Source organism: Ictidomys tridecemlineatus, unplaced genomic scaffold (genome assembly GCF_052094955.1).
Source record: "Ictidomys tridecemlineatus isolate mIctTri1 unplaced genomic scaffold, mIctTri1.hap1 Scaffold_145, whole genome shotgun sequence".
NCBI classification, from domain to species: domain Eukaryota; kingdom Metazoa; phylum Chordata; class Mammalia; order Rodentia; family Sciuridae; genus Ictidomys; species Ictidomys tridecemlineatus.
Window position 1 is genome coordinate 269,236 of NW_027521284.1, and position 72,089 is coordinate 341,324.

At 35.6% G+C, this 72,089-nt stretch overlaps 1 protein-coding gene and 1 pseudogene across 1 annotated transcript; both read right to left on the reverse strand.

The window, feature by feature from the left end:
• Positions 1–20,119: 20,119 nt before the first annotated feature.
• Positions 20,120–21,489, reverse strand: LOC144372676 (Krueppel-like factor 5 pseudogene; annotated as a pseudogene).
• A 12,980-nt stretch (positions 21,490–34,469) lies between these two features.
• Positions 34,470–35,229, reverse strand: LOC144372683 (AN1-type zinc finger protein 5-like). The gene is made up of 2 exons (XM_078035981.1): positions 35,040–35,229; positions 34,470–34,975 (listed from the first exon to the last, which is right to left on the reverse strand). The coding sequence occupies exons 1-2, from the start codon at positions 35,188–35,190 to the stop codon at positions 34,485–34,487; spliced, it is 642 nt and encodes a 213-aa protein (XP_077892107.1). The 5' UTR covers positions 35,191–35,229; the 3' UTR covers positions 34,470–34,484.
• Between the last annotated feature and the right edge of the window lie 36,860 nt (positions 35,230–72,089).

A 72,089-nucleotide genomic window follows, 5' to 3' on the forward strand; every position in this document is an offset into this window, starting at 1 on the left:
GAGAAATTGATGTGGAGTCAAGGTTGAGTGAGGCCTTATACTTATGACAAAATAATCAATGAGCTATGTTTTATAGTCTCATTTTCTGAGGATCAAGTAGTAAGAGGTAAACTGAGAAGATTGTCTATAAAGATTACATTTCTTATCAATAAATGTTGACTTTTTAGCTACAATAGGGTAAAAGCTTCTTATACACAGAATCCATACAAAAATCATATTGAATATTACTCACAATTTTATTAACATTACATATAATTCATGAAGAACTGAGTTTGCAGCAACATATGCCTATGAACAAGGTCTGGGGACATTGTACACTCTCCAATATAGACATATTTATACCAATTTAATTATACATGAAACTACACTAAATGAGAAGAAAAATCAATTGGATCAACACATAACAATATAGAAATAAAAACTTGTAAATACTTAAGCAAGAGGATGACCTGTGGTTTCCAAATGCTAGGAAAAAGTGGACATATAATCAGTTAAAGGTAATTAAAGAAAGATAAGTTACCCACTTGGAGCTACAACAGCATTTGAAAGAAAAAGAGTCACAAAGTAAGCAAAATTATTCACTTCCATTTATATGCTTTGTAATATTTTCCAAAAGCTTTCTGCATATTTTATTGCAGTCAAATTGGGAAACAATCCAGAAAGTTAAAAAAGACTAGTATTGCTCCTCTGGTTTTAAAAGCAAGAAAAGGAATAGAGAGAGATTTATTGAGCTAGAAAAATTTACTAGTTCGAGTTAGAAAAAGAACTGAGATTACCAGAGTCTAAGTATAATGTATTTCAGCCATCCTTGGCAGCACAGGGCATTTTTGCTTAACAAAGAATTTGTTCACATATGTACGCTTAAAAAACATTGCTGTTTTTAGTCAGTCTTTTTCATTAATAACAATGATGTACCTTTCAACAGTTTCCAGTGACAAAAATACACAATTTCTGGAATCTTTTAGTTCATCCTCCATATATTCTGCCACAATATTCACCAGTACAAGATAATATAAACCTTTTGGCAGCCCCATCAAGGCATTCACTTCTATTAATTTTAAGGCCAAACATATTCTGCATAGAAAAGTATGATACATGGAACAACATAATTTTACTTAGTAAAAATATTTTTTTCATGAAAAATATATCCCAACTGCTTTGTCTTGGGATTACATTAGAAAAATATGAGGTAATTACACTGTGTATTATAACCTTAGGCTATGAGCCTTAAAATTACCTTAAAATACAAAAAAAAAAACCCTAATGTTTATTTTTATTTTTTATTGGTTATTCAAAACATTACAAAACTCTTAACATATCATATTTCAAAATTCGATTCAAGTGGGTTATGAACTCCCATTTTTACCCAAATACAGATTGCAGAATCACATCAATTACACATCCACATTTTTACATAATGCCATATTAGTAACTGTTGTATTATTCTACCTTATTTTTAAATAATTTTTTTATATTTCAAATATTCAAATTTCATAGCAATCAATGATACAAAAACATGAGAAAAACAACTGCAGTTTGATGTCTCATCATGACATTTCCATACCTGCTGTAGATTGCCTGTGGCTTCCACTTTTTAATTAAAAAAAATGATTTTCCATACAATTTGTGTGAAGTGGAGGACAAAATCTCCTGCATTGTTTTTGTGGGCAAACCATCATACTTGAAACAACTGAACCCCAAATCAAAATATGTTTACTCTACATTCTAATTATATCAGTTCTTAACTCACCTAGCATAAAACAAATACACTTTTTTCTGGTTGAATATCTTGAGCTCAAAGATATGTTACTTGGCAGCTAAAAAAAAAGTATGACTTAAATGAAGAGATCTTTTTTGCATTAGGCAAAGTGCACTTTTTGTATTTGATTTTTCTGCCTGTGAAGATCTACATTTTTTTCCTACAATGGTATTATGATTGATGGTGACTTGTGTGATTACAGGAAGCTTAAAATGTGTGTTTGAGTCTTTTCACTGGTAAAAATACTATAGTTTGTACTCTAATAGGAGACTCAAAATGGTGCTAGAAAAACCTATTTTTTAATCTGCCTCTTTATTCATGGTTTTCTAATGGTTTTGATCTAGTCAGTTCAGACCATTTCTGATTAATGGGTGCCATCAAGATATAAATTCTCTCTATAATCATTAGCAATGAGACAATTCTTTCCATTAAAAATAAAAACATTCTCATAGAGTCTTTGCTATATTCTAAGAAACCATTCTTGCTTTTGCTTTACTAAACAAAATAAATTCGACATATTTGAGTCCCAAAGTAAATGGCAATACATTAACCTAAGAACCATGAGGAATATAAGAAATACAAGATATCACCTTTGAAATATAAAAACAAATAAGAATCATAAATGCTAAGCCATAACCATATGAACTATACCAGAGCTTTTAAAATGTAAACTTAGATGTTCTACTCACTCTCATAGTAAGATGTCTTATACTCAAAGATATTTAATCACTCACTAAAGGTCACTCAGTGAATGCATAATAGTTTTTATTCTAAAGCTTTTACATAATTTTTTGATAATATGTTGCAAAGTCTCACCTGTCTTCTTTAGCAATGAGACACAGGTTGTTTTAATCTGTTTTATAATGTTACATAAAAATACCAGAAACAGTCCAATGTATAAAAAGAGATATAAATGCCTAAAAATATTTTCTGAGAGGCTGGGGTGTGGCTCAGTAGTAGAGTGCTCACCTGTCACATGAAAGAATCTGGGTTCAATTATCAGCACCACATAAAAATGAAAAATAAATAAAATAAAGGTATTGTGTCCAACTACAACTTATAAATAAATAAAAATATCTTTTGAGTACATAGTTCTGAAGATTTAAGTGCACTGTACCAGAATCTTCTCAGCTCCTGTGACAGCTCCTTCACCTGCATTACACATAAATAACATAAATACATAATAAATTATTACATATAAATAACATAATGAATAGTATTGTTTTTTCATATGTACTCTCTGATGCATCTCAAATATATTTGCATACCCCAAGACCTTAGCAGTTTTCTGTATACATTTTTCATTAGAGAAACAGTAGTTACTTCTGAAATCTATATTGCTCTTTTCAAATAAGGTCTTGCAGTTTTTTTTAAAAAAAGTATCTGAAATAATTGTAATGAACTTATTTCTAATTAGCACATAGTAAGTGCCTGATAAATATTTGTGAAAAGGATGAAGAAATAATAAAAGCATTTATATAATCTGTACAATAGGGTATATGGTATTTCATGGTTTTAGCTACAACTTATTGAATATTATAACAATCTTGCTATGAGAGTAAGATGTGGGTATGATGAACTAATAATAAATAAAAATTGCATGCTGAATTGTTAGTTATTCACCAAACAATTTTTTTTTCAAAAACAGACACTCTGATGTGTGGTTTTTGTCAACTATTATATTCATAGTAAGTGAATAATTGGAACTACTTACTTGCTTACGGTGACTATCATTCATTGTTAAAAAACCTTTAGCAATACAAAATTTTAATACTATATGTACCATTGTGATATAATGGAATTTTGATAAAATGTACATTAATAATGCTAAAGTCTTTCATTGAGTTTTATATCAGTTTTTTTAAATCAACTTACTATATGTGATTTCCTCAATTCAAAGTGTCTTATGTTTTAAGAAACTGTATGGACAATGCAAATTAAAGTTAACATACTAATATCAAGAGAAGAAGCACCACAGAACAGATGAAAACAAAGAATTGGGAGATTCCACCATTATAGACATAATTTTCTCAACATCTTTTCAATGTACCTAACCCACTATTGATACCAAAATTAATGATTAAACTCTTGTAATGCTGATTGTGTATGATGCTATTATATAAAATGAAAACAAGCAAATGTGTCAGAGATGCATTTTACAACATTAGTTGAAAATACAATTGATTGATCAGTATCTCACTGACCTCAGCAAATACATTCTCAGTGTGCAAGAGAAGTGGGTAAAAATAAAAAAAAAATCAAGTAAAATTTATGTAGGAATAACAACTAGTTTTTCATAAGGAAAATGTTAATGTCTTTTTGAAACAACATGACAATAAACTGTGTCCTATCACATAAAGGAAAGCAACAATTCTGGTAAAGTTCTTCATTTTATTCTTTAAATATGCCAAGTATTCTTTGGCAAACTTCCACATACATTGTTTTAATTTCACAGGTGTAAATTATATCTGGTTTTCTCTAAATTGCTACTTATTTAATATAAATTTGTTGAGAAATTATTTCTGCATGTGCTCATAGTGAAATATAGTGAGGAATGGAAGTCATTTAAAGCTCTATGAATTGCGATCCCAGAATGCTGGGAGAAAACTGTATATAATCATGAGAAACATATTGAGTACTATGAATTTGTTTCAGATATTTATTTCCCTTATTATCCACTTTTCACATAAACTAGTGCTTTTAAATGAAGCTGACTATTAAATATTATAGAAAAGGCCATCAGAGTAACCAGAAGAAGAAATTTAAAAGAGAAACAATCAAATCATAACCATCTGGTTGAAACAAGAACTGGCAAACTGTTGGATCTTAGCTTTTGACTTTACTGAATTTTCTCCTGTCATTTTTTTATTATGACTAAGAGAAAGGTACTTCTATTAAAACCATGACCAGAACAATTTATAGCAATTTGTTTTTCTAAAACATGGATAAAATTGATGTGCTAACTCAGGATAGAATCTAATGAGTAAATCTTGTTATGGTAAGAAAAAAAAGTATAACTACTCAACATGAATATTGGCCTTTTCAAGAAAAGAATATTAGGGTCAAAACCAATTTGGTTAGATAGTATTGAATATTTTATATCAAAGAAAAGGCAGAAACATTTAAAATAATTTTGATTGTTAGATGCATGTAAAAAAAAAAAAAAAAAGTAGTGTCCAGGCCTGATTTGGTGGTACATTCCTGTAATCCCAAATATCATAGAGGTTGAGGCAGAAAGATCACAACTTCAAGGCCAGCCTTGGTAACTAAGTGAGACCAGGTCTCAAAATAAAACATCAAAGAATTTTATATATATATATGAGTGATAAAGCACACCGAGTTAAATCCCCAGTGCTATATAAAACAGTAGTTTTCAAAATTTACACCCAAACCAGCAGCCTACACTCTATCTGCAAGTATATAATGATTTGAAAGGAAACTAAATTTAGCCATACCTACTACTAGTTGTCTGATTATATTGAACATAATCTTGAAATATATACATAGAAGTCCCTTCACAATGTTTTAGGTGTTCCCATTATTTTTTCTAATTGCAATGAGAAAGGGAGAAAAACCAATTTAACTTATGGGGCCACTTTTTTTTTCAGGCCTAATGAATCAAATATTAAAAGAATTTAGCATTTAATTGATTATCATCTATGATATGTGTTCTGTGATTTCTTGCTTAATCTACATTGGAAACTTTATTATTTCTGAGTATCAGCATCTGTACAGGCCACAACACCCCACTCTATTTTTTAATAGTTACAAGTCCCTGTGTTCATGCTTCCTAAGTTAGTTATTCTCTTTTAAAAATAATTATGTGTTGCATTCTTTGTCTACAGAAAATTTATGAAGGTTATAAACCTGTAAGCATTTTCACAACTTTGACTTTAAGATAGTTTTCATCACAAAACACACACCAGAAGTAAGAATGATTTATCTCTCTAATTTATTCACCTTTCTGACATCCAATATCAGGACATGAATGCTGCTCATTGAGGGATGTTCTTACCATCAAGAACAATCAATACTACTTTCTTCTGTCCCATTAAATTTTACAAATTTAACAAATTTTACAAATTTTTATTTCATATACAGAACTTGGCTTTCCATTATTTGTGTTTAGTGCATTTTTACTTTTTTTTTCATCACTTTGTATTTCCTGTATTTTCTAATATTCAATTTTTTGTGGTGAGAAAAATAAATCACTAGAATCTTCTAAATTTTCTACATTCAATCACTTGACTACTCACTAGCTAATATTTCTATTAAACCATCATTTTAAAGGTAGGACTGAGGTATGTTAATAAAACCATTTTCAAGGTATACTGCAGAATCAGCATAACTTTCTTGAGCTCTGCAGTTAGAGGCACTGTTTCTATCCACAAACTTTGCTCTCTTTTTAAAAAAATTTTCTTCTATATTGAACAACTCTCTTTGAAATGAGGCATGGAAAATAGTTTTTTAGATTTTTATTATTTATGAAAATATTTTTATTTATCATTGATGGACAATCTGCTTCATTTTAGAATACCAGGTTGAATACTATTTTTCCTGTAAATCTTGAGGTTATTCTGAATTTATCATCTATAATCCGTAATTAAGGATAAATACTTGGGTTTTATTCTTGTTTTCTTGAAGCTGACCATATTTTTTCACTTCAGGATATTTTCTTTTTTTAAGCATAGCTACTTGAGAAAATATGGAAATATATTTAGCATATTTAAATTTTATTTTCTTAATTATAGCATTCAATCAAAATAAAATATTTCCAGACATAATTTTCTTTTCAGTATATACATGTAGGAAAATGGATAAAATATGGAAAATAATATATCTGTTTTTCAGACACCAAAAACTGGCATAGTAGGTGAGTGAAACCATAAGCAATAAGTGCAGACTGGTTAGGTGAACTATAACTTTCTTTTAAAAATGTTTCTTAATAAGTGCATTTTGATAGAAAAAGTAACAGAATACAACAGTTACTAATATGGCACTATGTAAAAATGTGGTTGTGTAACCGATGTGATTCTGCAATCTGTATTTGGGGTAAAAATGGGAGTTCATAACCCACTTGAATCTAATGTATGAAAGATGATACGTCATGAGCTTTGTAATGTTTTGAACAACCAATAAAAAAAGAATTTAAAAAAGTGCATTTTGATAAAATGCTGTTGAAACTTATGGGTAAAGGAGAAGTATAAATAATCAAAGTACACCACTGTAAGAAATATTTGAGGTCTGGCACCTGAGAGCAGACTGTGGGGGAAACTTCATGTTATGATAGGAAAGAATCCCCCACTTTCCCTTCACCTTCTCACCCACTTAACCTCACCGGAAACCACCAAGATGCCCAGAATAAAAGGTTTCAAGTTCAATAGTCACACTCTTTCCAACTACAAAAAGCAGTTACAATTCAACTGAACAAAGAAGCTAATGTGCAAAGTTAAGGGGATCAGAGACATCATATAAAAAGTTAGGTTAAAGATAATTCTGGTTTTTTTTTTGTGTGTGTGTGTGTGTGTTTTGTTTTTTTCCAAGGGTGTGGCTATTCCTTGGTCACCTGAAGTCAGCAAAGAAACTGTTATTTTGGTGAAGTGTTAGTGGGTGACCCACATTAAAAACAAATGTTAAAAAATTTTTAAAAAGCCTAATTACCAAAAAAAAGTTGCTACTTTTTCCCTCTATGTTTTGCTTTTTAAAGTATCTTTTTTTAAAAAAAAATATTTTTTTTTCGTTTTAGGTGGACACAATATCTTTTTTTAAAAAAAAATTTTGTATGGTACTGAGAATCGAACTCAGTGCTTCATGCATGCTAGGCAAGCACGCTACTACTTGAGCCATATCCCCAGCCCTAAAGTATCTTTTTTATAAGTTTTGATTTTTATTTTTAGTCCTGAAAAGTAGACAGTAAAACAGCTTATCAAAGAATTTACAGCCAACTGCACAAGAGTCTGGGAAGGTGAGAGGTTGTAGCAGGGCTGGGAGGAGCAGACCAGAAGTCTAAGGAGAAGATTTCCCTTAGTTACTGGAAGACAAATATAACTTAAAAAAGACAAAAATCAATAAGTGTTTGTAAACCAGGAAATGACACAGATTATCAAGTTAGTATCAGTTATAAAGAAATTATATAATCAAGAAAATAGAGAAATCATGAACAGGATTAGAAAAATAATAGGTGTAAATTTTATTTTTAGAAGCTTATTGGTGATACTTAAAAAATAAAGATGAATTTTATGTTTTGATTTTAAATGGAAGGCAGAGAGATATGCAAGTCATATAGTACTTAACAAACCTTACTTCAGTTACAAAAGTATAACCAATTGATAACTTCTACTTATTTTTCTCTCTATCTTCTTTGGCATTTCACCTGAGGCCACAGAGTGACCAATAAATAAGCAAATAACTAACAAATAAGATAGTCACTGAAGTTACACTCTTTTTCAGAAAACTCCAATCAACTTCACCTATTCATTTCTTTCTTTGGGAAAAGGTCCCTTTTGTGAATCAGATAGAAGAGAAAATTGGACAACCTCTATCAAAACATTACTAGAAATAAATATGAGTTATCTTCATTTAGAAATAAAGTGAAATACAATAACACCACTGTAAAGTATCTTTCAGGATTACCCTTGAAAAATAAAAAATGAAAAAAAAAACTCTTTCTAAAGAGCAGAATACTTGGCAGCACACTTCATCCTTAATTTCACGTGGAAAAAGAAGTTACCTCAGGTAAGAAGGTACATAAGAAGGTACATAAAATAATAGGAAGAAATCAAGACTTGCTCAAGCATGAAGAAGAAACTTTTGAACACTATAAAATTTGGGGGGCACAGTAATAAGGATGGATCTCTGAGAGAGACAATGCAGTGTAAATATCATGGGATTTCATGCTATCACATACCAAAGCACATACATCATGGACATTGTACAAGACAACCAAGTTGACAACTGGACTTGGCTAATTGTTTTTATCCAGCCTCTGATGGTGCACAGGATGAACGAGGACTGAGTACCATAGTGGTTTCCAGTCACTGTATTTTATCTATCAAATGCTTCTTCCAAATATCTAGCTAGCTAAGAGGAGAGGTCTATCTCTAGGTTCTTGTTACAGCATCATTCTTTTCATAATTTTCTCATAATAAATTAACAAGTAGACGTCTTTTAACCCAGAAATAATTTTAACCAGAAAAACCCAAACATTTTTTTTTATTGTTGATCGTTTAAAACATTACATAGTTCTTAATATATCATATTTCACAGTTTGATTCAAGTGGGTTATGAACTCCCACAGATAACAAATTCTAAGCAAGTACCACTAATAAAGTGTCAATACATCATGCCTAAAATTGAATCAGACCACCCTTAACAAAAATAAAGATATTACTATTGGTCTATGATCATGGTATCCACTGTATTATCATCTAAAAAAGAAACAAAAATCTGCTGGCTGGTAGAAATCTGGAACAGATGGTGTTGCTAACACTTCTTAAATTTCACATCATTATATCAGGTTGTGCTACCAAGAGACACACTATATAGCTCCAGGAACCAGATTGTAAAAGTTTAAGAGTCTTAACTCACCATCACTCCTATTAATGCACTTGGCAATTCTATTTTCTTATGCCATGCCTCTGAATCCTCCACTTTTAGAAATCCTAATTATTTAAGAGGACACTTTTCCAACAGGATGTCTAACAAAATTCCAACTAAAAACTAAACTGTACCTGAGGAATCTAAGTTCTATGTACTAAGAAAACAGAAAGCAAGAGGAGAAATTACAATCCTAGCTAGGACAATTCACTCTCCTCACCAGAAGGACATTGATTTCATGTTGCAATGCTAAGCAAGTACCACTAATAAAATGGCAATACATCATGCCTAAAATTGAATCAGGCCACACTTAACAAAAATAAATATATTACTATTGGTCTATGACCATGGTATCCACTGTATCCAAATAAAAATTTATTGTATATTTGAAGATAAAAATCAGATGATTCAATTTGAAAACAGATGATCCAATTCTCTACTTTTTAGTATTCACTTTCCATACAAGAATTGTAAAAGGATCAGTGCAGTAGTTGTGTCTTGAGAAAATTATAGTGAGGAGCCTCAAATGATTTGGGGATAAGTATAGGGACCAAAAGAAGATGTTTAGTGGATCTAAAATGAACAGCAGAAGAGACACAAGATGACTATTAATTTGACATTCAGTCTACACAGCTGTCAAAACTGTAATTAATTGCACTGTTTTACATTCTTATAAGTTTTCTTCAGGAATAGAGTCTCACCAGTACCATTAACTAAGTACAGAACTTAGACTGAAAAGTGAGTTTTTGTGGTGTCACTATAGGGAACTATGCTTTATGGCACCATTAGGACTGAAGGATTCATTTCCCAGACAATTGCTGAAAGTAGTCTTTTCAAAATACTTTCATTAGTAGAAGATCATTTTTTTTCTGGCTATTACCATTTAAGGCTTCCTAAACTCAAGACTGTTTGAGACTCATGTAAATCACACTCCATGTATCAAGTAGGAAATATATGAGAGTGTAAGCAGATCCATAATTTCACTTTGAGTAAGCAGAAGCCTCCTTTGAGATTAGACTGCAACCCCAGATTCTGTGTGCCCAAATGTGCTTCCTTTCCTTTATTTCCATTGTGCTGATCTGAAGCACACTAACTTATGGACTTCCAAGGTGCCTAATCATGGTCTTAATCCACCTCCTGAGAAGCCCTAATTAGAACTCAAATGCATCCTTCATCTACTTCCAGACTTTCTGTTTTCCAGAAGGTCTTTAAAGTCTTTTTGTCACTGAAGATTACCTCCTCTTTTCATTGTGGATATTTATCTCATTTTATGCTTCTCTTTTACTGTTACTTTAATTCATTGTCAGTAAAATAGACTTGTATATTTGAAGATCCAGATCTCTAAATAAAATGGTTAGCTTAGTCCATGGGCTTATAATACACAATCAAAAATGTTCAATACATTTTAATATGAATTTAGATCCATGATAAAAATTGGATGAAATAAAATAGGCTTCATTAGGGTGTAATTCTGCACTACAAAATTTCATTGTTTTTCACAAAGGATAAGAATTTTGGAAGATAACATGACACCAAGAAAAAGAATCACTATCTTTATATATAGTTGGGCTTGAAATAGAATAATTATGTCACCAAAAATTGATGATATAAAATAAAACAAAAAGCTTTATAACCAAGTTCTGTTTATTTTTTACAAACATATTTGAAGCAAAAATACCAAATCCATGAATCTCCTCAAAATACTATACAGTGAATGGCATTACTATACAAATCATAAAATTTTTATGATATTATGTACATTTTCTAGACATAGATGTAGAAGTTAAATACACTAATATTATTTCTCAAGGCACATTTATTTTGAAGCACAGTTTCATAAATCTGCAATTAAATTTTACTTATTATACACAAATGAGTACCTCAAAAATGACCAAATACCTGGATATATTTCCGTTGACATATTTCTACTTCCTAGACAGTAAGGTCAGCCTTAATATATCTCCTCTCTTTTCAGTGACACAGAATTTTTAAATTTTAAGTAAACTACTCCTATAGGCTCAAAATTCACCATATAACTATGGTACTAATACAGTTAGTGGTGGATGGTATTCCAAGAAAAATTCTTAGTTCTTTTAAGAGAGTTTTTTGAAATTAAACACTATATCAACACATGATCCTTCAAACAAATTATGATAATGCATGCACAGCAATAAATTTAGAATAAAGACGGTATAGATATTTATTAGCTACAGGACTTTGAAAACACATGCTTTGGACCTAAAAGACAGTTATTTTACTTTGTAATTGCAGCACTTTTTATAGCGGTGTGAGGAGTTTTAGTTCTATGTTTTTGTTTTGTGATCTCATGTGCTTCATTTATTCTGATCTATTAATGTAATATATGCTTATATGAGTTATATGCCTCTTTCTGATTATAGAATATATTTTTAGAAACTCTTGGTAATCATTCAGTTTCTAAATTAGAGAGCAATTACCATGCAAGCTAGAAAATGCAAAGTGGCTTAAAGAACTCCTCAACCCAGAGTCCAGCCTTAGAGTTTTCACATAGTTGATGATCAATAAATTTATATGGTTCATAAAGTTAAGATATGTTTAATCTTAAAGTAAAGAAATAGGAAACCAGAGAGGTGCTTCTTCATAGATGTCAAGCTGTCATTACTGGGAAACCCAAGGAGTCCTAGAGTGCAGTCTGTCCCTCTGATTGATGTAGATATGTAAAATTCAATTCCTGCTTTTCTTCCCCACAACTTTGGCTTTCCTGTGTCATCTTGTTCTTTGTGTTTCAGTGACCAGAAAATGAGATAGGTTCACAATTATTTGTTCATGCTAAAGACAAAAAACAAACAAACAAGCAAAAAAAATAAAGAACTAAACAACAACTGAGTTTGTGAAAACATCAGAAATTTAAGTACATTGATCAGGGAAGGATGAGATTCCACTGACCTAAGTGTTCCTTTAAGAAAAATTAGATTCAGACATATCCATTGTGACAGAAATGGAAAAGGGCATATATGTATGTATATAGTCAAAATATATATACACACATGAAACTAATACATAAAGAACGAGTGAACACAAATATTCCTCCTCTAAACTTGGAAATTTTATTCCTGTGTATTTTTAATTCAGGAATGGAAAATTACTAGTACGTTAATTTGATTTTCAAAAATATTCAGTGTGCTTCCAAACCCTTATTTCATGATCCTCTCATTTGTCATTTCCTAACTGAAAGAGTACAGGATCAGGAAATTTTTAATCTTTTGAGTTAAATTGGATCCAAACTCTTTATGAGAAATATAAGTAGTTTATGGCATTGTGATATTGCCCTCTATGAAATGAAGTTTTGAACATAGAATATTATTTCATTCTAAAAATTTAAAAACTTATGATTACTCAAATTATAGAATTCACATCAATAGTAGTTCTATTTTATTTTTTAATATTACAGAAGCAAGTTTATGAATAAAAATGCTAAATTACAGATGGAGATATGGCTCAGTGGTGGAGCACTTGCCTAGCATGTGTGAGGTCCTGGGTTTGATCCTCAGCACCACATGAAAATAAAATAAAATAAAAGTTTATAAAATATTAAGTTAAAACTCATGTCTTCTTTTATAATATGTATGCAAATAAGTAATTTTTTAAATCTCTAGATGACTTTCCATATGTAAGTTGTATCACTAGAACTCATTAAACTTAGAACAAATGAAAAATAAAAATTAATCATTATTACCTATTAAAAAAGGACTCATTTTAGGAGGATATAAAGAAGCAAACATTGTTAGAAGAAAATATCTTCAATGTACCATACAGAACACAGTCCTCTGTATTGAGTAAAACTGTTGGAACTGAAGTTTCTGTTCTGCATCTACAATAAACCTCACTAGTATACTAAAATTTCCTCTTTCCACAGCCTTTCCATAACCCAACTGCACACTACTTCTGAATCTAAGAATGCAGAGGCTCTTATCCAGATGGATGAGGCAAAGGATGATGTGGTGCAGGTAATAGCCTACAGAGTTTCACATTTTAAGGAAAGACATCTTTAAGTTCTGTCTCTGCAGGCCTATAATATTATTGTCTAGAGAAATATGACAAAAATCTCCTTGGAAAACACAGAACTGTGACTTTCCCAGTGTCACACGTAAGCTGTCTCTTAATTTTACTTCTTGTTTATTGGATAACAGCAATCCTGGGAGAGCTGGTCTCCAAACTTTTTTTCTGAACATATTTGGAAAGGCATCTCAATTGGAATCATGTCCAAACAAAATTGCTATTACTCTGATAATAAGATCAAATTAGTCCAGTCCAATTAAACAATTTACAATGCTGCAACTTTGGGGTGAGGGATTTCTGGCACCTCCCATGTTAACACCATGGCTCTGAGGGTCCTCTCTCTATCATGTGTGATAGGCTCCTCTTCCCTAACTTTTTCTCACATGAAGCACCTGGTTTCTGGGTAGTGTTGTTCCTGCAGGCCACCATTTCTAAACTGGAATTTTTGTGATTCAGGCTCTGTGTAAAATATTAAAATTAATCTGAAATTTCAGAAGAAGAAGAAGAAAAAGAAGAAAAAGAAGAAAAAGAAGAAGAAGAAGAAGAAGAAGAAGAAGAAGAAGAAGAAGAAGAAGAAGAAGAAGAAGAAGAAGAAGAAGAAGAAGAAGAACTACTGAAGGCCACAGGCTGAGGAGATCACAGGAATATTGAACATGGAGCTGAGTCAGAGCCCATGCTTAAAGGCAACCCTAAAGAACCTGTGATGAGCCCTCATATTCACTAATGGAGGTAAAGGGGAGGCCTGTCCTTTCTCTGAGACAAACCATGTAATTTTGGTTAGTCTTGTCTGTATGATATATAAAGTTATATAAAGCATAAAAAATAAAATGGAGACTTGTGGTGTAGAATCAAAAGAAAGTACAATCATTTCAAACAGGTCACTAAAATTCCAGTGTTGGAGTCAGAAGATACTGCTTTATCACAACCATTGTCAATGTGTGAAGAGTTAATAAAGTATCATAAAAATGAAAAAAAAAGATATTTTGAGAGAGATTTAGAAATTTGAATTAAATGGTAATAAAATAAAATAGAAACTGTAACATCTACATGTAATTTTCAACATGGTTGAATTTAAAGCAGTTTGAAAGCTGCAGAAAAAATTTATAAGAAATGCCAAAGCATTATACCTCCAAAGCCATATGCAAGAGAAATATAAAATACAAGAAGGGCATAAACAGTTGAACAACCATATGTGTGATAAGGCAAGGCTCATGTGGGAAGGAGAAAGCCCCGGGCTTCATGTGCCATGGAAAAGTTTATCCCCTAGACCAGCCTTCATCCTGGCCCAGCCACTCCTCTGCCTTTGCTGAAGTGGGTTGTACCCTATTTCCTTGCATGACATTGTCCATTGATCACCGAGGTACCACCTGGAATTTTCTCCTCTATGTACACTTATTCCCTGGGAGTATTGTGGCGTGAGTTGTGGAAGAGGGGTTGGGTTGTGTCCCCCCCCCAACTTCATGGAGTCTTCTTTTCTTTGGAGTCACAGAAAGCTCTTTGGAGAGCTACAGAAGTACAGACACACACCTAGTTTTCCTGTGGACTCGATGCACAACATTGAGCAGGTGAATTCAATCTCTTTGTCTAAGTTTCCATGATTTTTAATAGAAAAGTGATTGCATCCCAAATTGTGAGCATTAGAGTCAATTACCCTGAAACCTGAACTTTAGCTCCAGTCAATGAAACAAAAATTTCTCAAGAATACTATCAAGCATTAAATCTATGAAGCTTGCAGGGAGGTCCCTAGATGTTACGACTAGTATAAAATAAATGTTAATGAATCAAGGTCTTGAGTACATATCATACATTTGTTTTCTGGCTTTTATATATTTATAGCAGCTTGAATAGTTTTTTTTTCCTTTGGTACTTGGAATTGAACTCAGGGGCACATAACCACTGAGTCATATCCCCAGTCCTATTTTGTATTTTTATTTATAGACAGTGTCTCTCTGAGTTGCTTAGCAGACATGTGCCACCTCTCTCAGCTTGAATAGATCTTTAGTTTCTCTACTATTTATTTATCTTTAAGATGGGGCTAATGCCACTTGCTTCCCAAGACTATAGTGAGAATTAAATTAAGTCATAGATAGTTAGCACTTAGTGCCTAATGAGTGCTCCATAAGTTAGGGTAATGACAGGCCTTTGTATTTTTGCTTTGTAGCCCCCCAGCATTAGCTCTTTTGGCAAAGCCTTGAACAACTTAGCAAAGCCCTTTTTCAAAAAAAATACAAAAATAAGACTGTTGATGGGGATGTTTCTCAATGGTGAAGCATACTGAATTTCAATCACTGGTACCAAAAATTTCATTTAATTTAGGTCATTGTAATTATTTTATTAGTATGTTCATTTATGACCTCTACATATATGGGCCTAACATCATTGACCAGTCTCATTTCTCAGTATCTGAATCATCTCTCTTATCCTTTCTTCCATCAGTCTAAACTCAACTTACCTTTCTCCAATTTTTTTGAGATCCACTTCTTTTTGTCTCCATTTTTCTTTTACATTTCACATATGAGAGAAAAGACTTGATAATTGACTTTCTGCATCTGATTTATTTCATTTAATTTGATGTTCTCCAGATTCATTCATTTCCCACAAATTATATAATTCCATTCTTGTTTATGGCTGAGTAGAATGAGTAAACTTTTGAAAAAATGTGTGGATGCTATTTTCTGGGGATGTCACCTGCCAGCACACAGGACCTTCAGTGTCCAAGCTCAGCCTGCCATTGTGTGAACCAGGGAATGAAGATGCAGGAAGCAAAAGGTCAATTTGAGGTCTTCCAATCTGTGGCTTTGACTACTTGTACATGTACAAACCAGCCTGGTAACTTCCAGAGTGTCCTTTATTGTCTGCATTGATGACTAACCTGTCTTAGTGGTCTGTTTTCAGTACAGTTTTGTTCTCAAGAAGAGAGAGTCAATGTGAAGGTAAAATCTCCTGATTCTCCAAGTGTCAGATGTAGGATTTGGCTCCTTCTCTCAATTCTTTCCCTTATGTCTATTCATGAAACTGCCTTTATCCACTTTACATTAGTCCTCTCCTCATGTGGCACCTTAGTATTCATTCTGTCCTGAGCTCTGGTTGGGGGTAGGGAATCTAGAGTCAGAGCAGACCTGGGCCCACTGGCCACATGAACTTAATTATTATATTTATTTTATTTTTTATTTTTCAAGGATTCATATTTCCCATGTTGTGAAGTGGGGTTGATAGCTAGTTATGGTAACACTTAATGACATCAGGAGCAATTGATGACCATGTTCTGGACAATTGTTTTTGAGAATTTTATCCCTGACCTTTTCCCTGGCAATAAAAACTCCATGAGTTGAAGCCATGTTTACACCCATGTTGCAGGACAGGAATGCTCAGCTGTGTCGAGTTAACTTGCTTAATGCCACACAGCTAGCAAATGGCAGCTTCATTGTTGCTGTGGGAACAGAGGAAAAAATGCACAGATGAGCATGGTAAAGTGTTGTCACATAATGATCAGGTAATAGAGCAGGAAAATGATGTACAGGTGCAATGGGAGGCCTGGCTCTAACCAGGATACAGGCAGGGCCCCTGAGGAGGTGAGAGCAGAGTCCAGAGTGCAAGGTAGAAGGAGGCTTCATTTCTATCTTAAAGAGGTAGCTCAGAGAGTTACACAACAGGAGGCCTGCGCCTGCCTTTCAGGGATGGGACCAGGTTGGTGGTTCCCAAATTTAACATGTAGGAATGCAGAAGATGAGGACTGGGCTTGGTGAAAAGCCCCAAGTTCCTTGCTGTTGTATGTGCATGTACATAGGAACATACATGGTGGGATGCCCAGAGAGTTGATAACATATATAAAATTCAGGGAAGAGTTCATATTGAAGGAACAATTGAAAAGACAGAATTATCACTTTAAATATATTTTAGTCTGTTTGGACTACTCTAAGGGAATACTAGAAACATATACCTTACAAGCAAAAAAAAAATTGTTGACTTCTGAAAGCTCAGATGTCCAAAATAAAGTTTCCAACAGGTTTATTGACTATTGAGAACCTGCGTTTTCATAGACAGCTCTAATTTGAAGGTTTGTGTCCCCTTGGGTACCTTGGTTGAACTCCTCTCCATTAAGGTGATGGTATTAGAAGGTGAGTCTTTGGGGAGGTGTTGAGGTCCTGAGTCTGAAGACTTCATCAGTGGAATTAATGCTCTAATGAACAGTGCTACAGGCTAGCTGGCTTCTTCCACCACATGATGACACAGCCAGAAGCTTCTACCCATTAGAAATGTCCTTTCCAAACACTGAATTGCCTTGTGCCTTGATCTTACACACTGTGAAAAATGAGTGTCTGTGGCTTATAAACCACCCAGTCTACCATAGATTATTATAGCAGCGTGATGAGAGAAAGGAAGTACACCATCTCTGTCCTCACAGGATAAATTGAGAAGTTTCTTTGCAGCTTTCTTTTAATAAATGACAATAATTCTATTTCATGACTTAATAACCTGCAGGACCCCACCTTTGTCTGCCTAGGCTCATGATAATCTACCACAACATTAAAATACATACTCACACAGGATCTAGGACTGGTCATTTTTCCCCATGTGTGTATAGCCAAGCTTCTGAAACCTGGGCTTGAAAGTAACCGTCAAGTCCTCTCTGTGTTCTTGACATCAAACTTTCAAAGAATTCTTCAGTATATGTTATTAGCCATATCTATGTATTCACCAGGCTGCTCACACTAGGTAAGAAGTGACCCCTGCCCTTGTAAACTCCAGTCTAATGGAGAAAGAATAAAACCCATGTTGTTCCTTGCTGTGCTGACAATAAATATTGCATGTAAATCCTGTGTTCCTTTATTGCTGATTACTGATCAGTAAATTTTACATCACAGCAAGCATTGCTACTTTAGGTATACATTTTGTTCGCATTGAATAAAAGATTCTGGAAATCATGCAAGGTTAGAAATTAATTAGTCACAGAATAGTATGGTTAATGTTTTGGTTGTCAGACTCTTAACTGTGTATTGGGATTGATTTTTGTCCTTTGATTTAACTGTTTTTTTTAAATATTTTGGGCACTTTTTATTTTCAAAAAACAATTGTTAATATATAAACATTTCATTCTCTCAAAAAATTCTACAACTATACAGCTGTTTGCTCCATTATTTGCATAGGAAATGACCACAATACAAAAAGAAGAGGGAAAAAGAAGCAAAACAGCAACTTATTTATGCTTTTCATGTAGGTATGTCTCTATGTATAAACATTTTGAAGCCTCTTACAAAATTATTTACACCGTTTGTCATCTATTTACATGTTAAGAACAACTTTTCTAACAAACAAAACTATAACTTATCAAGTTATGAAAATTGTCTTCTAAAAAAACTTACTATATTACCACAAAATAAATAAAGATAAACAATATTTTTAAAACAAAATTAAAATTTCATTTCATTTAAGACCCCTTTTGGCATTTTGCTTATTATTCTGCCCTTTGGTTAACAGCATCAGCATCACATTACTACTTTATATTGCATATATGTAGCACTTGCTTCCTTAAGTTTTCAACATATCATTAATATTTAAAGGCGGACTCTGAGTCAGTATTAACAACTGATTAACTAAACTGCACTGTAATTTAGATAAAATTACTGTGTCTCACTGTATATTACATGCAAAATCCACATAAATTGTCATTTAACCAACAGTACTGCACGAGCAAACACCCTGGTATATGAAAACTGCATCCTAAATTCAATATTGCCATATGAAAACTACATTAAGTCCTTCCTTTAAAAAAATGATACTGTTTAGCTTATTTTAAGAGGTTCAACTTTAGTATATTTGTAACTATCTGTAAGCTCTTCCATTTATAATTCATAAAAAAATATTTTGTATTTAAACTAAACAATCCTATTTTAATCAGTGCATGAAATTTGCTTTTCCTAAAAGTTCATTTGAATGATTATTCCTTCCCCTCTAAGAAATGAATTTGGTAACGTTTTGAGAGGTATCTTATCACAAAATCTAACTGTAAATGTATTTAGGGTTATTTTCAAAAGAAGTTTGATTTTTCCCAAAAGAATCCTAAAAAAAAAAAAAAACTTGTAATAAACCTATAAAGCTGATTTGCATATTTACAAATTTTTGAATAGCAAATATAGGCAACTCATTAAAAACACACACACACACACATTTTTCAATGGCTATTTGTGAATTTCCAGGTACAGTACGTACCTCTAAGGGATCACTTATTAATGACAAAAAACGATGTCCGTCAAGTAAAATCTTGACATACAAGACATCCTTCTTCCCAGTACCTGCCAAGTGATTTGTTCACTAACCACTGTCATGTTAAACGATGGTGCCGAGGTAAAAACACTGCGCACCCCTCCTCCACCCCCACCCAGGCCAGATGTGGCTGCCTGTCATGAGATGAAATCTGCTTGAGTAAAGCTGTGTACATTACAGCAAGCATTCCAGATTCTTAAAATGACCAAACACTTTGGTAATAATACAATGTATTCCCCGTTTTCTCAAATATACAAAATATACATTTCCAGTTTTTTGTTTTGTTTTCTTTCTTTCTTTTTTCTTTTCTTTCATATATATATAAATAATATATTATATATATATATATATATATATATATATATATATATATATATATATATATATAAATAATAAAGTTTGTAGTTTAAAGGTTGCCAAACAGACTGTGGCGCACGCAGCAGAGAGCGTGGCGCTGGCGGCTCAGTTCTGGTGCCTCTTCATGTGGTCCGAGCCAGGTGGTCCAAGTGCCAGAAGCTGCGATTGCAAACCCCCGCACTGGAACGGCTTGGCGCCCGTGTGCTTCCCGTAGTGGCGGGTCAGCTCATCTGATCGCGTGAACCTCCAGTCGCAGCCCTCCCAGGTGCACTTGTAGGGCTTTTCACCAGTATGAGTCCTCAGGTGAGCTTTTAAATGAGAAGACTTCGTATAAACTTTTGTGCAACCAGGATAATGGCAGTAGTGGATGCAGCGTTTCTCCAAATCGGGATTACTCCTGACAGGTTAGATATTTTGCGTATTAACTGGCAGAGTGCCAGGTAAATTTGGATTGTGAATTGACAGTTTGGAAGCAATTGTAGGAGCATAGGATGGAGGTGGCGTTAAATTCTGGAGCATCTCTGATTGTCTATCAGGACTTCCAGGCTCTGATCTTGGTGGTGATGGGGGGAAGTAAGTGGCCTGTTGTGGAAGAAACTGACTTGGCATAGTGTATGTGCAAGGGGGCATGCCCTGGAATTGTTTCATTGAAGTCTCCAGAACAGCAGAGGTGTGTGTGTCAAGGCCTGCCATGGCGGCTGACATAGAAACATTAAGGGTGTCCATTACTGCTGTCTGGTTTGTAGAACTGGGCATGTCTAGATCTGGTGTATTCAGTAGCTGGTACAGGTGGCCCTGCTGGGGAGGGACAGAAAGATGAAGATCTGGTATAGTGAGTTCTTGTTTGATGAAAATATTGTTCACCTCTGGAGCTGAGGTCTGGTGGGAGCTTAATATATTGGTGAACTCAGGGAGGGCCTGGGTTGGGGCCGGAGGAGGAGGAGGGGAAGTCGTTTCACTTTGGTGGCTGAAAATGGTAACAGTTCTGTCTTGATGTATGTTACTCACGGACTCTGGGATTTGTAGAGGCCAGTTCTCAGGTGAGTGATGTCAGGGAGGAAGACGTTCATGTTGATGCTGTAAGGTAACCCTTCACTGTCAGTGAAGAACTGGTCTACGACTGAGGCACTGTCTCGTCTATACTTTTTATGCTTTGGAATAATTGGAACTGGAGGAAGCTGAGGTGTCAGATACTTCTCCATTTCACACCTTGTCTGGACCAGCTCCTCTGGAGGCAGCCGCGGGCCAGCGGCAGGAGGCAGCGCTGGCTGTGGCGGCTGCCGGGGCGCTGGCTGCGCCTGTGGGTGGTAGTGAGGGTACTTCAGCTCCTCGCCCAGGAACGTGCGCCGCATCGCGAGCTGGGTTTGTGGCGCCCAGCACCGACTTGAGCTGCGCTAACACAGGATCATCCTGCGGGGCCAGCGGCTGGGGCACAAGTCCAGGCGGGCGCTCATGGCCAGCACCCGCGTAGCCATGGGCACTAAGGGAGCGGCTCTGGCTGTGGTACGTGGGTTAGGCCCGTTTCCCACCTGGCCCATGTTGGCTCGGGCGGCGAGCTCCGCCGCGGGGCCGCAAGCGGAGGAGGGGAAGCTCTGGGCAGACCCCTGGGTCAACAGCAGGCACAGTTTTCAAAGGCTCACACAAAAAGCAAAACTCTTACGCTCTGCCATGTGTAAACGCCAATGTCCTCCAGGCAGCCACTTTCTCCCGCCCCACCCACCGCGCGCTCTCTCTTTCGCTGGAGCCCGCTCCCGCCACCGCAGATCTCCAAGAGAGAGCTGCCAGCGCAAGTTCTGCCCCGCGACTCTAACTCTATGTTTTGAACATGGTTTTTCTTTATGTGGCTCAAATATAAACCCATGTTAAAATACACTGAAGACTCACCTATATTCCGTCCTCACTAATCTTTAACCATTGCCCTTCATGAACAACTAATTTAATTGTTTCTAGTATATATTCTTACTGTTTCTTGTTCTGGTAGGAGGCAATAACAATAATATGTGATTATGTAAATTTCTTTCTTACCCAAAAGGGAGTGCTCCTTATCCTGTCTGCCCCTTATTTTTCACTCAATGAAACAACCTGGAAAACACTCCACATATGCAATAATCTTAACTTTCTATGGTATAGATAGACCAAAGTTGGAACTAAACAAATGATGGACATTTGGGCTATTTCTGAATTTCATTTTTAACAATATTTTTGTATTGAATAGCTCTGGGAATCTATTTTATATTCTTGCAAATGTACATTCAATTTTCAATCCTGCAAGAATTATTGCTTTATCAATGGCTATTTTTTTGTACTTTCAAATAATAAAGCCCAATTCGCCGGAGGGTTGCAACATTTTTCTTTCTCCCAGCAGGTATACAAGTTCATGCTTTCTGTAGATGCCCCGTATACAGAGGACACATTTTTGGATATTCTGTGCACTATCAGAATGTGCTTGTAATTTCTTTTTTTTTCTGAGAGAACCATTTCCTATTTCTGTTATTTTTTTTCTTTTTACGTATGATTGATACCATGTCATGCTTACAGAAGAAAACAGCAGTGTTCTACTCTACTAAACCCATGGCTGGGTGAGAGTCCAATGCTGAAACCAATCACTTCTTCCCAGTACAAAGATCACCAAGGATACAATGCATTTTGGTAGTTTGTGTCTTCCACCAAATTGATCTATGTGATCTAAGTCCTTATACCTATTGCCTGAGAGTTTTAAATATTGTTTATTTATTTTAATGTTCATGTATTAATGGTGATAACATCATTTATTTTTTAGTTAGAGTTTTATCTATTTATTGACTTTTAGAAAGACCCGAGGACATGAGTCTTAGAAAAAAAGACTTCCTGTAAAACCACGAATATTGAAAATAAATGCCTTAGAAAGTAATACATTGGTACAATTGTTCAGCATACAGTAATAAATATAAGATCATGTTAGGTAACATTGATGATGGCAGTAGAAGAGAATACAAATCAAGCATTCAAGAACATGCAGAATACCCTAAAGAAACAAGGAATCACAGGCTCTGATGTGAGAATTTATGGTTGAACTTTGCCAAGCAGGAGCTTCTGGGGCTGAAGGTGGTGTCATAGAGAACACTCAGTGGGCAGGTGGTACAAATGGAGAAGCACCCCCCAAAAAACTGTAATAGTAGATTATTAATTCTTATTTGATGTCATCTCCAAAATTCTGAGACAAAAATATCTGTAACTATGAATCCCATAATTATGAGCATCCCTAGATGTATTAGGGCCAAGATACCAATGGTAAAGTTTTTGTAGTAGATTGTGTGCTAGAAAAGGAATGTGAAGTTGCAGAAGGAAATTATAGTGTTAGCTGAAATCTCAAGGCAAACTTCAGAGGAAAATGTTTCTTTTTTACTAATAAAATAATATAGTTTGTTGATCTTTTTCATGTTTTTTCTTATTCCATATTAATAGTATATATCTTAGGAGAAAATGAAGGAGAAGCCTTTCTTTCAATAGTGTCATCTTCATCAATCTCAACCTATCATATTACCAGGGATATATGTGGATTCACCCAACACACATTTTTCTCACTTCAGTTATCAAGTCCCTCTAATATTCTCCAGGTGCCATTCCAATAATATTACCAAATTATGTCTGAATTATGTAATGGCAACTGTGCTCCCAGTGTACATAGGCTTTCTTATAGATTCAGAATTACCATATATTATCAAAATAGTTCTTGATATACTCTCATCTTGAGGTTTTTCTGGGGTAGTGTGTTACTCTGATTTCATCTTTCTCTTCTTGATTAAGCAGTAGGAACATATTGAAAACTCTACAATTTTCAGTGAATTGAAATGGAAGGATTGCACAAAAGTAAAGAATTGCAACCATCTGAAAAAATGAATCTCAACGTAGTAGGTGTGCATACAGATGTATTTTTTTAGTGCTATCTTTTGACCATTTACTACCTGACCTAATAATGCCTTTAATTTATTATCTAAGATGACACTGAGAATCATGCCCTCTAAGATGGTTTTTTGATTTGTATTTATAATCTTTTACTTCATTAAAGTGTTACCTTGATGCTAAATCTGATCATCTTGTATGACATATACGGAGTCATATTACATATATTCTAGAGGTACTGTGTATGAAAGAAGAAGAAGTATCAAATATGGATGTGTTTCTGAAATAAAAAGTCCTCAGTAGAAATGTTGGCCATTATGTTTAATTATGCAGTTCCTCATATATGTGATTTAATAGATTTAAATCTTTTCTTTTAATAACGGCTACATATGTTGTTGCTTCAAATTTTTTTCATAATGTTAAAATATTCTAGTAATATTGTAGAAAGCTTTTTGGCGGTATTTTAGGCCTGTCTTTGAATCCTCAATGTAGCTATCCATCTTGCATATATGTTATTATCATGACCAGAAAAAATGTCTTAAGTGACCAAAGACCAGCTATTGAATATCAGTAGAAATATTTTATTATTGTCTTCTCCTCAATCATCTGGAATAAAGGTGGTAATTAAAGTCACAGTTCAGATAGACTCAAATTCATTCTATTGTAAGGTTTTTAATTAAAGAACAAGAATTTGACCCAAGCCTAAAAGATGACTTCCATAAAATCCCAATATTCATCTGCTTGAAGAAAGCAGAATGTATTTCTTCAGTAAAGAAACCAAACATAAAATTGATACAGAAAATTTGATGTTAATCTGATGGAGTATTTTCTATAAAAGGCATGTTGTGTTTTAAGTCAAGTGTTCTGAAATAGTAGGTATGTATTTTAAATTGTTTCAAGCCACATATTAAAAAATACCAGGCATCAGGACTGAGATTGTGGCTCAGTGGTAGAGTGCTTGCCTAGCACATGTGAGAAACTGTGTTCAATCCTCCACACCACATAAAAAATAAAATAAGAAAATAAAGTGTAAACAAGTTTTGAAAAAAATAGCAGTCATCAGAAAACCATGTGGATGAGGCTAAATCATTCCATGACTCTTTAGACCTTTTAGATATAAAAGACAGGATAGTAAGAAAAACCAAAATAGTGAAACATTTATGAACATAGGATACCACTTTGAAATCTGAGGTAATGTAGATATTTGGTTAAAATATCAAAGAGTTGATTTCTGTTTATTTTAATTTTTAACTGGAATCTACTATTTGTACATGGATATGAGACCCATTATTGTAACTCAAAATGTGTATATAGTGTGTAATTATCAGATCAGGGTAATTTTCATCTCATTAAAATTATTATTCTTTGTTTGAAACCTGAAAATTTCTGGCTATTTTAATTTGTTTAAGAAGTTATTATCGAACATAATCACCTTATTGTGCTTTAAAACCTAAGAGTTACTTTCTGATCTTAATTGTTTTTGGTACTCCTTACACACAATCAGTCCCTTTCTCATTCTTATCATAAATCTGGTTAGCATTTCTGTTTTCAGTTTCTGTGTAATCAACTTTTCAGCTTCAACACATAAATTCTACATGCAGTATTTGTGGGAAAATAAATGTCATTACTAGGAAAAATAAAATATTATCCTCAATTAATAATTTGGGAAATTGACATAATTGTCTGCATTCACTCATTCAGTGTTTTGAACTTGTCTATAATAATAAATCTTGAAAAAGAATAAAAATATATAAATCAAATATCCATATGTTTTCAAGATTTTATGGGGCTGGGGATGTGGCTCAAGCGGTAGCACGCTCGCCTGGCATGCGTGCGGCCCGGGTTCGATCCTCAGCACCACATACAAACAAAGATGTTGTGTCCGCCGAGAACTAAAAAATAAATATTAAGAATTCTCTCTCTCTCTCTCTCCTCTCTCACTCTCTCTTTAAAAAAAAAAGATTTTATGGGTCACATTTGGTCAATGAGAGTAAGTTTTGTGACATCTATTTTTATAAAAATGGCATATGCTAATTCTTATAAATGTATTTATAATAAGTGAATATATTATCTGTATGTTTTTGTATTGTAAGTTTCAATAGATCCATATTACCATGGAATAAATAACTTTAAAAATTGTATTAAAGTTGGCTCAGTAGCAGAGTCCTGTCATTCCAGTGAATGTGGAAGTTGAGGCAGGAGTATTGAGAGTTCAAAGCCAGCCTCATTAACTTGGTGAGGTCCTGAGAAACAATTTAATCCTGTATCAAAAAAAAAAAAAAGAAAGAAAGGGGACCCAGACACAGTGGCTCACACCTGTAATCCCAGTGGCTTAGAAGGCTGAGGCAGAAGGATTATGAGTTCATAGTCAGCCTCAACAATGGTGATTAACTAAGAAAATTAGTGAGACTCTAAATAAAATACAAAATGAGGCTGGTGATGTTGCTCAGTGGTGGAGTATCCAAGATTTCAATCCCAGAAGGGCCAAAACAAACAAATAAATAAAAGGTGTTGGGGATGAGCTGGACCTGTGGTTAAGTGGTAGCACAATTGAATTGCATGGCATGTGTGAGGCACTGGGTTTGATTCTCAGAACCACATATAAATAAACAAAATAAATATCTATCAACAAAAAAATATTTAAAAAACTGGAGATGTATCTCAGTGGGTAACCACCCAAATGCACTCACCCTGTACCCCTTCTCCACCTGAGATGCCCACCCTAACACATGTGAAAGAATAATATCTCAGCCTGGCCACCTATTCAGCTATTCTCCTTTAACAGCCCATGAGGACACAATCCTCATTGCATGTCCATCCTTTCATGCCACCGTGTGACAACGCACTGGGCCTGCACTAAGCCACACGAGCACAACTAGTTGTTAAGGTCCAGGTTCAGGTATCCCTAATTCATTCTACTGGGACCTTCTATTTTATAAAATGGGTTTCTAATAATTCAAAATGACAGGTTTAGGGCTGAAAGTACAGTTCAATAGTAAAACCAGTGTTTCCCATGTGCCTTGCTCTGGGTTCCTCTGCCACGAGACTAGCGTGAGCTTTATGAAAGAAGATTTGCTGCATAAGAAATTGCTAGAGAGTTTTAAATTAAAGAGACAGACTCTCATACCTTTAATGCAGCTCCGAGATGGCTTCTCCTAGTTCCCACCTCCAGCCACCTAATGTGGTGGCAAGGTTTACAGAAGAGACTAGCGAGGGAGGGAGAGCACGCCAGGGAGTGAGCTTTTATTGGGCAACAAAAAATTCAAGGGAAAATGCCATCCAATGAAGGATAAGGGGGGCAGCATCCCAAGGTCAGGGCTGGCAATTGGGTCTTCAGGTCAGTGGCCAGGCATGGCTCAGCACGGACAAGCCCTTGGACCTGGGAAAGGGTGGGGAAGCTTTTTAACACAGGCTGTGTTTAAGTGCCTCTCACCCAGCCAGGGAGGTTACTCAAATCACGTGTAAGGATGGCCTCCCACAGGACCCAACTCCAGTATGTAAAAAAAAAAGCCAGGCAGGCCTGGTGGCACATGCCTATAATCCCAGTCACTATAGAGGCCGAGGCAGGAGGCACACAAGTCTAAGGTCAGCATCAGCAATGTAGTGAGGCCCTAAAAATCTTAGAGAGACGCTGTCTCTAAACTATAAAAAGGGTTGGGGATGGTTGTTCAGTGCTTAAGAAATCCTAGATTCGGTCCCCACAACCAAAAACAAAACCAAACCCAAACTAAAAGGGAAAAACAAACTGTATTTCCCAATATCCTTTGCAGATAGGGGTCTCTATGATTCTGTGCTGGCCAATGAGATATCAGTGGAAGCAACTGGTCCTCTAGATCTTTGTTTTTTCCTTCTTCCTTTTCCCCTGATTGCTGTATTGAATAGACTGCAGAATGAAAAACAGAAAGGGTTCTGGGGCATGATGGCATAGCTGGATAGGCATAGAAGCCCAGACTGCCAACCACTGGGCTTTTTTGATTTTCAAGTAAAAGGAAATCTTTTTCAGTATTTTATGGGTATATTTTTCTAGTAGTGGAAAGACAGATGCATTGATTTTTCTCCTTTTTTTTTTTTTTTTTTTTTTACTTTCTGTTCATTGTCCTCAGGTACAGGAATAATGTAGGCCAAGAGAACCAGCCATCGTTGTCTCCAATTATTATTCAGGTCTGGGGATGGAAAGAAAGTACAACACAAAACCTCGACTTTACCTAATCTGAGCCCTTGGGGCAGAGTTAGGCCTGAGTCATCTCCTAGATCCCTCACCTGCCCCAGAATGTTCTCAGAGAGTGAGTATCTTTTCTTTTGATGCCAACAGTCAAGTCCAAAATCTCAGGGCTCCCATGGCTCTCCTGAGACCTGTTCCACAAGAGGCTAACACTGGTCCCAATCTCAATTCCTGCACTGATGGACCATTAGGAAAGTGATTTTAAGCAAGCCTTATTGTTCCCATTTTTGAAGTGGGTCTTCTCTAAAAAAGACTGGAATCCAAATGAACACAGAAGGAAGAAGCCAGAGTCCAAGGACTGAAGATGAACCCTGCCTCCAGAGAAACCTAGGATTTGAAAAGATTTCCAATTAAAGTGAGGTGGAAGGTAAAGTATAGACCTTGACATAAAACAATAGCCTGACAGCAAAATGTCAGGTGTGGGAATGGACATATGTGTGAGAGACTTTTCACAGCCTCCACTATAGGTGAAAATGAATGCTAAAATTGCAATATGAAATATAAGAAAAAGGAACCACATTTTTTTCCTTTTTCTTTCTTTCTTTCTTTCTTTCTTTTTTATTTTGTACAAGAGTTTGAACCTAGGGGCACATACCACTGAGCCTCATCCTCAGATTTTTTTAATGTTACTTTTTAACTTTTGAGACACATTGTTAATCACAATATTAGTGTGTTCTTATATCAAACAAGCACTTTGGTCACAAAATAAATATGTCATGTTAGCAACTACTTCTCTTTTACTAATTTTGGGTTTTTTTCTTAAATTCAAGTTAAAATGGTTTATTTTCATATTTAATAACTTTTTTATAATTTTTGACATTTTTTTTTTATTTTTATGTGGTGTTGTTGATATAACCCAGCACCTCATGTGCACTAGGCAAGCACTCTCCCAGTGAGCCACAAACTCAGCCCACATTTTAATTAAATTCTTTTTATTCTTTCTACCCACCCTTGCTTTTTTTTTACCCTCCAATCTATGTGACTAAAAAGGCCTGACAAATGATACTACCTAATGTAAATTTTGGTGTTTGAGGCACTGAATTTTGGAAATATTCGCACCCTTTGGCCAGTTTTTCAGTATTCGACTGTATATTTTGAATTCTTTATAGGAGTCTTTAGCATTGTTGTAGAACAATGCAAAGAGTTTCCCAAAATATGGCACTATTTTTGGAAGGTTTGTGGACATAGAATGACATGATAAGAAAAGCACCTGGTATGGTGTGGTTATGTGATTCTGAGAAGACACAATTTCATTGTGAGGTCACAAATGGTGTTCCTACCTTTAATGTCCTTCCATTTGTTCTTTAGCATACTTCAACTCATCCTTCAATACCTACTTTAATGTGAAGAATTTATACTCTCAGCCAATACCTATACCCAGCCAACCAGAACCCTTCTCTGAAGACTAAGAATCTGAGCAGCAACAAAGCAACAGCAGAAAGGCTTCCAGTGTGCTCATATAGCAGCAGGCTCAGGAAAGACTATAAAGGGGTTTGGGGCACTGAGATCACCTGGCAAAACCCAGCTCCTGGTTTTATTGAATTTTGCCATCAGGTTCCCTTGACCTCCCCAGTGTCATCTAGAGCATTTTTTTTAAAAGCACCCAGTTCAGTTTCTGCAGCTTGAAACCCAAGTCCCCAACTGCTGCCCTATCTCAACAGCATTGAGTCAGGCTGTCGGAAAAAAACAATAGTTATACATAAGTCATTATAAAGAGTCTTTTCTTCTGAGACTTAACCTTTAGAAAGATGGCCATGAACAGACACTTATGCTCCCTCATTCTGAGATGCCCCAGGCTGGCTGCAGAAGAGATCACAGATGACTCTTGTTTGCCAAGTAGCTGGGCCCATCCTGTGTTGAAAGGATAAGAGAAGGTGCTGAAGGCCACAGAGCATTAAAAAAAAGAAGAAGGCCATGTTCTTTGAAAACATGCTTTTTTAATCTGGCTGGGATCTTTCACAAATAAGGCAGGGACGTTGCTAGTTTCTTGACAGTGCCTCTTCTGCATCCATAATACAAAGACAGTGCTGAAAACATGCTCACATTTATGCAAATAAAGTATTATCATCAGCTGGAATTTTGTAAATGGAGATACTCTGTGGTGAGCAGAGTGGTTCAAGGTGAACCATTGAAGATGTGGGGTTCAAACGTGACCAGAGCCCAAAGGTATTTGTCCCTTAGACTCAGTGGTGTCACAACCGTGGGCATCTCTGCAAGATCTTTTTCATTCATTTCAGATGGAGTTTTCAAGGAGCAATGGAGAAGCCAGGTGACAGGGAGGCTGGTGTAGGAGTGAACTTCATGGAAAACCATGGCTAATGAAGAAGAGCAGAGCCATTTGGTATGTTAGTGGATGCTGGTGGAATTGGGCCAAGCCAGACTGCCAGGGTTCCACGGCTAGAGGGAAAAACCTGCAATCCCAGAGTGTTAAATATGTCATCGGAGGATGAGTTACGTGGACAGAATGCAGAGGATCAAATGGGTGGAGTGGGCATGGCTCTGCAGAACAGTGCAGCTAAGAGGCCAGATGCTGGGTGGAGTCTATGAAAAAAATGGAGAGGACCTAGTGGGCAGAGCTGGTGAGGCAGAGTCAGGCTGAGTGAGTGGAGCCCAGCTCGTAAGAACAGTGGGCGGGGAGAAGACAGGGGAAGCACGTGGGAGGCAGCACCCCACCCAGGACCACTTAGGAGAGCACAGCCTAGGAACCAGGAGGCACAGTGGTGCAGGAGCAGAGGGCATGGTGGGTGCATCCATAGGAGGCAAAGGGAGTCAGAAGAGGCATCCAGTAATTCTGTCAGGAGTCACTGTGGACCCAAAGGGGAAGCAGGGTCTTTGGGCTCTGAGATAGTAATATGACATCAGGGTCTGCTCCATTGGGGCCCTCAGTTTCCCCTCTTACCCACTGAGGCAATGGAGGGAGGCTGAAGATGCCATGGCACAGCCTTTCTATCTTCCTCCCTCTCATGGGATGCTGTGTACTTTCTATATTTTCAGGTTGACTGGGTCCCATGGGGTTTCTGGAAGGGGTTCTTGGGATATCTCCTGAGACACTTTGTTTGTGGGGAACAATAAGTTTTTCTGGTGTGTCCACAGAGAATTTTCTTGGTGCCTGCTGTTTACATATTGAGACCCTGAAGTCCAGAGAGGATAAGCCTGTGATGCAGCCATCACTTGCTGGAGCCTGATCTGGATCACACAGTTCCCTTCACTCACTCACTCACAGGCAGAGGTTTCCTAGCACCTGGGCAATGAAAAAAAAGCATTGATTAGGGAAGAGGCCTTGACTCTTTCCAGGTGCTACTTTGGAAAACTCCCTACATCTGTAAAGTAGGACATAAAGTGATGTCTGCCTCTCAGGCTGGTGTAAGGCCAAGCTCCAGGTTCATGATTCTCTAAAAGGCAGTTTGCAATGGGTGGGGCAGGGGATCTATTTTGACAGTATTATCATTTAGTATTTTATTTTCTTTTCAACATTTCTTTTTTAGTTGTAGGTGGACACAATACATTTATTTTATTTTTATGTGATGGTGAGGCTTGAGCCTAATGTCTCATGCATAATAGACGAACACTCTACCTCTAGGCAAAACTGCAGCCTTCATTTAATTTTATATATGGAAACATAACTCCTTGCATTTAAAAAAAGCTATATTACCAGGCTCTGTCCTAGGCAGAGAGGACACAGACATGAACAAAACAGCAAGGAATCTCTGCTCTCATTTTCGTGGGGGCTACCATTCCCCTGGACTGACCCAAGAATTCAGGCACTAAAGAAACATGAAGTACTGACCCCCTTTAGGCATCTGATCTAATGTTACCATCCATGGCAATGTTTTACCTTCTCAATTATTCTAAAACACACCCCTCACCATGTCATTTAGCTGCCCAGTCCTTTCCTACCTGTGAGATAAAGGCCTCCTTAAGGATCCCTTCCTTGCTTGCTTCTCCAGTTTCATCTCCCCACTTCTCTTTGAGGTTTCAAGAATTCCTGTCTCATCCCTACTTGTACTTACTGCTCTGCTTAATGTGGGTACTTTCCCATTGTTAGAAGTGCTAAGTCCTAATTAGACACTAGATGGCACCAGAAGTGTACTTTTGACATTTTTCTAGCTTCCACCAGAGTATCTGCCTATTTATTGTCTGGCTTGGTTAAGAAACATTTTAGAAAACTCTTCAGTACTTGCTTTACAAGCAGCTTTTTATTTTTTTTTGTACAAACCTTCATTAATTGTATGTATGAAATTAATCATCCAGCTATGAAAGGGAGTATTACAATAACTACCCAGTGTGTGTGTGTGTGTGTGTGTGTGTGTGTGTGTGTGTATGAACATATATTATTTTTTCAAATTTTATTCAGAAGTAGGAAAAGGGATTCAATTTATTCATGGCCTCTTCCTACACCCATTGTGCCTGGGATGTTTCAGGAGTCCTTACTAATATTGCAGGTATTTCATTCTCTTTTATATAGTGTGATTATTATAAGCCATTAAATAGAATAAGTATATCTAAGAGATGCCAAGTGTTATCTCACTTGTAGTTGTCCACTGGGTATCTAAGTGAATATTCAGTGCTTTTTGGCAAAAGCAGCTTTTAAGTCCCTCAATATGAGGAGGATTTGTGAACATTTAGCAGAACTTGTCCCCATGGATGTGATCATCAATATTATATATATTATATAAAATGATGGCATGACTTGGTTATAGGAATAAAAGTGGTTTAACATGACTTATTTATTTATAATTATATATTTCATAAATACTTAATGTAATTGTACAAATACTTAATGTAATTGTATATTTATAAAGCAATAAGTTTGAATACATGTATCTCTCTGGGTCCCTATTTCACACATACATGTTTATAATATTGTCTTTAAGATAAGCAGGTTTGGGGGATGGATTGGTGTGAGTGTAATGTTGAAAAGATCAAGGACAATTGCTGAATTTTTGACTTGAGCACTCTAGGGTAGTGGCTGATACCCAATCCTGTATGGAGCAGAAAAACCACATGAGGCAGGGAAAAGAGTGCTAGTCTTGAAGAAGGCTTTTATGTTGATGTTTGTGATTTCTCCTTGATATCCACAAGAACATGTCTGAACATGAGAGGAGAGGACTGGGAAAAAAATGAATATTTGGAAATCAAGGGAATGTGGAAAATACTACCATGAGACTGAGCATGACTCAGGGTGTGGCTACAGGGAGCATTTCTCTGAGCTGGGGACACCCCTATATTTAGCATTGGTGAAGAAAATTATATGAAGGAGACAGAGAGTGAGGGCATCCAGTTAAAGAGATAGGAAACCAGGAAAATGTAATAACATGGATTTCTGGAAGAGATGATTTTAAAATGAAAGGCAGAAACTTTGGTTCTAAAAACCCCTAAAAAGTGAACTACAGGGTGACAAAGCAGGAACCTTGAAATTTGGTGCCATAGTGGTTTCTGAAGATCTCAGTGGAACCCCTATCATGTGGTGGGAACTGAAGCCAAATGGAAGATATATGGAAAAAAATATGGTCAGCATAGTGAAGGCAATTGTTGGAGATCATTTTTCTGATTGTGTACAGTAAAATAAAGGAAGACTCAGCCAGGTGTTAACATTTATGGTGTCTGAGATGTGGGGAGAGCTCATTTCTGCAAATGTTTTTTGTGGCTGCAGAAAGCTTTTTTCTATTACCATGTTTGCCACCTACACCCTAGAGTTGATTTTTTAGTAGTAATATAAAAGCTCAATAGTAATTTCTGGAGGGTAGGAAGGGTGCTGTGGCAGGGCAAGGGATGAAAGTAGAACTAACTAACTAGATATAATCATTTTGTACCATGCACTTGGAAATTTTATGCTTGATTCCATTAACATGGGCAATAAATATTTGTTAATTAAAAACAAATTAAAACTAATTATTCCATTTAATCACTGCAAGGTAGGCACTCAACACTGATGGAGAGAGTATCCTTATGGTTTGTTTCCTGCTTATGAAAATGGTCATTGTTAATCACCTATAAAGAGAACTGATTAAATAATTTTGGAAGAAATAGTATGGATTTGAAATGCCTTGTTGTCACAGAATGATGAGGTTATCTGATGGTCACTGAAATATTTGAAGCACTACAGTCCACCCATTGTAAAGGTAGTTTGTGCCAGGTTCATCCTTTGGGAATGTAATACTTTTCCTTTATTCCTTCACTATTTGTTGCAATCAAGTCACTGGAATCTTCCCACCCTTAAAATGACAAGGTTACTAAGCTCCACATGCAGGAAGCAATGCTATTCTTTTTTTTTTTAAAGGAAAATGGCCATGCATCTGCTCTTTAATGTTTTCCTACAATATATTATAATAAAAACAAATTTTCAGTCTCTTCACAAGTAGTAATTTATATTCTCTGGATTTTTTCAGCCACAACAACTGGATTCTCTTTTCTGATTTTTGTTGCAGCTTCTGCTTTGTAATCATATGGACAGTTGTGCTTGTCAGAGTAACGGTGAAGTCCACAAAACAAATTTCCACATCGGCAGTCAAATCCTGTAAGGCCAACTTTCTTTCTACACATGAAACATCTGTTCTTCTTTGGTTTGGGTAACTCAGGAGCTTTTTCTTCACTTTGAGAAATACTGGGCTGAGAAACTGATGGACTGGGCTGAGTGACAACTGGCTCTGACACCTCTGTTTTCCGGGTAGTTATTTTGTCCTCTCTTGAAATGCTCATTTCTGTCATTTGCTGAGTTACAGGCAAGGCAGCCACAGGCACATTTCTTGATTTTTCAGATGTGCTGCCAGCAGCACCTTCACAGTTGTTTAAGCTAGCCTCTGCTCTCTGTACAGATGCAGAATCTGAGGTAGGACTGTTGGAACCACTGGCTGTTCATTTAATTAGGTTAGTGATTTAAGCACTTTAACTTTGCTGCAATCCTACACTTGAGTATCCAAACCATTGGGCTCATTCTGCCACTATTCTGCTGCCTCTGAAGATGTTCTTTGTAGCAAACAGAACACATTCCATTTGTCCTAGGATTTCCATAAAAGCCACATCCTGTACTACACAGCATGGGCCCTGGGGTCTGGTTAGTCTCCTGAGCCATATTTTTCTGCCTGCGGGGGCCGGAGGGAATGCAGAAGTCGAGGTCGCGCGCGACGCCGGCGCGATAGGGCTGAGCCGAGGCCTCCGGGAAGGATGAGCCGGGCGCCTGGAGCCGCCGCCACGGGCCAGGAGCGGGTCGGGGCCGCAGGTGGAGGTGGTGGCGCCGCCGCCGCCGCGGGGTCCTTCTTTGTTCCTGCAGCAGCGCCGAGCGTGGCCAGAACACGCCGGAGCTCGGGAAGTGAGAGGAGGGAAGGGGGGGGTGCAGAGGAGGAGGCGGAGGGAGGACCGGAGGCCGCGGCTGCTAACGCTGTTCTAGGAGCTCGCCCGTCGTCGCCTCACGCCTCCACGGGCGGCCAGGTGGGCCGAGAAAGGGTTGAGTGGAGCTCAAGTTGCGAGGTCCGGGCGTTGTGAGTGTCCGCCGAAGGCGCTTTCGTCGTTTCCGCCACCGCCAGGGAAGCTGCGCGGCTCCCGGCAGGGAGAGAGCGCGAAGTCCTGATGCAGACAGCTTCGCCATCTGGCCGACTGACGCTAGCTCTTCGCCCGGCGCTCGGGCGAGGCGATGCTATTCTCCTGCATTGTTTTGAACTCTTCTATATGAAAGATTTGTCTGTTCCCAAGAGTTTTTATCAGTGAAGTCAATTATGTTTTATTAATAAATATATATTCATTTGTTGCTTTCACTTATAATTTACTGTTAAAGGTTTTTATTTTATTGCTTATATTTTTTCCAGCTTTCACTCTTTCAGGATCTTTTACTTTAGTACTTACATCATTTGTCAGGCATCCACATTTTGGACACCTTGGCAGACTCTCCTCTTACTCTTCATTTTCTTCCTCCTTCTTATGTTAAGGCTCATTTTTAAATTGATGTCATCAAATCCTAGAATCATCACTTTCTCCAGGGAAATATACAACTTTTTACTGATATTTTTGGGTACCTTGTGTAATTTGTCAGGCCCAATGCAAAATGAAAACTTAGACTTCCTGTCTAGAAGCAGGTGACCTCTACCATTGACATTATGCCACAGAAATCTATTTCTTTCTTCTGTGATATCTTCAAATGCCATGGTACATTTTGTCTTTTAATTGTCCTTCTTATTGCAACATTTTAAATTATTAGGTGTATGCCATATCAATTCTTAATGCAAACTTATGAACAAGTCACATTGGAGAACTTACACTTCCATGTTGTGTTCATTAATACCAAAGCAGGGGATATGTTACACAGAACCAGTGCAATTGTTTTTACTACACCTTGATAACTGTGAACAATTTCTCCAACTGGTTTGTTAATGAGTTTGAACGAACTGGAAGAAAAATGACTGTGGATCACCCTACTTTTCCTTTCCCTTCATATTCTCAGCTGGAGAGGTTGGGTTAACACAGTGAAGTACCTTGAGTGACAAAGCTTTCTTCTTTCTGTATTTGAATCTAATTCTGATTGGAGATTAATGTGTGGCCTCACTGGGTTTCATCATGCTCCTCTTTTTTACTTACTTGTGAATAGGACATGGTCACATTGTACCCAACTCTCTCTTAGCTCCCATATTTCCTTGCTCACTAGAATTTGTGATAATGGGAATGAAAACTCAGTGTGCATGAGGTGGCCAAATTCAGTATACCTGCAGGTTACATTTATGTGCTGTGTTCATACCTGTGGTTCATTGTCTTCTTGGAATTTCCTTTGAAAAATAAGTAGTAAGATAAAATCAATAAAAATTATGATAGCAACAGCAGAATACTCAATCAAGGACAGATCCAATGTGAGCAGTAATCCTGACTGTGTAGGAAGAGCATCATGGGGCTAGTCCTCCTTTTTCTGCCTTCTGCCTCCTCCTCTCTCTCCATCATCCTTCCCTCCCTCCATCCCTTGTATCCCTCTTCCTCATTTGCACAATAGTAATTATACTAGGTAGGATATATGTACTCTGAAAATATATATATATAAGTGAACATTAGAGTATTGTAAAGTATAAGTACAGAATTATCCTGCAAATATCTAGAAGTTGTTTATCTTATACAATTAAAATTTTATATCCATTGAAGATCAGCACCCATTTTACCCTAGCTACATTTCTTTGCAAACAGCTGTTTACATTTTTTTTGCCACTAGGAATTGAACTCAAAGCACTTAACCACTGAGTCATATTCCCCGAGTTTTATTTATTTATTTATCTATCTATCTATCTATCTATTTATTTATTTATTTAAATTTAGAGTCAGCCTCTCAGTTGCTTAGGGCCTGGCTAACTTGATGAGGCTGGCTTTCAACTTGTGATTCTCCCACCTCAGCTTCTCAAACCACTGGTATTCAAGGTATGTCCCCAATGTACCCAGCTTGTTTACTGTTTTTTTCATAGGGATTTTTTGTGTGTTTTAGAATTTATACTTTTCTCAGGTGATGGGTAAGTAATTTCTCTCATTCCAACAGTTGAATCTTTTCCCTGTTCATGCTTTACTGTGCTGTGCAGAAGCTTTTGGTTTAATGAAATTATACTTGTCTGTTTATGGTTCTTTCCCCTGTCTTTTTACTGTCATAGCCAAAGAACCATTTCCTAAAGCAATGATATAAAGTGTTTTTTCTGAGTTTTCTTTTCAAATCTTGCTCACAATTTTATGCTTTTCTTTTTTTTTTTACATTTTAGATTGAAAAATAGTAACTTCAGCTTGTGTGGTATAGCATATTTTAATACATGTAACACTGTCTAGTGATCAAATCAGAGTAAAGTTTATATTTGTCACCTTAGTAAGATGGGAAGAGATGAGGAAATGGGACCCCAGTATTTTCATCCAGGAATTTTACAGATTCACATCTCACTGTTACATTTTTTCCTCTTTGAGTTGATGTTTTGATAAGGTGTAAGATAAAGTTTGGTTTTCTTTCTTTGCCATGCAGTTATTGAGTGTCCTCAGCACCATCTGTTAAAGAGACTATCCTGTATCCATTCTGTATTATTGGTTCCCTTCTAAAACATGAGTGTGAAGTGAGAGTCTGGGCTTATCCTTATTCTCTTTTTTTGTGCATTGGTCTGTATGTTGCCTTCTATTTCAGTACAAAAGTGTTTTAATTCTTATAGTTTGTAATTTGTTTTATTCCATCTTTTTTGCACTTGTTACAATTAGTTACACATAACAGTATAATGCATTGACACAGTATACACAAATGGAGTATAACTTCACATTTTTCTTGTTGTGCATGATGTAGAAGTACACCAGTCATGTAATTGTATAAGTGTACAGGGAAATAATATCTGATCCATTTCATTATCTTTCAAATCCTCATACGTCTTTCCCTCCCTTCACTTCCCTCTCTCTAATCTAAAGTGCATTTATTTTTCCCTAGTGCCTTCCATTGTGAATTAGCATCTGCACTTCAGATAAAATATTCAACTTTTGGAACTTTGCTATTGGTTTATTTAGCTTAGCATGATATTTTCAAGTTCCGTCCATTTGCCAGCCAGTTGCAATTTTTTTTATTTTGAGGTTAAATAATATTCCCTAACACACACACCCACCCCTCCCCCCACACACACACCACATTTTATTTATCCATTCATCTGTTGAAGGTTACCTAGGTTGGTTCCATAGTTTAGCTATTGTGAATTGACCTACTCTACATTGATGTAGCCACCAGCAATTTATGAGTGTACCTTTTGTCCCACATCCTCATGAACACTATTATTGCTTGTATTCTTGATAATTGCCATTATAACTGCAGTAAAATAAAATATTGAAATAGCTTTCATTTGCATTTCTCTAATTGCTAAAGATGATGGTCTTTTTAAAATACGTTTGTTAACCAATTGCATTTATTCTTCTGTGAAGTGTTTAGTTCCCTAGTCCATTTATTGATGAATTCTCTCTCCTTCTCTCTCTCTCTCTCTCTCTCTCTCTCTCTCTCTCTCTCTCTCTCTCTCTCATTAAAGTTTGTTGAGTTCTTTATATATCTTTTAGATTACTGCTCTATTTGATGTTGTGTGTGGTAAAGATTTATTTTTCCATTCTGTAGTCTCTTTCTCCATGTTATAGATTGTTTCCTTTGTGGAGAATAAGCTTCTTAGTTTGAATCCATCCCATTTATTGATTACTAATTTTATTGTTTGTGTTTTAGGAGTCTTGTTCAAGAAATAAGATCCTGGGCCTCATATATGCCAGGCAAGGGTTCTACCACTGAGCCACTACTCCAGCCTCAGAAACATTATTCTTAAGGGAGAAAAATTTAAAGTATTCCCTCTAAAATTCAAAAAAAGGAAAAGGTTGGCTTTTTTGGCCACTTCTATTCAACATCCTTGAAACTCTATCCAAACCAATTAAAAGAAAGAATTAAAGATACATGAATAGAATAAGAGGAATTCAAACTATCACTATTTCCTTATGACATGATTCTATATTTAGAATATCCAAAAAATCACATGAAAACTTTCTTGACTAATAAATAAATTCATCAAAATAGCACAATATAAAATAAACACCCATAAACCAAATGCATTTCTATACTTAAGCAATGAATCCACTTTAAAAAAAATAGGAAAGCCACCCCATTAACAATGGCCTCAAAAAAGAAAAAGAAAGAATAAAATAAAATACTTGGGAATCAATCTAAAAAGAGGTAAAATACCTCTACAATGACAAGTATGCCGGTGGCGCCAGGGGTCCTGAGGAAACTGCCATGGTCGCCTTCGCAGGTGAGCCCATTCCCTTCCCACCTCCGCTGTCCCCAGCACACTGGGGCCACCGCTCCCAGCTGCGCTCAAGGAGTAGCCAGATGTGCCAAGCTTTGGCAGAGCTCGGGCTGTCGTCATCCACAAGGACACGCAGGAGCGCATAAAAGCAGAGCGCAAGCGGCTGCTCAACTGCATTGCAGCCTCCAAGTGATGCTAGCACAAGCTAGAGCGCACCTCCTGCCTGGAGGAGAAAGGGAAGAGGCTCAAGAGCCAGAACAGCGAGCTGGCGTCCACCGCGTGCCTGCTGTGTGAGCAGGTGGCAAAGCTCAAGCAGAAAGTCCTCAGCCACAGCAAAAGCAGTGGCCAGCTACTGCCCCAGCACCAGGTGCCTGCGGACTGAGCCCCAGCGTGAGGTGTATGCGTGGCCTCCCTCCTTGAGGGGCAGGAGCAATAGGGAGGCGGTCGCCCTGGACTTGGAGAGAGTGGGATCCCCAGGGATATCCCGGGAGTGCCCAGAACTCAGAGAGGGTTCCCTGGACTTGACAAGCTGGACCCCCCCTTAGGGGGGGCAGTGCATGACCCCTCCCTCCCACTGCCTCTGTTCCCCCTCTAGCTGCCACTGTTACCTGCATGCCGCCCTTTATAGCACAAACCCTTGCCCTGCCCGCCCCTTTGTACACACCACTGCAGAAGGGGGCTCTGTGGGGAGCAGCCTCCAGCCTGCATTTTCTTTTACTTTTTTTTTTGCCTTGGAAGAGAGAAGGACGCAGCTTTCCATTCTGCCCCATTTATGTTTCTACTCGAGAACAAATGGTTGTGTGTGCGTGTTTTCTTTTGTTGGTTTTTTAAAGACATGGGAACAACAACAAAAACTACTAAGCCATTTTCTCCTCTGCTACCCACTTCTGTCCTCCTGACACCCCTCCCCCCTGCCCTTTTGATTCTTTTATTTCTGTTTTTGTTTTGCTACTAGTCCACATTCCTGTTTGCAATTCTTTGTTCACCCGTTTTTTTTTTTTCAGTAAAATCTCCTCACTCCAAAAAGGAAAAAGAAGAACTCTTCTCTTGTGTTTACTATAGACAGCTTTTATAGTGTTAAGATATATTTCTACTATACCTGGTTTTCTAGTGTTTTGACCATGTATTTTGTCAAATCCTTCTTCTGCACTTATTGAAATATTTTTCTAATTGTTTTCTTTACATCTATTTACTTAAAAATATGAAATAAATGTAAAAACCTTTGAAATAAATAAAACACAAGGAGATCAGTCAAGGGAAGTGATGGAGCCCCATGAGAGCAGGATGATAATTATAAAATACATCTGAATTAAAAGCTAAGTTCCATGAAAAGTGGAATCAACATTTTTCATGTGTGTGTATTGGGATAATTACTACACTAATTTAGGTATTTGTAGAGTAGGAGAATATAAGATACTATTACAGTGTTAAGAATTAGGAAAATAAGAGGAGCTCTATCATAAACATCATGCTGAATTTAGCTGAAAACCAAAAGTGAAGTCTAGAGATGTTTTGTACAAAGCAACAAAGTTAAGCAAATAGATCATCAGTTTTCTTGCTGCTGAGTACAGAGTAGAAGGTAATAGTTTACACACATGTTTTTAATAAATTAAATAAAATAATTAATTTCAAGGGAGACTAATAAACCAGACTGTGGTAGAAGAAACTGTCAAGTTTCTTAACTTGTTAAACTGTCTTTGACACATCTATGACCAAGAAAGAAAATTGACTATTTCCCATAAATAAACTCAATAATAACAGAAAGTCTTCTCAGATAAATGGCTACACTTTTAATAATGCTGCAATAGTCATTAACTCTGGTGCCTCTTACAGAATAATCACTCAGTGCCTGAAAGATTCATGGGAACAAAGAAATAGGTACCCAGGGCTTTGAGTCTTCTTCAAGAAAAATTTCATTTTTTTCCAAGCTTTGGCCATCCTGAAATCAATGTGTGGATTCAGATACTTGGGGCAAAGCTGTACTCTGATGATCCAATTACTTTATTCTTTTAAAATTACAAAAATTTCTGTAGAAAATGCTTACTTTACCTGAACAACTAAAGTCTGTTGTCATTCATTGAATGAATTTAAGTTGTCTTTAAAAAGCTTTTTTTTTCTTTAAAGTTTTCAGTAAACAAAATCATTCTTTGATATTTGGGTGAAAAATCAGTGAAAATTATTTTTGAAAGTTTGAATATTTCTCAGGAAAAGATAAAATACCTTTCTCTAAATTAGTATAAACTGCTCTTATTACAGAAAAGTCAGTAATGTAATAGAAAATAATTTAGTTTTTATTGCTGATGTTGGTTTTTTTGTTAGTTTATTTTATTCATTTATTTTTTTGGTTCTGTTCCTAGTAAAACAATGTAAGGCCTCTCACTTGACCTGGACATGTATGGCTTGTTGTATTAGAAAATAAATTAAATAAACAATCAATCAAACAACAACAAAAAAACTAATGTTTTATGTGAGTGTGTATACTCTTAAAATATATTTTTCAGATTTTTCAACTAAAAACAACTCAGAGTAATGACACCTAATATAAATAGATATGCTTCCCATAGATCTTTATTTTCCAAATGAATAGTTCATGAGAAGTAAATATGAAGAGTAAACTGAGACATCTTCTCTTAGAAAGAAATCAAGGAAGGGATAGAGAGTGAGAGATAAGAAAGAAATAACCAATAAAATGAAGAAGGACAGAAGTAGAGAAGAGATAAAGGAAGGAATAAATGTGATGATTTTTTTTCATATGGGAATTAAGATAGGTTAAAAACCTTCTTCCTGAGGGAGCCAGTTTTCCTTCCAATTACCCCTTTCCATTATAGTCCATCTTCTCATCCTCTCACCCTCATCATATTGAATATTTAGCAGATACATATTGTGATTATGAACTAATCTGTTCTTGAAGATGATTTCTTCAGTAACTGTACAGTCCAGCTTAGTCATGAGCAGGTAGTTTAAGAACTATGAAAAAAAAAAAACTGTGGATACCAATCATGCAGGATTTTCTCTTTTCCATTCTAGGAACCAAAATGAGAACCTTTTTTTTGTTACCCTTGGCTGAGAATGTAAGGGAAGGTCCTGATTGGCCCTGATTATGTCCAAATCTACTAAATATTGTTGTGAGCATAATGGAAACTTATCTGGACAGAAATGACTCACAGATTCTGTTATCTGTTTCTGGTATATTAGTGTTAATAACTACCATAGCTCAGAAATGCAAGATCTACATGAAAAGGGATAAGTGATAAAAAAAATGGAAAAAGAATATGCAGCTATCAGTATCACCAAATGCTTACATATTTATCACATTAATCAGACTGTATTTCTCAGTAACATCACCCAAAATTTATCTAGCCTTTAATGTGTATTAGCACACCTCTTTACTGGGACTATCTTTATTTAGTTCAACCAGAGATTAGTTGAGTAACAAAAAGAAAGTACTCTAATTTTATAGGTAGCATATTGGAAGTAAAGTAGACTTTAAAATAATCTCAGATAGTTTTCTCATTAATATGAGTGTAGTAAAATAAGTTTAGAACATCTTTTTCTTAGTATTCAAAGAATTACTACCTATGGAGCAGAGTGATAAATAATCAGTTTTTATTGATGTAAACGTATCTTTTGAATGTAAGGTACTAGTTTATTCACTAAGGACTTATCTTCACTGTTCTCTAAAAAGGTAATGAAAAATTGTAAAAATAGAAAAAAAAGAAAGAAAAATAAGGATGTTGGAAACTATTTATACTCAGTCCAAGTTTTAATGTTCAGGACAAGTCCTAGGTCTGGGTACATTTCAGGCAAGATAAAACACCAAGCCTTCTCTAATTGTTTTAATAAACAGACTATATTTTAAGAAGACTTGTAGATTTACAGAAAAATGAAGCACATAATACCATGATACCATATGTCTTCCCTTATTCAGAGTTTTCACTACTTTTTTCCAGTGAAACTATTACTGTATTCTTGATCCATAGCAACTTTGAGATAATAAATTGTTATTATTTTAAGCTGATAAGCCGTGTGGTAATCTGTTATAAGGGAAAGAGAGAGGCTAATACAGTAGCCCATCCCTTAAAGGGTATAGTAATATTTAGGGGTATGGGCAAAGGTAGGAGCTTATTCAAATCCCTTAATGGTTATAGAATAAGGGGTAAGATACATAAATATTCTGGTTATTGAGGATAATGATAGTAAAGAATGTGATACAGTAATTACAGATATATGTAAGTATATCTGTAAAAGGCCTGGAGCTAGGCACAGTACCTGTGTTGGTAATGAGCCTCTATTTTTTCAAAGCCTGGTCTCTCTGATGCCAAAGCCCTGACACATTCTATTATTCATGGCATATAGGACTGGCTGAGTTAGTATTAAGAATGCCCAATAAAGACAAAATCAGTGTTATCACAGACTTAAACTTAATCAAGAAGCAAAAGTCAGGTGTGTAGTTACTCAGGTGGCAAAATGAATGTGTAACCGAAGTCATTTACACTAGCATCTTCTAACAGAATCTAGACGCACCAAAGCCATAACTAGATTTCTTTCTCTAAACTTTCACAATCGTTTCACAAAGAATTACCCACAGGTACTGTCTCTTTTGTGTACCAAGTGCTGTCACGAAGGAGGCCCACAGGCAACAAATGTGATCACTACAGATGGCTCCTTGTCTTGTGCCACCCTGGAGCACCCACTAGGACTATGTTAACCATCAAAAGTAATTTTTGGTTTGCTTCAAAATGAATTCCATAATATTTTTCTATGAAGCAGTTGAGATTTTAAAAAATGGGAAAATAATGTTACCATTTTGATTTATAAGAATATAATATTCCTTGTCTTTTCATTTTCTTAAAGAAGTCAAGTTTCATGGACCAAGGTTAAGAGGGGAATTGCCAAGCAGTCTTTGTTTCAAGGATATAGTGACACATCTGTGCCATTCATCATTTAAGACATTTAAGTATATAGAGCAAAAAGTACATAGATTCAATTTTCTATGCAAATTTTGCAATATTTACACAACTAACAGAAATTCGTTTTTTTTAAACACTTGCTAAGAGGCAAATATATTGTACTTAGTCAATCAATGAACACATAATTTTCTTTTGTTTGTTTTGGTTTTTTATTACAAGGGATTGAACCCAGGGGGTGCTTGCCACTGAGCAACCTCCCCAGCCTTTTTGTTGTTGTTGTTGTTGTTGTTGGCAGTTTGGGGGTGGGTGGGTGGGTACCAGGGATTGAACCCAGAGGCACTCAACCACTGAGTCACATACCCAACCCTACTTTGTATTTCATTTAGAGACAGGGTCTCACTGAGTTGCTCAGGGCCTTGCTAAATTACTGAGACTAGCTTTGAACTCACAATCCTACTGATTCAGCTTCTTGACACACTGGGATTATAGATGTACACCACCACTCCCAGCAAACAAATAATCTTTGAATCTACTAGGTAGCTGATGTAAAATTAGAATTTGTATAGAATGTTAATATTTTAATGAAAAGCATTTTAACTTAATGATGCTTTTCAAGACCTACAAATAATAAAGAGGAAGTGTTCATTTATACAAAACAAATGATATCCCACCTCAAATAACAGTGAAGTTTACTCCAACTGAGTTCATGGTGCAGACTACTGAGACTCCCATTTTGTTGACATTGAGAAACAATGAATGATTTATTTGAAATGAGGAACATAAACTTGAGAGCAAACTATGCTACCTATTAATAAAGTATCTGCCTTCTAATGAGAAACAGCTGACATATTGTCCTTGGTAAGCAGTATACGTCCAAACTTAATTTTTTTTTTTAATAAACGTGCTTTTACTAACAAAGTGACAGAAACATACATAGCAGTTTGATGTTCTCAGAAGGGGAAGCTTTGTCTCCTGAGCAACTCAGAGCCTTTGACACTGGAAACACTAAAGACTTTCATGTTACTGTCATACAGATGAAAAGATCAAATCAGAACTGATCTGGCTGCCTTGTTCTTTCCCTTTTCAGAATCTATGTGCTTTTTATAAAGCATAAAATCAGATATTTCAAATTGTTTTGCAAATAACTTGCCTTAATCTACTGGGTTTTTGTTTGTTGTTGTTTTTCTATACAATTATAAAGAGATTTTTTAAGAAAATTAAAAGAGATTCTTTCCCCCTGACATTTCTGTTTTAAGAAGAATATTTTTAAGAAGTTAATTTAACCCAGAGGAAAAATAGATGTAAAAGTATATACGTTTCACAGATGCTCTGGTTTGAGTGTTTGTACTCTACAAAATTCACGTTAAGATTTAATCGACATTGTAAGTTTCACTGGGAATTGAGGCCTTTAAGATATTTAGGTCATGAAGGCTCCACCCTCATTAATGGACTAATATGGTAATCCCATGGGAACTGGTACCTCATGCATTCCCGCTTGTCCCCATTTTCACATGTACACTGTCTTTTTCTCGCTTTTTGCCTTTCCACCATGTTATGACATAGCAAGAAGGTTCTCACTAGATCTTCCCAGCCTCCAGAACTGCGAGCAAATAAATTCCTGTTCATTATAAATTACCCAGTCTTGGGTATTCTGTTACAGCAGCACAAGACAGACTAAGGCAATAGATGAGGCCTATCACCTAAAGCTCAGTGCAATGATCCCTACAAGAAGAAGTCAGATCATCTTCATTAATGACTGATGGAAACATTTCTGTTTGGCTACATTCTGGAGGCCTCACCCTGCTATTATTTGCTTTGACACAAGAGCAGAGTTGCTAGGACAGACTCGATTCCTGCCCAGGCTAGAGTCACAGTTCCCACTACGAGCTTTACCAACATGAGTCTTCCTGAAAACATAAAACATGTATTCCTGTGACTGTTTAACATACTTGAGTGAAGATGAAATCCAGTGGTTTCTTTTAACTTGGACACCTTACCGATTTAAAAAAGGCCTTTTGAGAAAGAAACACAGAGCAGGTAGGGGACACACCCTGGCTGGCATACAGCAGGTGTTTCTCAATGTGTCATACATGGTCCTTTCTCCCCATCAGAGAAATTAAGTACCAAGAAACAAATTTGTCAGGAAGGGTTGTTTATAAACACATTGGAAAGCCATTATAATGTATAAGTTTTTTGACATTTTCCCCATAAGAGTTTGTTTTCTACCCCTTGGAAGTGATAACATGTCCATTGAAAATGCATGGATTACAGAATTAAGTCTCAACTCTGTGATAAAACCAAAGAAAGAGAAAAAAAGTTATGAACTAGGGGTGTGATACATGGTCGAGTGCTTGTGCAGCATCCACAAGGCCCCAGAGGTCACTACAAAAAAAAACAAAAACCAAGGCTATACCCCTGTGGCAACTCCTACCACCCCTAACACTTCTGATACTTGTCTATCACTCAGTGCAGAAGTTTTGAGGCCAAGATCAAGTAATTTCTTTCTGTCTTTTTTTTTTAATTGGAGCATTATAGTTATAGATAGTAGTTGGGTTCATTCTAACAAAATGACACATGCATGTAATTTAATTTTAGTCCCCTTTGTTGCCCTCTTTCCCTCCTATCCTCCCTCCCCCTGTCCTGCTTCTACTCCACTGACTTTCCTGATGTTCATTTATTTATTTTTGATTGGCTCTTTCTACTTGTACACAAAGGTGAAGTTCCCTTTGACTCCTTAGTATCCAGCACGGTGGACAGCACAGGAGACAGGACTTTCCAGGAGATAATGAACCTCATGGGTCTCCAGGTCCATGATTAAGAAGCCAGGGAAATGAGGCATTTGTAGAAAATGAGCAGACTAGCAGGAATCCAAGGGAATTCATAGAACTAAAAAGCAAGTATTTTAGTGTAGGCTGTGGAAACTGGAATCTCTCCCCGAGAACTATGTTCTCTGGATACTTACTAGAAACTGCTGAACTGCTTTGTAAAATAATTTTACCAATGAACATCGGACTACTGATTGTATACGAAAGACCTGATTGTTCCCAATCTACATATAAAACATGATAATGTCTATCCTTTTCCTACTGATTGGTATGAAGTTATATCCTGTTGTGGTTTTATTTATTATTTTCCTGGGGGCTAATGAAATCTAAAACTTTCTCTTAGAGTTATTGGACTTGTAGGATTTTCCTTTTATTTTGTGTCTATTTTACCACTTAGCAAAATTATTTCTACTACCACTATTATTATTATTATGATAGATTAGGCATATAAACTTCTATATTGAAAAGTAATATTATAGTAATGATAATAGTGATGAATATAAAGTATCTATTCTAATAAAGTTTAAAAAACCCCTTTAAAAAACTTGGATAACAAATTTTCTAGTTACTATGGTTATGTATCGAATTACTAATAATTTAGTGCTATTGTCAATAATGATCAATAATTTAGTGCTATTAAACTAGTAAATTCTGCGGACCAGGAACTCGTGGCAGGGAATGAGGGTTCTACACTCTTCTCCATGATGTCTGGGGCCTCAGATGGAAGATTTAAATAGAAGGCTCTAGGCTAGCATCAGATGGAGCCTCCTTAATGCACCCCTTTGGTCACAGACACCAAAGGTCAGGTAGGTCCCCAGTTCCTCTCCATGTGGGTCTTTCTAGGTGATTTCTTTACACAGGTTTGTTTGGATCTTTTCAAACTACAGTGGCTAGGTCCCCAAATCAAGCTTTCTGAGTGAGAGAACCAGGTAAAAGTTCTATTTCCTTTTGAAACCTGGACTACAGAATTTTTCCTGAAGCATTCTATTGGACTAAACTGAGTCACTGAGGTTGGCCCACATCCAAGGGAAGGGAATATTCCTTCAATGGATGAGTCTCAACATCACCTATAAGAAGGTCATATGAAGTGGGATTGATTGGTGAGTCCATTTTGGAAAACATAATCTACTACAACATAAATTAGACATCACGATACATTTTTATTATAAAAACATGTCTGTTAAAATCTACAAAGAAACATATTTCTGGATTCTGGCCAGAGGAATATAAAACTTGTACACTGAACTCTGTAAAAAAATATATTTTAATTAGTCCTTTTTCAGCCAAATGACCTTGCACTTACCCTTTTTCATAGTAATGTCTCATTTTTTGCACTCTCTCTAATAATGACAGGTGGGTAAGTTTTCAACTTTTGAAACTTTAGAGCAAGCAAAGTTTTTGCTGAAATGTTTTTTTTATGTATAAATTGTTGCCTAGAAGTACATACAGGAATAACTGCTAATTATGGATTACTTTGCAATCAGAGATGAGTTATATAAGATGAACCAACATCATAATGAATCTTAAGTGATAAATTAATCCATCCTCAATTAAATTACCCTGGGGTCTATTCTTATTTGTACACCTTGCCCATTTTTAATACCCATTCCTACTGAAGGTATTTCTGGCTAGGAAACACAGTTCATCCTTCCTCTATGGAGTTTATTCTCTTTTACTTTCAGGTCACAGAGTTTATTATAGCTCCTAACTGTTTCACTATTTTTCATCTTAATTTTGTTCCTTAACTAAATTTGTACTATGCTGATTGCAGGGGAGGATAGTCAAACCCCTAACACATTTTTTTAAATAACACACTTTAACTAGTAAAGCTTTGAATACAACATAGATATCTGTAAATAATTATTCACACCTTCCCTAATTATAGTTGTGTCATTTGAAGAGTCTTCACATGTAGTTAGCAGAAAGGAACTTTGATGAAATAGGAAAGAGAAGAGAACAGATGATAATATCTACACAGAATTGTCAGTGACAAATATATGAATCAGAAATTTCATTTGGGAAAAAAAATTCTGCAACATTTTCATAAAAGAATCATGATAATCAGAAATTGTTATCGAGAAGAAAGTAGAACCCTCGTCACCTTTTCCTTTTTAACATTCTAGGCCATTCTTGCCAATCCAGTTAGGTGTGATATTGAAATAATGCAGTCATTTAAAAAAAATGCCTGGAGCCAATTTCCTTCAGCAGTGATCCAAGGCACTGTGACATGTAGAATCATAAGAACTATCTGAAGTCCTCTCCCAGATCATCATTCACCTTCATGAATATCACCACAGAGTGAACCTTGAGTTTTCTTGACTCCTAGTTCTTTCACCAGCACAAAAGTTTTCCTCAATTAAAAAGGTTATTTCTTAAATTAACACTTACTTATAAGCAAGAGTTGCCATTTACTTATTAATTTCCATTCTCTCTCTTTTTTTATTGCCAAATTGTGGATTAGCTTCCATACATTCAAGCAAACATTCAACCTTTGATTTTTGGAACTGGCTTATTTCATTCAGCATGACAGTTTCCAGTTCCATCCATTTACCAGCAAATGCCATAATTTCATTCTTCTTTGTGGCCATGTAATACTCCATAGTATATGTTAATCACATTTTCTTTATCCATTCATCCATTGAAGGACACCTGGATTGTTTCCATAGCTGGGCTCTTGTGAACTGAGCTGCTAAAATATTGATATGGCTATTACTCTACTAGACTGATTTTAAATCTTTGGATACACACTAAGGAATGGGCTAAAGATAAATGATTCCTAAAAACTGAAATTTCTGAAAAGAGAAAGAAAAACTTATATTTGGAATTTAAATAGGACTAAGATTTCAAATGTTTTCCAAAACAGTTTGCTAGGGCTTCAACAGCAATGTTTCTGGCCTCTGATTTCAGGAAGGGCACTTACTGCCAGCTGTTCTTATCTTAAATATGTTTAGCAAGAACAGGCATTGAAAGATAAGAGGCACTAAAACAGGTTCTCTGATGGTGAACTCTTGATTGCTATAGAAAGTGATTAAAAATACACAGCTAGGCAGGTTGGCTTGCTTGTGAAGGGGAAAAGGGGGTGGAGTGGGAGTTCGTAGATGCTGGGAAGCAGTCAGGATGGGATATATTCAGGATGTAGTTTACAAAAGAAGATGACATCTGTTTCTTCTATAAAAATTTTTTGGCAAGTTCAAACTTGTTATATGACCTGTCCAATTTTTTTGATCATGGCTGATAAAAACTCTGTCCTAGAGCTCATGACAACCAAAAGGATAGATTTGTTTTCTGTAAGTTCACTGATTTTTATACTCATCAATTTGTAAGAAAACTTTGCCAGTGTCTTAGTATAATGCTGTCCTTAAAACCTCTATCAGGGATTACAGTGGAATGAGAAACTCTTGCCTTACCATAAAGTGCTTTTAATTTGAGAGCTCTTAGGTGTCCTTATAATGAATTCTACCATATCATGTGTACATGTTTGGGTTTTTTTTTTGGGGGGGGGCTTGAGTGTGTTTCCAGCTTACTTCGTTTTATTGTATGGGATATCTATTTCTTATTACTAGCTGAGGATGAGAATATTAATGTTAGAGTTAATAACTTAATTACTCTAATATCAGGACTATAAAGCCAATATTAGTGATGTTAGTTTGTCCCTTATTTCTAATTTGATGTTCTTTGTCATCAAACAGCATTCTTTTTTACATTATTCACATTTGCTTTATTTTATGACTGTATGAGCAATTTCTATTTACATATAATTTACCTTTTCAACAGAACCATCTTGAACATGTGGCTTTACCTTAAAAGCTGCAATTAATTCTTCTGCAAGTTTTGCTTTTTTTGGTATTTTAGCAGTCTGTTAACATTTTAGAATTTCATGGCATCATAGCAGCATCATTTCCTTTCTTTTTTTTCTGAGAGAGAAAACTTTTTTAATATTTATTTTTCAGTTTTTGGCAGACATAACAGGTTTATTTTATTTTATGTGGTGCTGAGGGTGGAACCCAGTGCCCACGCATACCAGGCAAGCGTGTTACCTCTTGAGCCACATCCCCAGCCCCATCATTTCCTTTCTAACTGGTGAGGAATCTCAAACAACATTCTTAACTGTTTCTCACTGTGTCTAGATTCACCACTCACTCACTTGCTGCTTCAAATTTACTCTACATTCAATGCATCTGAAAAACAAAGCCAACCATGTAGACTCAGAATGTGTATAAACAACAAAAATCAATGAATTGTCCAGCATGTGCTTGCCTCCAAGCCCCATTAGAGATACCAGACCAAGATTTGGAGAAAAAACAAAGACCAGACAGGAAAAATAATAGTCTCCAATTTACCTCAGACATTCTTCCTAATTCTTTCTCTTCTATTTTCACTGGATCTATTCACCAGCTGATCTAGTATAATAACTTTAAATCAATTTTATTTGTTTTCAGAATATGAAGCTTCTTTGTTGAGTGCTTCTAAAAAATAGGGGATGAATTTTGGTAGATCTTGTTTATATTTCTCTTTTTGTTCTATAACTCAACTTAAGCTTGGAAAATTTTACAAATATATCCACATGTAGACTGAGGTTTACACAAGGGAAATAGAGAATGCATCAAATAAATAAATAATCTCTGATATTCTAATTTAGCCAATGGACAGATAATATGAAAAGAAGAGCCTTGGGACACTACCTTAGAATTTATTTCCAAATTGCAGCCACCAGTACTGCATTACCTAATAGAATTCACAAATGCATAATACCATTTGTGCAATTTTGGGAATAAAATCTTGGGAATTAGAAGATTTAAAAATAAATCTTGCATTCTCTTCCTTCCATCTAATGTAAAGTTCATCCTACAGTGCCAACCCCCCCATATACACACAAAGAATACTGAAATATATTTGTTGCTTTTTAAAAGACATATTTTGTCTTTTTCAAATGAATACATATAAGATCCTAAACTAAAAGTTCATATGATATAAGGCCATACATTTTAGCTTCCCACTAATGGAAACAAAATATGAGATTTCCATTTATGAATGAACAAAATGAATTGGTTACCAACAAATTCAATTCTGTTTCTTATTTAAAAGTGAGCATCCATTGTTATTCCAAAAGAGAGAATCATTTTGAAAATAGTGTAAAAAAGACCAAATGACCTTTCAAGTCACATCTATGTTGTCTAACCTGTGGTAAGAAAAATTCAACGTTCCTAAGAGAATTCACTTCTTTGGGAAGGAAGAAAAGAAAGATCAGCAAAGAGAGAATTAAAGTGATATGACATATAAAATGCATACATAAACAAAAAGATTCAAAAATAAACTTTCAATCTTGATTATGTTTGAAAATGATTTCCAACTTTTCCTCAGCTACCAATAACATTACTTACTAAAAATCAAAAATGAGTTTGTAGTAAGGAAGGTGTTTTTAACATCTTCTAAGCATCTCTTTGCCTAATTCTTCTATTTGTGTAAGAAAGAAAATAAACTTTATGGATCTAGGAATTATGAGCATGTTTTGTAAAAGCTGTGTAAGTGAAGACATTTGGAGCTACTTCTTCAATGATCTACAGAGAATGAAGGAGAGACAGGGTAGGGAGGATTGTAATACTAACAGTAATTTAAGAATTGAACCCAAATGCACAGAGTAGGAAGGAACAGGACAGCAGAAACCATCTCATGCCAACATGGAGGTCACCTTTTATTTTATCTGGAGATATGCCACTTGTCCCATCACCTTAACATGCCATGAGACAAATGAGAGCTAATTTTAGAGGAAACAGAATGTTACAGGTTTTGGAATAAGAAAATTTTAAATTCAGATCTTATTTTGCACCATGTTACAGTCATAAAACATAAATAAAATGCTTAATTTTTTTGAGCCTCAGTTTCTTTATCTTTAAAATGGGGATGTCATAAACATGACATAGAATTACTCTGTGAATGTATATATGTGTATGTGTGTGTGTGGGAGTGTGTGTGGGGGTGAAACCTGGCAAATAGTAGTTACTACTTTTCCTTTTCCAGTTTGCTCAGAAAGAGAAGAGTTTGATATGGAAACAAAGACATAATCAAAAGGAAAACCAGTGAAGCAAAGAATTCATTCTACACAAGCAACTTTGAAAGACCAAATGTTTCCAGATACATTATTTATGCATTCACATTCTCAGGGAGTTCCATTATGTTAGCCCATGAGGATCTACACACAAGAAGAATGAGTCTTGTCCCTTGTAAGGAAGAAGAGTTAAGTACAGAAGACACTCACAGCTATCAAAAAATATGGCATATTATATCATATCAGATATAAAAGCACAGAGGAAGGAACAATTAAATATGCTTGCAGCAAGAAAAGTATTTTTAGACCAATTCAGTTGAGGTCTTCCTGAATAAGCAGAATAATGCTTCTTAAGGTTTGTTGCCAAAGTAGCAGCAATAGGACCACAAGAGGATGGGACAAATGCTTAAAAATCCAACTCCTGGGATCCCAAACCAGATCAGGAATGGTAGAGATGGGGTTCAAGAATGTACATCTTAGCAAATCCTCCAAGTGAATCTATTGTACCTGAAATATGAGAACCACCAAGGTAGGAGCTCACCAAACAGGTGACAATTAAAGATGGGGGCATATTAGGCAGAACATGTTCAGACAGCAAGGGAAAATTCAGTACAATAGTAGTACAGTGTGCACAAAGGTAAATGGCAATAGTTGGGCATGGTTAAGTAGCTTGAAGCCAGGTTGTGTTTTTACTTACTTTGTTAAAGAGCTTGAACTGTATTTTTAAGAAATAGGGGTTAGGAGGATTACAGAGAACTTGATTCCTTGTCCTTTAAAAAAATCTGCACAAAAATGGGATACACCCCCCCCACACACACACACACCTGTGTGTGAATAAATAAAAATGAAAAAAGCCCTATGCAAGTTGATGAAAGCATTACCATTATCCTCAAAATACATCCCACTGAAATTAATTCCATATAATCATTCAAAGTAGCTCTAGTCTAGTGAATGAATGCTGAATTTGGAGAGAGAAGAGCTAGTGAATCCTGGCTGGGTAGCCTGGGGGGAAAAATTAACTTTATTAAACTTCAGTTTTTTCATGTGAAAAGTGAGCAAAAACATGTGGCAAGTGTTGTGAAAATTAAGAATAGACATATCAAAGTCACTGTGAACTTTTAAGCATATATACATTGCAAAATACTCCTATTAATAGCTTAACAGCTCTTCTTTTAATTCTTTCAGTGGGGTAAGTGTAAATAAACATATAAAAGGGGAATTCTAACTGCTGGGAAAATGATCACATCAGAAATAATTACCTTCTTCCTATGCCAAAGAATGTCTTGACTGGGTATGGCTACAAATCTAAACGGAGGGCCAACCAAAACTGAACAGAAGGAAGAACTATCTAAGGGTCCGACACTCAAAGGGGAAGAGAAAACCCAGATCCTGCTGCTTCTGGCCTGAATTCATGTGTGGATATAATTAAGAACTGACAGTTAATGACAGCACATCCAGAACTAGGGACAAAATTGGGGCACTGAACTAAAGGTAAAAGTCTTTGAGTTGTTCACAGAGATATAAATGAAGATCAGACTAAATGTTGATCCTAGACACAGATAAGAGAAAGCCCTCCAATGAATTACACTCAGACTTCAGGATTAGAAGAGTTTCCAATTTCAGATGCAAAGGCCGAATTTTACCATCAACAAAGCCAAAGGGGAAATGGCATTTGAAAACCAACAGATAGAGTTTTTTGCCTTCTCCTGGCTGACAGCCAGGTGCATAAGCCAAAAGAACAGGATTCAAAGTCAGTTAGAAGCAGAAAGAGTAGTTGCAGACATTCTGCCTCCCGCCAAGTTGTGGGTAACAAAAAAATCCTGACTTCTTTGGGGATCTGGTTTTAGCAGTAAAAATCTCAGAAAAAAAAAATCAATGAAAATGAAAATACAGATACAATGCACAAACATATCAGAATCTGTAAGACTCCATATCATAAACAGGGGACCTTAAACTCCCATTTCTCCCTTTGTATAAATGCACCTTTCAGTTGTGGTAGTTAACGATGCTGAATCAAAGACAAGTGCCAAAATAGTACAGACAAGGACAAAGCTATGGTGTTGTAAACACTATTGTAGTTTTATTAACTACATTAGCTAAATAAGTTTGCAAATGTTTCTGGTGCTATATATAAGCCTTCTGAAATTTAAATTTTTTTTTCTGATTATGGGTATTGGATGTTTATAGTTGAAAACCTGGAGTATTAAAACAATAAGGAAGAAAATGAAATCATAATTTCAATGGTGAACTTTGTTAACAATTTACCATATTTTTCTGCAGCTTTCAACATATATCAACTGTTCAATGATTTAGCACACAGCATTATACCATAACTATTTTCCATATTATTAAAATGAACATTTCAAAAACATAATTAGAAGGCTTGAATAAAATTCTATGAGTATGTGAGGTTGTAATTTAAACATTTCTCTACTGATGATCATTTATCTTCATTATTAAGAACGCTGGGATTAATTTCTTTGTGTGCAAAGCATTGACTGCATGAAAAGGGATTTTCTAAACATTAGCTGCAAAATAACAAAAGCCTTTAACATTTTGTTCTATATTTCCTGCTAGTTTTTCTTCATAGATGTTGAAATTATATTACCTTTCTTTCTATCACACTGTCAAAATTAAGAACCTTAACATTGTCTGAATCTTTCACTTAGCATAATTTTAGAATTTTCCCCTAAACATTAAACAGTCTTTGGAGAAGCAATTTTGAATGACTGAACAGTATTCCATCTCATAGAATAACATTTATCTATATGACTAGACTTTAAATATCAAATAGAAATATTAATCATGTAGCATCAGTACAAATATTGCTGTAATAAACTAGTATTCAGATCTTATATGCATTCTGATTTTAAAAGAAAATAAATAATGTTAAGGCCATAAAGATTTTATTTCTAAAAACTTTTTCCAAAAGAATTTATATTCCCATATGTCATATTAAACAAACTACTCTTTCTAGAGTGCAGGTTAGATACTAGTCTTTAAAAAATAAAAAGATCATTCTAATAGTAGAAAAAGTTATTTTATTTTAATTGATATTTCTTCATTTACTAAGTAGTTGAATATTTCAAAATTTTTTATTGTTTAAAAGTATTTTATAAATTACCAATGTATGTCTCTTTTACTTTTAACTTCTTTCTTCACTTGGAAGATATTTTATATTTAATATATTAGATATATAAGATTCATTCATGATTTATCACATATGACCTTGAATATGCCTAATATTTTATACTCTAGGACATATCACTAACAGAAGTATTTAATACATTAGTGATTTTTAACATACAAAATATTTATCATTTGTGTAGCAAAATAATTAATATTTCTCTTTACATTTCCCCCTTTATTTTAATGCTTTGAAAGACTTCTTTGATTCTGTTATAGGGGAAATACATTATCTCCAGATATCTGTGTGGGGGAGGGTTAGGGTTTTTGTGGAAGGAGGGAAAATTTAACCCTTAAATCCATCTGAAATTTATTCTGGTGGACGACAAAATAACAAGGTCTAAATTTATTATCTTCCAAATTGTTATTCAGTTGCTTCAACATCTTCTATTTAATGATTCAATGATTCTTTCTTTCCTACAGTATACAACAGTATTTAATACACTTTGTTACATTATTAACTTTATCAAAATGTTAATCAAATAACATAAAAATTAATGTAGTATATTGCTTTTATACATAGAAGGGTCTCTTTCTGAGCTATTTATACTCTCAATGTTATTTTCTCCTCTATTCTTGTCAATTGTTTGGTTCTGGGTTTAAATCCAGGGCCTCACACATTTTAAGCAAATACTCTTCCAGAGTTACACCCCCAGTGCTTCCCCTCTAGTCTTTATTTGATACCACACTACTCTAAATATTATACCTTTAAATCATCTTTTGAAATTACTTGTGTTAACCAGGCACAGTGGCACATGCCTACAATGCCAGTGGCTTGGGAAGCCTGATTTTGAACTTGATCACAAGTTCAAAATCAGAAGCAATTTAGTGAGATCCTGTCTTAAACTAAAAAATATAAAAGGTTTGGGGATGTGGCTCACTGGTTAAGTGCTGCTGGGTCAATCTCCAGTACAAAAGAAAATATTACTTGTGGGAATTTTTATTGTACCCAAAATATTCTATTTACCAGAAATTAACAATTATTTCAAGTAAATTTTATATAAGTGTGTATTTGGAAACAAATTCCATAATGAAAAGTTTTATAGAAGTTCAGTTGAATTTATAACTACATTGGATAAATTGTTAATTTAAGAGAAACTCATATCTTTCCTGAATTGTGTTTTCCAGGGAGGCAGTGATAAACTATAAAATTTAGTAGCAGTTTGCCTTTTAACACTTTCTATATCTACGTGACTGCTAGAGATCCAGTAATTAAATGTTACATAGCAACACAAGAGAAAAATAAAGAGGCATTTTTGAATCCCTAGAGAGAAATGGAAAAACTTTTTCAATTTTTGATACACGTGGTGCTTTTTATGTTAAATTTATTTCGTTTTTGATCTGAATTCAATGTCAATTTTTTTAACAAAGAACTGATTTACTAATATATATTAACTACTTTACCTGTAAACTACTGTACTTTTATGCAAGAATTTCACATTATTTTATGTATGTATATGTCAAATTATCTGCAGATATTGTAAAGTTACCCTAAATTAGGGAAGAGAACCTAGATTTACATTAGTACTATTTTTTTTCTAAGAGATCACTAAAACAGAACCCAAACAAGAACTTTGAAAGAAGATAGATAACTGAAATGTTTTCAGTGGCTGACAGACTCCTTATGTAGAACATCCTGAAATTGCTATTTAAACTAGGAGCAGAATGATAAATGATGAAATAAAGTGGTATTAAATTTTTAAATTAAACTTTTCATTTCGAGATAATTATAGCTTCATAGGCCATTGTAACAAATAACATACATCTCATGCATCCCTTACCCAGTTGCTCCAATGAAGCATCTTATAAAACTAATATGCTATCATATTCAAGAGACTGACATTCTTACCGTCAATTCCTCATGTTGCATTTTTATAACCACAACTCCCTCCCACTCTCTGCCATCCTTTAGCTAATCCCTGGCAACCACAAGTATGTTTGGCATTTCTTTACTCTTGCTGTTTCAGAAATGTTACAAAAATGCAATTATACATGTTATAAGCTTTGGGGACTGGCCTTTCTCATTTTCTCTGTCTGGGCAATTCTCTCACCACATGGCAACTCATCCTATTCACTGCCTGTATCAATAGCCAGTTCTTTTTTATCCGAGTACTCTTCCATGATATCAATATATCACCATGTGCTTACCCATTCACTCGTTGGAGGACATCAGGGCTGTTTATAGTTGGCAGCTATTATAAATAGAGTTACTGGAATATGAACATTTGTGTACAAGTTTTCATGTGAACATAGCTTTTCATTTCTCTGGAATAGGGATGCAATTGCCGAGTTATATGGTAGCTTAACATTTAGTATTTTTATATATTGACAAACGTTTTTTCCAGAGTGTCTGTACCATTTTATATTCCACCAGCAATGTATGAGTGATCCAGTTTTTCCCCATCATTGCCAACATTTGGTTTTCTCACTCATCTTCTTATTTTAGCCATTCTGATGGTCCTGTGGGTTTAATTTACATTTCCCTAAGGTCTAACAATTTTAGTATCTTTTCATGTACTTCTTAACCACCTATAAATCCTCTTTGGTGAAATATTATCTTATGTGTTTTGCCCATTTTCTATACATATTTTCAATGGTTTTAGTTTACTCTTGAGTTTGGAAATACTAGTCCTAGGTCAACCATGAGGTTGTAAATATTTTCTCCAAATATGTAGTTTTTCTATTCATCCTTTCCAAGGGTCTTTTGGACGGCAATTTTTTTAACTTTATGAAACACAATCTATTAGTTTTTCTATACATGTATTATACTATTCCTTCTCCATCCCTAGATCAGGAAGATTTTTTTTTCTTGCTTTTTTTGTGAAGGTATTTAGAGTATCATATTTTACACTTAAGTCAGTGATCTCTTTTGAGTTGGATTTTGTGGAAGGTAGGAGACTCGGGTAAAGATGGTTTTTTTTTGTTTGTTTGTTTTTGTTTTGTTTTGTTTTTGTGTTTGCCATTGGAAGTCCAGCACCATTTATTGGAAATGTAATCTTTTTTTTCTGGGCTTCTGTACCTTTGTCAAAAGTCACTTGAGCATGTATTTATTTAGGTCTATTTCTGAGTTCCTGATTTCATGTGGTACAAATGCTCTTTGACTTAATGGTATTATGACTTGATAAACACACTGCAACACAAAAGTGAATTTATACACCTAACCTACCAAACAACTTAGCCACCAGTGCACTCTAGAACATCAATTGTTATCACTTGTGATCCTTTGGCTGCCAGGGAGCTGCACCCCTAGGGAGGATCATTTAGGATACAGCACTAGCCTGGGAAAAAGAACAAACTCAAAATCAAATTAGGGTCTCTACTGAATGGGCATCATTTCTGCACCATGGAACCACCATAAATCGGGGACCACCTATACTGGGGTTGCTTCTGTCTTCACTTTGAGGACACTGTTCCACTACCTTATGACATTTTGAGATGCAGACTGAAAACCTGAGTATTTATATTCCCATGACAGAAAGTCTATTTATGTTTTTCTTTTTCAAAACTTTTAGGGCAAGGGAAGATACTGAGGGTTGAAATTATTTGTGCCACTTCTCTGTAAAATTATTATGCACTAGTAAAAAGAACCTTAGGATCTTCTCATTAGCTGCGATATTCTAAAATACCATTGGAACAGGTCTGGTTGTGGGTCTTTTATTGCTCAGCATTCTCAATATTATTTTTACCCCTTCATATTGAGGACATGTTCATTTTTTCAACTCTAGAAAATGTCAAGATTATTTTTTCTTCTTTGTCTTTGATTTTTAGAACTCATGTTAAACAAAATTTGGCTTCCTAAATTGATTCTCTTTGTTTCTTTTCTCATATTTTACTTTTTTTTCCTTTTCCTTCTGGAAAACATCCTTGAATTTCTTTGGTTTTTTTTTGCAAAATTTTGTTAATTATACTTTAATATTCTATGAATTGTTTCTAATTTTGATGTTTCCATTTTCATATCAGATTTTTTTTGTTTTAGAGATTATAATTTCTTTAATATCTCTGAGGATATCAATTTGGATATTTTTAAATATCCCTTTGATAAATCTCACCTCTTTCCATTGGAAGTCCACACCGTTTATTGGAAATGTAATAAATGGTGTGGACTTTCCAATAAATGATGTGGACTTCCAATGGCTAGCAACCAGTGCTGATTTTGTCCCTCAGGAGATTTGGCAACATCTTTGTCTAAATATCAAGGCATCTTTGTCTCATTTTGCACACTGTGGCATTGCTTGCTACTGGCATCTCCTGGATAGAGGCCAAAAATGCTGCTAAATATCCTGCAATATACAGAACACCTCTCCATAACTATAAAAAAAATCTCATCCATAAACTCCATAGTGCAAAGGTTGAGAAATTCTGTCCTAGGGTTGTTTACTTTGATTTTTTATTTTCTATTGCTGGTTTCTGTTGTCCAGTGTATGAATGATTGGGCTGACTGATGCAAGTTGTTGGCAATCTATTACTTCCCAGACTTTTTCTCCAAGATGTGCTTTGCTTTAGGTCTTACACATAAATTCGTAAACCAGCAAAGGTCTCTTCAACTGCCAGAACTAGGGTACAGTGTTAAGCTTGGTTACCAGCCAACATACTAGAAAGTGTAGGCCTCACATGCAAATTATGTAGATTCCTCTGAGAGAGTCTCCTGCTTTAATTCTGTGGGTAAGAGCTGTAGTTACATGCATGAGTGTGGAAAGATCTTCTTTAGACTTGTAGTCAACACTTCGATTTCCATTTTTCAGCTTTGTAAGCCTGCCCGTGCTACACCTGCTAACCTGAATGCACAGACCAATTCCTCCCTGAAGCCTCCTCAGCCTTATCAAAAGCCACGTCTTCCTGTTTCAGCTCTCAGAATAGGTTTCTTATTATGTTCAGAAATACATTCTTTTCTTTCCCTCTACTGCAGTTTCCATGGAATTCAGGAAGGAAAAGTAGACACATGTTTAATTCAGTCCATGAACTTGAACTTGAAAAACAATTTTTTTTCAAATTAAGACTATTTGGTTAGTAAGTTCTCTTAATGAAGGGTGTACCTACCTACAAACTAATTTTAGAAAAGTGACAGCAATCTATATGGAGGAATAAAATCAATTTAGAATAATGTTATAAAAAGATGCTGAATTTGTATAAGTTGGGAAATGATGCTACTTTTCTAGGTCTAGGCTTCTTCTTTAAACTGAGGAATGGTTGAAGATATCCATAGATTTTTTTTTAGCTCTTGTTGTATTATTATACATGAACATAATCATAATAAGGCCTTATACTTCAACTATTAAACATTTCATTTTATTATAATTTTGTGGCATCTCTTTATTGTGGCTAGGCTTTCCCTTTGGAAAGAATATGAAATGGAATAACATAAAATGTTTCACTGTAATAAACCAAGACTCCTGAGTCTCTTTTGTGTAAATACAGAGCTTTAGGGTTTCCTCTTATATTCTACACACATTTTAATGCTTTTAAACAGAAGGAAGTATGAATGTTAGTCTAAAAGGAATTTTTAGCAATGGGAAAGAGACACAAAATGCTGATAACAGACTTATTAATGAGAGGGATATATAAAATGTCCTACCAAAAGATCCTAGGGCATCTAAGAACTTTTTAAACTATCTTTTGATAGATTATTGTTGCTGATTGTTTTCCTTTGTGTGGATAAAAAAAGATTTGGGAGTTTTATCCACTTACAAGGTGCAAATATTTGAAAAGTAATTGACCTGTTTTGCTTTTTAAATAAAAAAAATGAAGAAAAATTGCACTGACCTATACAAGAGAAGACAGTTCAGAATCCTGAGAGTCTCAAAAAGCCCACCCGACAGTTGTCAGAGTGGTGAAATGCATCGCTGCTCTCAGCAACATGCTGCTGGCTTGACGTTCTTTGCAGTCAACAAAAGAAAAAAAATGGGAAATGGTGAACTTTCAAACTGTCCTAATTTGGAAAATAAAGAAAGAAGGTTTAACACTGCCTATTATCTTTTCTTCTGCCAAACGGCAACCCCTTCTGTATTGACATAGGGTAAAACTTGTGACTAATACCGCCCAGTGCTTTGGGCTATTGTTCACATACTTAAGCCTTCTACAACAGTATCTAAAAGGCACTTGATTGTGAGTTCCAAAATAATAAAAGGACACACTTAGTAAGGCTATTGAGGTCAACAGTCTACCTTTTAGCTTGTGTGTGTGCATGTACGCACATGTAAACATACACATAAATATATATTTCCTAATATTTATATGTGTGTGTGTTCATTATCCTGATATATCTAAATACAAATGATTAAAATAATTTCAGTGGAATGATTTGACAACCTAATTGGGATATATATTCTAACATTTAACAAGTATGATTATCAGAACATACTTTCTTTATCTAATCTAAATTCCATACACTGCTATTTTATATCTCTATCTATTTCTATCCCCAGTTTAGTTGAGAGAAAATGGTCAGCATCCTCCCAACAACAATCTTTCACATATTTGACTCCCATCATTAACATGACCCCAAAGCCCTAACGTCTCAGAATTCGTATTTTCTAAAACTTAATCATTTTGAAGATTCAACTTAGGACTGCTCCAATTTCTGGGCTACCCTCTTAATTTTGTCTCAAACATCTCTGTCCTTATTGCTAGCACTGCTGGCAGGGATCTTTTCTACATGTATAATTAGAGGGCAAGCCAGAAACTGGGGTAGCTTTCAACTAAGGGTTCAATGATTTCCACTCTACCTAATATTCACACCATCCCTAAATATGTATCCCCAAGTTGGGGAATGAAATCCAAATAATGATAATTGAAAATTTAACTAATGTATTCATTATATAGGGCTGCATTCTCTCTCCCTCCTGCTCCTCAACATTCCATGAAGACCTGGAATCTTCTAAAATGCTTTACATTAAGTCTTTGTCTTATCTCCTGTGGATGATTGTCATTACTAATTGTGTCTCACAGATTGTGGGGCTGTATCATGGGAAAATGGTCTGCTATCTCACTCATCTGGAGGCTTATTTTCAGCCTTCTCTGTAACAGGAGTTACAGATAAAACTAGCCAACAGGAGTCCTCCTCGTATTATATGGAACATACCAAAGAAATCTCTTCGCTGATTAATTTTTCTTTCCTAAGAAGATCTAAACCCAAGAAAATACGTAAGTCTCTCCTAAGTAATTACCATGATAGGAAAAGAGGCAAACTATTGTGCAGAAATCAATCAGAGAGAATGAAAATCCAAGAGGTGGGACTGTGATTCACTAGACACAGAATATCTCCATGGAATCCATAGCAGAAAGAAAATCCCACTAAGGTCTGAGTTTTTTTTGTTGTTGTTGTTGTTTAGGGTTAACAGTCTTCTTCCAACAAGAAGAGCCAAAAGCTTGATGATAGGTTCCTCATTTCATTGGCTTTCCAGAGCCAAGAACAGTTGCCCAGAGCAGACATGCAAGTCATTGATGATGCCTATTTCACACTAACAACCTATTAGAATGCTGCTCCCACTCAGAATATATCTGAGGCCTCTCTTCAAAAGATGACTCCAGAGTTAGTTGTGGGATACACATGTCACACACATTCAAAGGAATCCAATAAATTTATGGCTGGAGCTGATGTTCTTACTCATTTATGAAGCTCAATTGTCAGTAGCTTCAAATATTTTTACTGTTTTCTAGAAATCTAATGCTCTATACATTTCTCATAGTCGCCTTACGCTTCTCAAAAATTGAACTTGAATTTATTTTGTAATCACACAAAAACTTAATGAGTTCACATATATTTAAGACATAAATACCTATATTTAATTCTGTAAGTAATAAACCTGGAAGAAAATACAATAAATTATTGTCAATGATCATCTCTGGAGATTAAATAGTGGGCAGTTATTTACTTCACTCTAAGTTTCTACATTTTTCCATACCATTAATAATGAGAATATTTTTCTTCTACCACAAAAACAAAACCTTAAAATATTCTTCCACATTATTATTTTTGGTAGTCCCCAAGTGATGCTAAATTAAGGTTGGCACAACTGTTCAATTAAGTCCAGACTTGGAAAAAATTTTTAATATTCTGCCTTCCTGAGGAATATAAATGAATATTTGATATTTACTTTCTCACTAATTATTACTCATCTCCCAAGCCAAAACAATTACATTTACTAATGAAACTATGTTTATTATTTCAAATAACCAGTCAAGTTTCTAGGTATATTCCCTCTATTGGTATATGCTCCAACTCCAGCTCAACCAGATGATATTATGGGTATGACTTTCTACTCTTAACAAATTAGCCCTAATTTATCATCTCAGAAATTCAAGAACACTGAATAATATAAAGGCATATTGAAAATATGCTTTGTAGGATCCAGAGCAGAATGGCATACACCTGTTGTTTCAGCTACTCAGGAGACTGAAGCAAGAGAATCACTTGAGCCCAGGAATTTGATGTCAGCTTGGGAACAAAAACTAGGAAATATGTTTGGTAAATTTATTTAATATGTTTCAACCACAAAGCAGAGTTGCATAAGAAAGACTTGAGTTTCCCTGGGACTTGCAAAGGTCAGAGCATGACTACCTAGGTGACTCTGCTGATAGGCATGATTCTGGATGCTAATGGTAAAAACGGTCTCCTGCTCCTTATTGGCACTTCTGTCCTTACCTATTCATAATACATATTTGCCAATGTAGGGTGAACCTGTGGGCATCATCTTTTCTCTCAAAATGAATATGGACGTTTTATTTGAATAAACCAAATTGTCAGCAGGAATTTATTAAGTCAACTCTCTTTATAACAAAAAAAAATCACTTAAAATTTGGCTGTGAGGATTTCTTATTATGCAGTGGTTCTGAAGGTTTTCCACACCATGATCTCCTCTGTATCTAAATCTATTTTGTAAACAATAGGATCTTATGTCCTTACATTCCAGATTCTTTTTCTACTATCATATTCTTCAGAATCTATTCAATTACTGCATTGTTCTTCCCACAACTATACCTTCTGAGATAACTAAAAATATTTTAGAAGCCAATTATCTTAAATTCATTTGTTTAGAACGGATAACTTCATAGCCTGTGATGTCCATTTCTGACCTGATACTTAGTTGGACCTTATCAAAATCACACTGTGCTCCAAGAATCTGCATCTACTGGTTGCATTAAATTCAGTTGCTCACAACACATTTTAGAAAGAAAGACATAATTTATTTTTATTTGTTCCTTATTTACTTGAGATTAGATCACCAAAAAACTCCATATCCTCCAAGCTTTGGTAAATAAGGTGGTAAAGTGGCACACTTCACAAAGTTATAGTTATTCTAAAATTACTTCATAAAGCCCCCCTTTTCATTTATACTCTATTTCCTTCCTTTTAGCAATTCCTGCTAAAGTCCTCAGTCTTGTCTTATTTTTGGTTCTAGTCAATGGTATCATTGACTTCCTAAGACAACGAAAAAAAAAATGTCAACTGCATTATCCCAAATACACACAAAATTGAGTCAATGTAATGGCCAATCTATGTATTCCATGAGAAATTATAAAGAATTAAATAGTAAGCCATAAATTGGGAAAATATAAAATAAATACAAGACTACCCCCATGTGCTAGGTGCTTCAGATGGGCTTAGGGTGTTCTCGATATTTTCAGGTATACTTCACAGATAACTGACTTAATGCAATTAGGACAGGAAGTAAAGGCAGAAGGAAGGGAGTGATCACTGGCTTGGAGGTGGGAAAACGGGAAAGTGCATGAAGGTGTCTTGTGGGAACCCAAGCTCAGGCAGAGCCCTGGCTCTGGGTCAGGATGCAGTGGCACATATGCACTTCCTTATGGGAGCTGCTTTCTCTATCAGAGATTAGGGATGATTGTTGGCTCTTTGGTTAGAACACTTCAAGAACTATAACTACCACATTGATTCCTAAAGAGAGTTTTCACAATTTCTTTGACTTGTAGTTTCTTTATGTATGACTCCCTTAAAGGCCCCAAAGGTATCAAAATACTGAAGTTCACTTTGCACAAGATCTCAAAAGAAATAATTGCTAGGGCCAAATGGGCTGCCCTTGAAATTTGCAGGAAAGTATTCCTAATATTTCAAAGAAACAAAAACCAAGATGATATATTATTGTTAATATGTGAATGTAGGTATCAATAGGAAATAGGAGTCTTTTAATTCTCAAAATCTAAGTAATAACTCAGAAATCACTGATCAACTGGTAAATGCACAAACTGACGACCTCTCTCTCTAGGGACTATAAGCTAACAAGAGAGACAGGCATATAGACCAATTAAATACATACCCAACAAAGATGCCAAGAAATACTGAATCACAAATTCTACAGAGTCCCTCTAGTCAAAAATAAATTGTAAGGCATTTAAATACAAGTTTAAATTGTAAAGCATTCCTGTAATGAATAGAATTTCTTTATATCAAAGAATTCATGGAAAATGGGAATGTCAAAACAACAGAGATTTTAAGTGACGTTTCCAATACCCTCTGACCTACTGAACAGCGGGATATAAGAATATTTTATTTCATCTTAACCTACTTTCCTCACTGCCTACTGAAATAAAAAGTAAAAATTATTGAAAAGTTCTTAATGAATAAAATTACTTAATTGGGCTCCTCTGCTTTTTCTTCAGATAAAAGGATGACCTCTAAAAAAAGTCACACTTCCCCAGAGAAATTTATCATCTGGATTTATCAAACATTACATACATAATCTTTAAGTATTATCCCAGTACTCAAAACCTGGAACAGAAACCTAGAAGTGTTTTGAATGAATGAGTTAGCATTAAAAATAAGTAAGTGAATTTTCTAAGTTGATACATGTTTGTGGACTCCACTCACTGCCCATCCTTCCTCCAGCATGATCTTTGTGACTTCAGAACTTAGATTAGTTCAACATGTATGTATTCCAGTATATACCATAAACTTTGTGGCAGCAGAATCTCAGCCTCTGCCTGTGTATATAACAATGACAAGCACATGAGATATTCAATAAATACTTACATAGTGGCTGTACTGGGCTTTTAAAATGTTCTCTCCCTCTTCCAGATCTGACCCTGGCTCAAACTTTAAACAACCCAGGAACTAGTTGGGTCATGTGGATGAAAAAAAAACCTTGAGCTACATGAAATTAAGAAAATTTACTTCTGTGTCACTGTACTTTAACACCATAGAAAGCTCCATCATATATACATACCTGATATTAGCAAGGACGTTGTTACCTAAGAAGTGAGCAGATTCTGTTCTAGTAGGCTAGTTTTCTCTCTTCCCTGAGTATAATGGGCGTCAAAATGACAAGAAAAATAAGCTTAGAATTACACTATGATAATACTATAATACTATAAAAATTAATACTATAAAATCTATTAGCCACCACTTACATCTGAAGAGTTTCTCCCCTCTACCCAACACTGCCACTGGAAACTGGCTCTGTTAAACAGACCCTTTAATGTTCCCCAGTTATCCCCGTATTCTCAGAGTTATGTATTTAGGGGATCCCCTGCCTATGAGTAGGGCTAGGATCTGTAACTTGATTCTCACCAATGGAATACAATAATGCTGATGTTAATTGCGTGATTGTCTTCCATAGATTTCAATGTCTGTCCTGCTTACAGACTATCTCCCTTAGTGGACACACTGAAGCAAGTGGCCATATTGGAGAGGTTCCCATAGCCTACAGATAGCAAATAGTAAGAACTGAGGTCCAACGTCCAACAGGCCTCAGGGATGGACATTCTGACAAGACCCCATTGGGCAGGAAGCAGATTCTTCCACAGTCTAGCTTAGAGATTAGACTGTAGCCCTTGTCATGCCTTGATTGCAGCCTTTCAGAGATCCCAGCTAAACCCTGACCCAAGACACTGTGAGATGACACATGTGCCACTAAGTTTGTGGCAATACTACTGCACAATGACACAGAAGTAATGCATTGCCCATGATTCTAATTGTGTTAGAAGGTATAGTGAGACCCCACAGAGGACCACCTTCTATATCAGATCTTCTCAGCTGTATCAAAGACAAATCCTCATTTTATTACTATGTCATGTCAGCTCCCTTTTAACTATTATAAGTTATACCAAGTTATATATCATCTATGGATTAAAATTTATGGGAAGTACAACCTATCTATACACATGATTTAAAAATCAGCATAATATCTAAGGTCAATAAGTTTAATAATAAGAGACATAAAAAGAATATTCATTATAGCAAATAAAAGTGTATGCTTTTCAATATAAAAACCATTTCAAAACCATATTAAAGGACATAACAAAGTATCCAGATGCTTGAACCCACAATTAGAGTCATGGAAATGCACCAGCACAGCTTGCATGCACAATGAATGTTTGTTTTGTATTCTTAACTTAAATGCCACAAACAGTGCTGCCTTTGGGCATGCCATTTTCTCAAATGCTGAGCATATCTTGGAGAAGTTCTTAGCAAACTAAAGCAAAACACTGTCAATTCGCATGAGTTGTCTTCCTGGAAAACTCAGAGTATACTAGAACTGTGGAAACCACACTTTGTGCTTATAAGTAAAATGAAATTAAATCTGAACTCAGACAATTATAAACATGTTTCACACTTACATACAAATCCGATGAGTCATTCAAATATTTTATGAGAAGCAGTATGATTCTTTTTTGAGTAAGATTGTCAAGTGCATTGGCAAGGCATCTGGCATCCCTGCCTGTTGCCAATCACTGTGGCAATAAAATGAAATTCTGAAATATGTACAAAACCACTGCTGTAATTGGATGTCTACTCCTAATCAAAGATTTGGTATAAAATATATGACCAAGTCATATGGCAGAAAATAAACCTCCAGTGTAAACTTCTACAATGCTTTACAGTAGTAAAATTTTGTAGCAAGTACAATATAATGGATATAGAAATTGTATGTGTGTATGGAGAGAGAGAGAGAGAGAATGAACAAAAGAAGAAGCCTGGTATGGCATTCTAATTTACACAGAATAGAAAACATAAAAGCACATTGCACATACACTATTGAAATAGATGGCTTTTAAAGTCCTTCTCATCCCTGACATGTATATATCTCTGACTCATGTACCAAGTCATAAATATGACAGAAAATACATTGCTTATTATAACACTAAACAATCAATAAAAATGTTTTTGCTGGTATCTTTGAAGTTTAAATGGCTTAAATAAGATTTAACTTGCTTAGATCTATTAAAAGGCCATCATTTTTAATCGATGCCTTTCTCTTTTCCACAAAAAAATATTTTTATATTAAGCAAGTAATTAAAGATAATGGTGCATCTTTAAAAGCTATACTCTTACTGGTGTTCTTGTCACCAACAATCATTCTGAGATCTGGGCTTCATTTTTTTATGGGATTCGGAGAGTCATCTATTATTTCCTTTTTACTCTTTCCTTTTCCAAACCATTTTAAATTATAAGAGCAACAGTGTGTGGAAAAGGAGTGGAAAATGAGCATGTCAGACAATGAAAGTATGCCTAGACTTCTATTTTATAATGGATGTCCATGGCCGTTGTCTTTATGTATGTATGTTTAACCAAGTGTCAGAACTATTTTCCTTTCCAACTCTGGCTAGTTCTATGATAATTGTCCAGCAGGATAAACTTGGTGCCCTTCTTTAAAATGCCAACAGAAGTAAATTATGGGGGGAGATAATGCTGATTGTGAAACTTCTGTTTTTATAATTAAATCAATCCACTGAGTGATATTTACAAGATAAAAGAAATTCCTAACTCTTAAATACTTTTTAATTACCTCAAGCCAACAGTTCTGCTGTGAATTTAATCCATACCTAAGACAATTATGGCACCATTTACATTTATTCTCCCATTTACTCATTTATCTCCATTTTAACCATCAAATTTCAACTCGGGACTACAAGTAAAATACTGACTATTCTAAATGGAAAAATCAAAGAGATTCAAACACATAAAAAAAAACATTTAATCAGTATGTTTTGCTTGTTTCTAAGGTCAGAAAAAAGCTTTGGAATAGGTTTTCAGCCGCAAACCAGTATTAGTTACCTCGTTGAATGTTTATAATTTCTAACATACTAATTATAATTAGTGCCTTCATATTTTTAGATGGGAAAACTGAGGTTTAGCAATACTGAATAATCTTAACAAGTAGTGGTAAGTTCCTAACCCATGCCCATTCCACAATAAACTCTTTGCTCTTAAGCAATAGGTATAAATTGTTGAAAAATCTTAAAATTGCTCATATGAACAGAGTGATTTTCAATTGGCCCTACCTCTAGAAGGCCTCTGGGATCAATTCTTCTTTTCCCCAAGGTTTAATTTTTGTGGACTTTGTTTAAGACAGAGTAACAAGAAAGTCTACCCCTTCCTCTAGCAGGTCTGAATCTGGGTTTAGTATGAGGTGTCCCCCAAAAGCTCAAGCGTGAGACAATGCAAGGATGTTCAGAGGTAAAATAGATCATGGGAGTTATAACCTTATCAGTGAATTAACTGAGTGCTCATTGTAAGCACGTAGGGTGTGGCTGGAGAAAGTAGGTCACTAGGGGCTTGCCTTTGGGGTTTATATTTTGTCCCTGGTTATTGGAACTCTCTCTCAGATTCCTGTTTAGTAAGTCCTGAGCTGCTTTCCTCCTCTAAAACACACGTCTGCCTTTCTGCCATGATGTTCTGCCTCACCTAAGGCCCATTGCAATGGAGTGTACTGACCTTGAACTCAGCCTCTGAATCCGTGAGCCAAAATAAACTTTTCCTCCTCTAAGTTGTTCTCCTTGGGTGTTGTTCACAGTGATGCAAAACTGACAAAAACACCAACTATCACTAGTGACAGACACCCAAAACACAAACCTAGGTCTCTAACAATAGCTGAACAACGATCTGTTTCTCCTGGAAGCCCAGAAATTTCTTCTAAGAAAATTGTATTGAAAAAGACATAACTTATCTCCAGTTCCTCTCTGGGAATTTCCTTGTAGATAGGAGTTACTTGCCCTCAGATTAAAATGTAGAGAAAGAAAGAAGAACTGAAGCAAAGGAAGGACAGGGATAACTCTCCAAATATCTCAGAAAGGATCAGAAATTTCCACAGAAACAAATCCCCAAATCAGTTCATACCAACATGTGGTTTGGGTCTAAATCTCGCCCTGTAGGTGCTCCATGCTGGCAACATGATCATGGAGCAGGCAGGAGGAAAAGAGAATCCTCAGGCATCATTACCACTTCACCTCACACTGGTCTCAGGACGACCTGTTTTTCACCTTGTTTAGCCTTCCATAATTCATCAAGAAGAGTT

Coding starts and splice junctions, on each gene's coding strand:
- LOC144372683 (XM_078035981.1), bottom strand. CDS start 35,190: ATGGCTCAGGAGACTAACCAGACCCCAGGGCCCATGCTGTGTAGTACA. Junction 34,976..35,039: donor TGGCAGAATGAGCCCAATGG/TTTGGATACTCA, acceptor ACCTAATTAAAT/GAACAGCCAGTGGTTCCAAC.